At 39.9% G+C, this 72,089-nt stretch overlaps 1 pseudogene across 1 annotated transcript; it reads left to right on the top strand.

Annotated features, from left to right (window-relative positions):
• The first annotated feature begins 24,684 nt into the window (after positions 1-24,684).
• Positions 24,685-70,678, top strand: LOC149169176 (callose synthase 3-like; annotated as a pseudogene). The gene is made up of 18 exons (XR_016259196.1): positions 24,685-24,762; positions 24,891-24,926; positions 25,207-25,298; positions 25,385-25,472; positions 25,560-25,720; positions 25,983-26,103; positions 26,197-26,291; positions 26,378-26,513; positions 26,594-26,745; positions 65,900-66,035; positions 66,126-66,241; positions 66,487-66,570; positions 67,752-67,864; positions 68,052-68,282; positions 68,494-69,291; positions 69,405-69,455; positions 69,686-69,871; positions 70,050-70,678. The product of XR_016259196.1 is annotated as a callose synthase 3-like (transcript).
• The last annotated feature ends 1,411 nt before the right edge of the window (positions 70,679-72,089 follow it).

Here is a 72,089-nt window from a genome sequence, read left to right as displayed (position 1 = left end):
GAGTTTTGTATTCATTATCTATGTAGACTAATCATAAACAGATGGCTGCGTCCATACTGTGTCTACAAAAGTCTATAAAAATGATGTATTGCAAGATCATTCCTGTATCAGAGTAGTTAGTCCATTAGTTAAAGTTTTGAATCTGAGTATGGGAATGCCTACCTCAGTGATGATATAATCTTATACATGTATTTTGTGTTGAAAATTGCAGGTTCCAACCAGGTCATCCACAAGTCAATCCTTGAAATGATAAAGCGCTTCACCCTTCCTAGAATTACAAAACCCTAATCTATTCCAAGGTTCGCACTTTAGGGGGCAATTTGTTACACTAAAAAATGTCACCTTGACTACTTACAGTTAGTATGGCTCAAATCAACAGTCATGCTACCCTCTTAGGCAAGTCTTATGCCTCTGTTATCCATCTCAAACTCAAAGAAGAGAGAAAGTCTTGTAAAAACTATGTTTATCTCTGGGGTCGCAGGTTCTCTCTAGCCTTACCTGCGGGGACGCTGACCATGTTCACAAAAGCTGCGTCCGTGGACGCTCTGTATGTTAAAGGACAGGTGTGTCCTTCTGTAAAAGGCAAAATGCGCGAGTTTTATCTTGAAAAAGTTACTTGTGGTTACTTCTAGAACATTCTAGAGGTCGGTTTGATGAAATGGATGCGCCTCCAGTTGGTTCATGTATCTCTATTAAGAGGGAACTTATCCCATCAATAAGGGAGCTATCCCACCCAAAGAGGGGGATTATCCCATTGATGGTGGACCTGAATAACCTCTTTACAGCACTATAAATAAAGACATTGAGCCAGAAGGAGAGGAGGTTGGAGCTATACATTTTCTTTGGGTAAATGCTGCAGGATTTAGGTCTTCCATTAGAACCTTTGTGAGGAGAGATTGTCTTTACATGATTCTACTTGGAAGTGGGTGAGCTTTGTCAAAGTAGAGGAAAACACTTGATGGACCCTGGGAGGAACTTGCACAACACCAAGGCCAGGTTGTAAGAGTTTCTTTGTTTCGTTATTAATACAAACTGGTTTATTTTTCTCAATAGCTTATGTTAATGAGTTATTTCATGTGTTCCTTGGTCTGCATGTTGAATGTATGTTTTATTATATGAAATACAAGTGCTTGGTAATTGTTTGATTGTTTGTGGTTGCAGGAATTGACTTGAAGGAGGAGCTCATCCAGATCGGCAAGGACGGACTACAACAACAGCGTTTTGGAATAAGGTAAGCCTAAACACTTGTAGTTTTCATGTTGTAAAAGGTATATTTAGAGAAAGATTACTCCATTTTGTCTTGTTTGTCGCTAGAGAGTTTAGACTCCTAGGGAGGTCAGTTGTGCCTGCACAAACGACTTTTTCCGCCACGACAATGTGTTTGAGACTTCTTGGCTTGATGCTTCAACCTTGTAGTTGTTCTTGAGATGTCCTTCCTTGATGATTCACCTTATGAGTGTTCTTGAGATGCCCTTTTTCCTTGATGTGTCACCTTAGCTCCGATTCCATGTTGAAGAATCTAGGGCAATTAGATATAATAGGATTCTTATAGACTTGATAACAATTTGTGAAGCACTTTTACAATTTATCTTGTTAGCTTAATCTTCTTCTCTTCTTATTAGTGTATGTGTGTTTACTTCATCAAACTGCTACCAAAACACAAGAAACAAGAACACAAGATGTTGGCTCTCTGCCAGGGCAAAACCTCTCTCTCTTAGAGAGGAAAACCCTTTCGTAAATTTCTCTTATTGAAGCTTCTATTGATCAATGCCAAACCCTAGACCCTTGACAAGAATATCCTCCAAGCACAAGTCAAATCCTTCTTCTTGCACTTCGTTTCCCGACACTTCGTCTCCCTTCTTTCGGCACTTCGTTCTTCTTCCGACCACTGATGATAGTCCTTGTTATGTTAGCTCTTAGAAGAGATACTTTATCTTTGATCCTTAGTGAGGTCCTTCACTAATGAGGATACCTTCCTTCTCTTGACCAACTGAGCTCCTTCTTGATGTGAGGTTGCAGACTTGATGTGACAGTATTGCAGCCCTAGTTTCTCACATGTGTGAGAGGTTTCCTTGTGTATTTGACTCTTTTCTACTTCGCTTGAGAGAGCCTCTTTTTCGCTTGAGTAGGAGGCCTTATAGGCCTAATTTTCTAGCCCAAACAATGAGAGATGAGCAACTGTGATGTTGCTACTGTAGTGACCGCAGACAACCCTCCTTTCCTCGCACATGTGACTGCAATTCACGCTAAAAACAGTTCTTTAAACTTCGGTTATGTCTCCTTCTTCTTCACTGCACTAAAGGGTCCTTATACTTGTCTTTCTTCACCCTTTACTCAACTTCTCTTGCTTGCTGATTTCAGAGGTATGATTGCTTGTCGTTGGAGTGGACAACCTCTATATATAGAGGTCTATCCCTCCTTTAGGCCGACTTGAGGCCGACTAGGAGACTGTAGGCCGACTTGACTTTTCTTCTTCGGAATTGCTTCTTTTGATGATGTCGTTGCATGGAGGACTTGTGACTTTGTTTGGAGGTATTCTTTTGACTCTTATACAAATATATACATGTTGTAAGCCTGTAACATGCCCTTAAGGGTCTTCAACATTTTCTTTTGACTCTTTGACTTACCTATAGCACTTTGACATGTGCTAGACCTATTTCAATGAGCAAGAAACTCATTGATAAATATAACAAAAATAATATTTCTTTTCTTGTATAAATACAAATATCAAAATTACATTTATGAAGACCGAACCTAGTTACACTTTCTTCAACAAGAACACCAACACAGACTTCCTCAACTCCCCATGAAATACGCGGTTCAAGCATGACTGGAAGGTAGTTGGTGCATTGGTCAACCCAAACGGCATAACCAAGAACTCAAAGTGCCCATAATGGCATCGAAATGCTGTCTTTGGGACATCCTGGTCCCTCACCCAGATCTGATGGTACCTCGACCTCAAATCAATCTTCGAAAATAACTTCGCCCCCCTCAACTCATCCATCAACTCATCTATACGTGGGATGGGGTAACGGTTCTTCAATGTCTTCTTGTTGAGGGCTCAGTAATCTATGCACATACGTAGGGACCCATCCTTTTTCTTCATTAGCACAACTGATGAAGCAAAAGGGCTAGAACTGGGCCTGATATGCCCAAGTGCCAATAGCTCGTGGATGGCCCTCTCTATCTCATCCCAATATGCCTTGGGATGTCGATAAGGAGTGGTGATGACGACTTGCACTTTCGGCTCTAGGTCAATAGTGTGCTCAAACCCCCGGTCAGGTGGTTGACCTACTGGTATGTCTCCAAATACAACTAGGTACCTATTAAGAATAGCCTATATCTCTAGATGTGGTGGGTTGGGCTTGGCCCCAGCCTCTAAGATCCTCATTTCCACAACCCACTCAACGTCCCCATGTCTCAAATCAACCTCCATCTTATGGGCTGAAACAGTCTCTGGCAGGTATGGGTGAATTCCCCATAGCAACACTAGCTTTCCATCAAGCCCTACAAACTCCATCTCCAACTTCCTCCAGTCAGTTGTGACTCTGCCAAGCGAATAGAGCCACTCGACTCCCAACACCACGTTGGTGTCCGACACGTCTACAAAAAAAAAATTGATTTGTCATGGAGTAGTTCCCCATGGTCACTGTCAAAGCTGGCACATAGCGGGTGCACTACATGATCCTGTCCCTAGGCACAAGAATTGAGAATCCCTTAAACTCCTTAGTTGTGATGCCTCTCCTCTAGACCAACTGAGCATCAATGAAATTGTGGGTAGCCCCACTGTCCACCAGAACTAAGACACACTGCCCCTGAACAGTGCCTCTGATCCTTAGGGTCAAAATCTTGGGTACCCCACGCAGTGATGCAAGGACCCCTCTAGAAGGTGCAAAGAAAACTCGGTGGTGTTGATGGTGGTCCTCCTTCCTGAGGTGCTGCGATGTCATCTCCACCCATCTCAAAATAGGTCTCATCCTGTGCATCGTTGTCAAAGAAGACCTCAATGTAGCGAGCCTTGCCTGCTGCACATCTGTGGCCTGGTGCCCACAACTCCTGACGAGTGAAATAAAATTTCCTATTCCTGAACTCTCTCTGAGTTTCCTCATCTAGCTGCCCACGCCCCTGATTGGCCCTTCGTGGTGGAGCCTTGGTGTCTTTTCCTCTCCGCTGGAAATCTTGTTTAGGGGGTAGTGGTGCTCGAGCCCTAGGTAGGGTATCCTATAAATCTTGGGCTTTCCCTACTGCATCTTGTAATGTAGTGGGCCTGTTGGACCTCACTAATCCACACAATGGCTCTGCTAGCGCATCCAAAAACATGTAGATCCTCCTAGACTCCGACAAATCTGACACCATCACAAACAATCGCAAAATCTCTGAGATGTATGCTTCTGTACTCCCAGTCTGCTTGAGCCTTGTTAACTCCCAAAAATACTCCTTAGGATCTTTCCTCTCAAATCGCTCCAACACCCTCCTGGTGAAATCATCATAAGCAGTTACTCTTGCATGTCCCAACGTGGTCAACCCATGGAACCACCAGTCATGGGCTTCCCCCTCCAGATGCAATGTGGCAATCTTGATTGCCTCTCCCTTTGTCATCTAATTCAACTGGAAATAGATATCCAACTTTTCGACCCATGCCTTGGCCGAGCTCTTGGAGGACCAATCGAAAGTTGGGAGAAACAAACTCCCCATAGTGTGTTGCAAGTCTGTCCCTTGCATGTAGCCTCCTCCATTCTGTCCCTTGGGCCTGTTGTTACCCTTCAATTGGAAAAAATCTTTGAAGGTAATGGCCTTCCCAAAATCGGGTCCACAGGACTGATACTCCAAGAAATAGTCCCCATAAGGTGCCTCGTCCTACTCCAGTTGCCCACCTACTCCAGATGTTGGGAATGTGGGAATGGTAGACTTAGGGGTGTATTGGGAATCAATGGCATATTGGGATTAAGGGATGCGTGGTGTTGTGAAGTGCCAAACCCTTCTTCAATCTGGAAATCCCCTTGGACTCCTTTGCACTTGTTGCCATTGCCATTTCGCTGACCCATTCCTTCGATATTTCGGGACAAGTCCTGGACTGCCTTCAACAAAAGATGGGAAAAATCCTTTTCCTCGCTCCTTTTGTCTCCCTCGTTGTCCCCCATGTCTGCTTCTTCGACCTCAGGCTCTACTGTCACAAGGTCAGGAGTAATTTGCAACTACCTCTCTCTACTTCTATACCTTTGACTTCGGTATGTCACATTTGCCTATCCTCTAGTGTCATAGACTGCACTGCTCCCATAAGTTGTGCCAAGTCTATGAGCTCTGATATCACTGTAATATCCCTAAGGAAAATTAACAGTAAATATGCAAAGAAAACATTGACAAAAACACCATAAAACAACGACAAAAATCAGATCACAAATTGACACCAAAACTGCGTTGCTGAGCTCTTTTTATTAATGAAAATGGGTGTACAATTAGGTGTTGGAATGAGTGCCCCTGGGCTTGCTCAAGGCAAGCTAGTGAAGCCCCCAAATGACAAATAATACACCCTTCATCTGATTTGCTGCTATGTTGCTCAAGCTCTGCGCTGAAGATGCCCAGAAATATGATGCTGGCTGAATGAATTTGCTGCTAGGGCCCTCTTCGGTGCTCAGAAAATTCTGGGAAATTAATCCCAGCCTCTCCACCAAATACCCAAAATAACCCACAAAGGAATTGGCCTTTGCTTGACTTCAGAAATTCGGTCCTATTTCCCCTCTGTGGCTCAACTGTTGGGTAATTCGACCCACCTGTAATTTCTGTTGCAAATGGCCTCCAAAACGGCTGCAATACTCCTCAAAATGTCCCCCAGGCCTTCACTCAAAGTTTTAGCCAAATCCCCAACTCACTCCTCCACCTCCCAGAGTGCTCCCACAAAAGATTACGCAATCCCCGCGTTGCTGTAGCTGCCCCTCCCAGAAATTCGATCCTCCTGCTTGTAGTGCGAAAATGGAATGGTGAAACTTCGTCCTTGGGCTGGCACTCAAAGTCTACCGAAGCAAGGGCTGAGATCTCCACTCGGAGACACTCGTGTGCTAAACAATACTTGCAGACTTGGCTTCAGCGCAAGTGTGCTCTTGTCTTAGAAAATTTTGTAAATGATAGATGAATGAGCAAAATGAGTGCCTCTTCCTCCTTTTGTCAAGATGCCTCCAAAAATGCCCATGTGGGCCCACATCAAACGCCTCACACCAATTCCGCTCCAATGATAGCGTACTTCCCAGGTGGGCCAAAATTCTCTTTTGGTGGCCCCCACGCTCCACCAAAGCCGCAATTTTTCCTCTAGCTCTAATGTTTCGAGTGCCTCTTAAGCCAAAAGTCAAATGTGGGTCCTCTAAGCACACTTTTCCTAAGTGCATTCATGCAATAAACAAAAAATGAGCAAAATTGATATTTACTTAGCAAAATACTTAGGACGAATATCACAAATTGAGCCGTAGAGCTCCTGGGGTTGAGGGATATTTGGACAATAGGGTATCACCCCTTTCTGTTACCCATAGGGTGGAAGATGCAGCTCCCCTATCTTGGTCTAGCAGAGTATACCTCAATTGGCATCATACCCACACGTTGGGCTTGTTGGGATTGTAGCTCCTCGTCTGTTCAACGTGTTGAGAAAGCTTGGGGGTGTGTGATTCTTACCTTTGGTAAGTCGAGTATCTCACCCAAGTTGGATTATGATGCAGGTGTTCTACCACATGACTCTTGAGGGTCATTGTTGGGAAGATCAATAGGAAATAGGATGGATGAGATATTGTATCTCGCTTATTGCTTGACATAGGGTGGAAGACGTATGCTCCCCTATGAGATGACTTGGGGTCAGAGTGTCGCATAGGACCTTCCTCATTGTCAATGGATTTCGGTTTGAGACGAGCTCCCCGATATGTTTCCAAGTTGAGCAAGACTCCTTGATGTCGTTCTGGATTGTGATAATGTTAATTTTAGGTATGTTCTATTTTGATAGCAAATTTACTTCAATTTTCCATATTAGCTCAATATCAATTCTAGATTAGCAATCACATTTAGCATGGTAGTAAAATGCAGATAGAACATAAACATAAATCGCAGAAGACAAGCCAAGACAAGAGGACACAAGATGTGGCGCTAGCCAGGGACAAACCCCAATGTGGGGAAATGCTTGATCAATCCTTCTTATATGTTCTTCAATAGTTCAGCAGAGAGAGAGAGAGAGAGAGTACATATACATCAGACGTCAACATTTTGACTTATCTAAATAAGAGCAGAGATCATCTCTAAGAAGATGACACATGAAGTAGCTTGACTGAACTCAGATGAAGGCATGCTACTTCAACTGATCTTCCAAGGTGATTCCATCACCATGCGGCACCTATCATTGTGTTGCACCATGCTACACCATCATGCCATGTCCAACATCACTGAGATACACCATGCTGCGCCCCTTTACATCATCATGCTGCATGCCTTTCATCATGCTGCTTTGTGTAGTGCTGCACTATGCATACTGCTGTCACATACAATGCTGTCTACTTACATCATTCATCATAAGACACCAAGGTTGCTTGCTATGGTGCTATGGCCTGCGGCCTAGCACATAGCAATGCCAATGTCTTCTAACAACGAAACTGATTATAGTGACTGATTGCTGCAACAGCCCTAACAGATTCATCAAGCAACCCTTATAATCTGCGGCCTAGGCAAGGGAGACTTCTCTTCAACCGTGCTGCTATTCTAGACACAAATCTGCCCCAAACCTATCCACGCTGTCTCTTGTTCTGAGGTGATTAGGCCTACTGCCTATCACAGTTCAGTGGTCATCTCCAACTCACTCCAAAACCCCTTGATTGCAGTCCAAACAACCTTGATTAGGCTTGGCCTCAACAACCCTACACACAGCTCCTTGATCCTTGAGACACCCCGGTTCTTGGGCCTGTTTGCACCCTCAAACAACCCTCAAACTAATCTGCACTCCCACAACAACTCGGCCTCTAATCTAGGCTCTCCACGTTGTCCTGAAGTGGCCTTACCACGTTGCCTCTTCTTGCTGCGGCTAGGGAATTCTGCCGTCATCTCTATGACTGTGTTTAGCTATGTATAGACAACAGCTAGGGCATGTTTAACCCTTCCTTAGATCTGCAGCTAGGGCTCCTTTAAGGCCTTCTCATGTCTGCGGATTAGAGCTGCCTTGCTACGTATAGAAGTTCCCCTAAACAGTGGATAGATCTCCCTTCTTTGTTGCGGCTAAGTAACCTCTTTTGACTGCGGTTAGGGCATCCTTTAGACAACGTATTAGGGCAAGTTAGGGCAGCGTATAGGAGCAGGTTTAGGTTGTGAATATGAGCCTCTTTACTGTGGCCAGATCTCCTTTCTTGGACTATGGCTAGACCACCCTCTTTAGGACTGCAGCTAGGGCAGTATTAGGTCTCTTCATGACTACGTCTAGGGCTTCATCCTCCTAGATTTCTCTTGCCACTAAAACCTAAAAAAAGTGGAGAGAAATCAAGAGTGAAGTGTGTGTCTAAATGACTATCAAGCCACCTCCTTTTATACTAAACGTTGAGCACAAGTGGGGGTTATTTGGTTGTTGGCCGACCTTGACGCATTGTCCCATAACACAAATAAATTCATATCTCCATGAATACTTATCGGAATCAGATGATCTTTAGATCAATCCTACACCTCTCAATGGGAGGAGTCCAAGAAAAATATCAGCTGCCATAAATAAGATGACCCACATGGAGTTTGGCCGTAGTTGCCAATTTTAACACTCCCTCTCAACTAGGGAGAACTCCATCTGCTGATTCATCTACCAGACTGCACTATCTCTGCCATTAGTGCCCTGCACTACTGAACCATCAAGAAGAAAAATTGATCGAGAATGTCTCATACCATTCTCTACTGACCCGAAGTCAGTCCCATATGAAGAGAGTGTGTCATACCACTCTTACTGATCCTAGATCAGTTCCAAAAGAGAGTGAGTTATATCACTCTTAGTGACCTGAAGTCAGTTTCATCGATCCCAGATCAATATCAAAAGAGAGTGTCTCAAACCACTCATACTGACCCGAAGTCAGTTTCATTGATCCAGATCAATATCAAAAGAGAGTGTCTCAAACCACTCATACTGACTCGAAGTCAGCTTCATTGATCCCAGATCAATATCATCCTAGCATAGGGAGTACGGTTGTAACACGATGCGTCCATCGATACTACTATGGTCCCTATCCTCATTTCCCTGCTCATTGGCCAGATGAGAGGTACTTCCCATGAGTCCCAGACTGCATAGGTAGGATGTCTCAGTAGGAGAATGATGAACCACTCGTCTTGCCTACATGTCACAAGGGGTATCTCAGGGGAAGGTTGAACCACTCATCTTGTACACAACAAATCACTAGGGGAAGGCTGAATCACTCACCCTATGATTATGTCTCGGCAAGAGAAGGATGAACCACTCATCCTACCTACATAGCAGACCATTAGGGGAAGGTTGAACCATTCACCCTATGGTTGCTCATTGCTCCACGATGTACCCCCAAACCCCCGGAGCTCCCAGAGCTCAATGTCCATATCATATAGGACCCTTAGAAGAGAGTCTCTCCACGACTCCTAGTCATTCTCGGAAAGTCACAAATTTGACCTTTCCTTGGGGCTTCGATAGAATGTCGGCGACTTGCACATCAGTCCCAATGCAATGGAGCCTTCTTGCTCATCGATGTACCATATCCCAGATAAAGTGGTACCTGATGTCTATATGCTTGGAGCGATCATAGAATATGGGATTCCTCAATAATCGAATCCCCCTCTGGTTGACACAGAAGATCACGGTGGTATCCATCATGTGTACAAACAACTCACTGAAGAGCTTCCTCAACCACGCATCTTCACATGAGGTCATACTCGTAGCTATGTATTTGATCTCAGCGGTGCTCAAAGCAACCGTCTTCTGCTTCCTGCTCATCCAGGATACTGTAGCAGAACCCAAAGAGAACCAATACCTAGAAGTGCTCTTGCGATCCTCCACACTGCCTACCCAGTCAGCATTCGAATAATCATGCAACTTCACATTTCCGGCAGTGTATCTCAATCCATGAGAGGTTGTGCCCCGAAGATATCTCAGAAGATTCTTGGCACCAATCTAGTGAGGCTCAACCATATATGACCTCAACATGCTAACTACCAAACATATATCCGGATAGGAGTTCATCAAAAACATCAATGCTAGAATGAGTTTATGAAGCTCAGAGGCACTTCCCAAATCAGGTCCAGCATCCCTCCCACATAACTTCTAAAAGTTAAGCTCCATCGAGGTAGTCATGGGCTTGCAGTTCACCATTCCAAATCTGGAAACCAACTCCCTCTTACTTTTGCAAATGAGAGGTTCTGCACCTGTCAGAAAGAGGTCGTCCTCAGAAGGTGCCAGTCTGAGAGGCCTATCATCCACAACCTTCAAGCAATGGTTTGGATTGGCTTCACTCATAGTGAATCTCAGCTTGATCAGACAACTATCAATCCTCTCATATCAAGCCCAGGGTGTTCTGCTTCAAGCCATAGAGGGATTTCTTCCACTTGCATACATGAGATTCCTGATCATGAATCTCAAACCTGTGGACCTGCTACATGAGGGGAATGGTCCCCTTGTAAGATTTTCCTTCAGTACATCTTGGACATGTACCTTCATGCTCTTCTTGAATTCAGGCATCCCTGTCACCATTTGACTCACATTGGGTGGGGCCCCATAATAAGCAGACCTCTCGTGCTATAGACGAGATGTGTCAACAGACATGGTCCCCAATGGACTTCCTGCAACTTGATACAAATTGCCAACCCTGAGCCCATGAGTAAAAGAATCTTTGAAAATTTCATTTTCAAACACGTACCTTTCCATCGATGAATGCCACCTTGAAACCTTTGATTTCCATTGCCAAAATGGACACCAGGTTCTTCTTGCGATCAGGTACATAAAAGAGATTCTTATAAATGAATCGAGTTACCCTCATTCAATTGAGGGGTAACATTCCCTACACCCTTTCTAGGATAGGTGGCATTGACTCCAAGTATAATCCCACGATTGTTTCCATTTCTACCAAATTAGAGAGAGCACCCTTCTATCCGATGAAGTGCCTTGAAGCATTACAATCAATAAGCCAAATTCCTAAAGAGTCTGGGGTTCTTTGCTTTCTTTGAAGAGTCGGCCATTTCCTTGATTACCTGCCATTCCTTCGATCATTGAAGATGACCCTGGAGTGATTGTTATCATCATCGAGTGATGTGTCCTTACCATTCAAACACTCCTTCGCATAATGGCCGAACTTATTGCAAGCAAGGCATCTGCCCTTCCTTCCACCCTTAGATCCGGACTTCCCATTGAAGTGATCTTTAGGTAGGCCATCAAAAGCTTCCACTGTGCCACTCGGATAATATTCTCTGCTCTGACTTCACCCTTGGTGAATTTGAAGAGGGATGAGGAACCCATTGAGCATTTTGTCCTTTCCAACTGTCTTCCGTGATTGCTCTTTCACTCTGGCTTGGGCTTTGTCTTCACCTCTGCTCTGATACCATGTTAATTTTAGGCATGTTCTATGCTGATAGCAAATTTACTTCAATTTTCCATATTAGCTCAATATCAGTTCCAGATTAGCAATCACATTTAGCATGGTAGTAAAATGCAGATAGAACATAAACATAAATCGCAAAAGACAAGCCAAGACAAGAGGACACAAGATGTGGTGCTAGCCAGGGACAAACCCCAATGTGGGGAAACCCTTGATCAATTCTTCTTATATGTTCTTCAATAGTTCACAAAGAGAGAGAGAGTACATATACATCAGAAGTCAACATTTTGACTTATCTAAATAAGAGCAGAGATCATCTCTAAGAAGATGACACATGAGGTAGCTTAACTGAACTCAGTTGAAGGCATGCTGCTTCAACTGATCTTCCAAGGTGATTCCATCACCATGCGGCACCTATCATTGTGCTGCACCATCATACCATGTCCAGCATCACTGAGCTGCACCATGCATCACACCATGTTGTGCCCCTTTACATCATCATGTTGCATACCTTTCATCATGCTGCTTTGTGTAGTGTTGCACTATGCATACTGCTGTCACATACAATGTTGTCTACTTACAACATTCATCATAAGACACCAAGGTTGCTTTCTATGGTGCTATGGCCTGCGGCCTAGCACATAGCAATGGCAATGTCTTCGAACAACGAAACTGATTACAGTGACTGATTGCTACAACAACCCTAACAAATTCATCAAGCAACCCTTATAATATGCGGCCTAGGCAAGGGAGACTTCTCTTCAACCGTGCTGTTGTTCTGGACACAAATCTGCCCCAAACCTATCCACGTTGTCTCTTGTTCTGAGGTGATTAGGCCTGTTGCCTATCACAGTTCAACTGTCATCTCCAGCTTACTCCAAAACCCCTTGATTGCAGTCCAAACAACCTTGATTAGGCTTGGCCTCAACAACCCTACACACAGTTCCTTGATCCTTGAGACAACTCGGTTCTTGGGCCTATTTGGACCCTCAAACTAATCCGCACTCCCACAGCAACTTGGCCTGTAATCTAGGCTCTCCATGTTGTCCTGAAGTGGCCTTACCACGCTGTCTCTTCTTGCTGCGGCTAGGGAATTCTGCCATCATCTCTGTGATTGCGTTTAGCTATGTATAGACAGCAGCTAGGGCACATTTAACTCTTCCTTAGATCTGCGGCTAGGGCTACTTTAAGGCCTTCTCATGTCTACGGATTAGAGTTGCCTTGCTGCGTATAGAAGTTCCCCTAAACAGTGGATAGATCTCCCTACTTTGTTGCAACTAAGTAGCCTCTTTTGTGTTGATTTGGGTTAGCATCGAATGTGCTCTAGCCATGAAAATTGGTGGAGAGGCTAAAGCATATGAGATCTCCAAGATCCAAAAATGGTTTGGACAGATTGTACTCGGTTTGGGAGATATTAAAATAATTAATATTTTTAATGGAGTTCCTAAGTCTAAACTTAGGAAAAATAAAATATTAATGGGTATTAATATAAAATTGGGTTAGAAGGTTCCAAAAGACATGGATCAAACCAAATCTAATCTTAGCCGTTGATTAGAGATTTAATCTTGGCCATTGATGGACCAATGAGAAAAGTATAAGAAGAGGTTTGAGGGTCAGTTGGAGAATACACCAGAGTGATCAATCATTCATTTTGCTAGAGCGGGGTTGTTAAGCAAAGTTGAATTAGTGATCAACAGCGAGGGGTAGTGAGTACGAGGCAGAGAGGCAGGGACAATACTGGGAGACCAGCACAAAAGCAGAGAGAGCGAGAGCAGCAGTTAGTCCAGGCTATGCAGAGCCCAACAGAGGCAGCACAAAGCCCAGAGAGACTGCGTCATCCACGCAGAGGGTAGAGGGAGTGACGCAGAGGCTCCCAGAGGCTGTGCAGTGCCTTAGAGGGTTGATGCAGAGGGTCCTGGGGCTGACGCAGGTTAGCAGGAGGCTGACACAGAGGCCAGAAGGGCCAGCGCTGAGCTTCAGTTGTGTTGGAGAGGGTTTCGTGGGACAGGTTTTCTGAATACCTGTTTTCGGATATGGAGGTATTGCTACCGTGTATTTTTCTCTGTTAGGTGAGTCGGTTAGGCACCCAGTTGTACTCAGATAGACGACATAATAATATAACCCTCTGAAATAGCTGCATCGTTCTTCCTACATTGGGTTTTTCCGGGGACATTGGTCCAAAATAACGGTGTCACTTGTGTGCTTGTTTTCTTTCAGTTGATGATCTATAGGTGTTGTGATTGTATTGTGTTTATTTCGGTATTTAATGTATTAAATAACTTGTTCGATTTTAAACAAGTAGAAGAAATAAACCAGCAGAATACAGATTAATTTTCTAACAGATAGACTTAGAAAATCAACATGGTATTAGAGTGTGGTTGCAGATCACAGGATAACTAAAGGCATCATCTTAGCAGAGCAATAGATTCATCTGTCCCGAGTGACAGAGTTGATCTTTGCAAAAAGCAACAAAGGAAGGAGTGATGTAGAGGGACTGCATCATCAGTCTGGGCCAGAGAGAGGCAGCGTAGAGGCTGAGGAGGGCAAAAACAAGCTCCCGCAGAGGCCAGGTGGGTTGACACAGTTGGCTGAGGGAGCTGGTTTGCCGATGCCGAGATTGCGCAGAGCCAAGAGGCTCAATCCTTCAGTTGCTGGGGCACAGGAGGCTGTGGATAGTTTGCGGAGCGAAGCTGGTGGGGTACTGTGGTCAGAATAGTACCTAACAGGGCAAGACCAAGGTGGAGGGAGTTGCTGCCGAGGCAAATTTCTAGCCAAGGAATCCGGATCAGTGTTGCAGTTGCATAGACGATCGGAGTGGGGCAACTTGACGTTGGCAGAAGGATTTCCAGGAGGGAAATCAGGACTAAGAGGGAGTCCAAAAGAGAACTTCCAGACGGGAAGTAGAGAGACTCGGAGGAGTCGTCAGAGAAGAGTAGAGAGATGGTCGTGAATGCGTTGAGAGATTGGGATAGGTTGGGCGGAGCATCCAACTTTGTGGTCTGGAAGGCCAGGATTGTTTTCCATTCTAGATAGACATCGCATCAAGGGCTTCGCCTTGAGAACGATGGTTATCCCAGTTGACCTGGTAGCAAATGATAGGTACGAGGAGGCAATGGCTAAAGCAAAGTACATTATCCTTGATGGGGTCAAGGATCATGTGGTACCACATATTGCCGAGAAGGAAATGACAAAGGAGATGTGGGACACTTTGAAAACATTGTACCAACATACTTCTGTGCAGAGGAAGATGCTCTTGGCGAATCATCTAAGGGCATACTAGATGCAGAAGGGAGAGCAGATAGATGTCTTCCTTGGTTGGTTAAAGGAGATCCGTGACCAGCTAACTTCCATAGGGGCCATGCCGGATGAGGAATTGATGGTGAGGACTGCAGTTAACACAGTCTCCGAGGATTGGGAGGTATTTGTCCAGAGCATACTGGGCAGGACAAGTCTTCCGGATTGGGAAGAACCATGGGTGGCTCTTCGTCAAGAAGAGATCAGACGGTTGACCAAGGCGGGGAGTAGCGGCAAAGGGGTCAGGATCAAGAAGGAGGAAGAAGAGGATGCGACTCTAGCATCTGCGAGAAAGCAGGAGAAGAGGAAGAAGAAGGACCTCTCCAAGGTCAAGTGCTTCCATTGTGGGGAACTAGATCATTTTGTGAACTAGTGTCTGAGGAAGAAGAGTAAGGGAGAGGCTTTTGACTCTAAGGCAGCGCCAGCGAAGGCGGAGAAAGAAGTCAAGGAAGATGACGAAAGTGCCATGAGTGTTCATGTGCCACTTGAGAAGAAGTGGGGAGACATCGAGTTGCAGTCAGGAGGACTGCAGGCAATGAGGTGCAGGATCCTTGAGGTACCCAACCTCTTGGATTATACCTTGCTACAGGAGCCTCGAAGAGGAGTAGCAGGACTGACGATGCAGGTAGAGAGGGATGCGGATGAAGCTACAGAGAATGCTATAGTGTAAGAGTCCCCGGGCAACGCGAGGCTAGTAGGCTGCAATAGTGCGAGAGGCACTGGAGTGTTGCAACGGTGTGAGATGCAGGGAGTTGGCAATGCAAAGGTTAGTAGAGGGAGCACTTGTTAGCGGTAGAGGGAGCTTCAACATCGGGAGTGTTTCTAGCTTGATAGGAATGTTAGAAGTTGGGTCGATCAGTTACTTACTTCTCAGTAACTGAGTTGCAGTGCAGTAGTAGTATGTAGTAGCACGATGCAGCATGATGAGAGGAGATGCAGTTCAAATGCAGTGTTGGTAGGATGGACCAGTAGCAGCACGAATGTAGAGGGAGTTGTCGTATGGATGCAACAGTGGTAGTGGCAGGCCCATGGGCAGCAATACAGGATGCAGCAGTGCAGAGGATGTTCGATGGGGAGGCCTAGCATCAGCATAGGTACCGGTGCCGGATAATCAGTGTGATGTGCAGTGAGGAGTATTACTAAAGCACAGTCCTCGCTAAGAGGGAGTGTTGATTTGGGATAGCATTGGAAGTGCTCTAGCCATGAAAATTGGTGGAGAGGCTAAAGCACATGAGATCTCCAAGACCCAAAAATGGTTTGGACAGATAGTACTCGGTTTGGGAGATATTAAAATAATTAATATTTTTAATGGAGTTCCTAAGTCTAAACTTAGGAAAAATAAAATATTAATGGGTATTAATAAAAAATTGGGTTAGAAGGTTCCAAAAGTCATGGATCAAACCAAATCTAATCTTAGCCGTTGATTAGAGATTTAATCTCGGTTGTTGATGGATGAATGAGAAAAGTATAAGAAGAGGCTTGAGGGTTAGTTGGAGAATACACCAGAGTGATCAATCATTCATTTTGCTAGAGTGGTGTTGCTAAGCAAAGTTGAATCAGTGATTAGTAGCGAGGGGCAGTGAGTAAGAGGCAGAGAGGCAGGGACAATACTGGGCAGAGGGCAAAGGGAGTGATGCAAAGGCTCCCAGAGGCTACACGGTGCCTTAGAGGGCTGACGCAGAGGGTCTTGGGGCTGACGCAGGTCAACAAGAGGCTGACGTAGAGGCCAGAAGGGCCAGCGCTGAGCTTCAGTTGTGCCGGAGAGGGTTTCGTGGGACAGGTTTTCTCAATATCTGTTTCCGGATATAGAGGTATTGTTGTCGTGTATTTTTCTCTGTCGGGTGAGCCGGTTAGGCACCCAGTTGTACTCAGATATACTGCATAATAATATAACCCTCTAAATAGCTGCACTGGTTTTCCCGCATTGGGTTTTTCCGGGGACATTGGTCCAAAATAATGGTGTCACTTGTGTGCTTGTTTTCTTTCAGTTGATGATCTGTAGATGTTGTGCCTGTATTGTGTTTATTTCGGTATTTAATGTATTAAATAACTTGTTCGATTTTAAACAAGTAGAAGAAATAAACCAGTAGAATACATATTAATTTTCTAACGGATAGACTTAGAAAATTAAACATTTTTACTGCGGTTAGGGCATCCTTTAGACAACATATTAGGGCAGGTTAGGGCAGCGTATAGGAGCAGGTTTAGGCTATGAATAGGAGTCTCTTTACTATGGCTAGACCACCCTCTTTAGGACTGCGGCCAGATCTCCTTTCTTGGATTGTGGCTAGACCACCCTCTTTAGGACTGCAGCTAGGGTAGTATTAGGTCTCTTCATGACTGTGTCCAGGCTTCATGCTTAGACTCCTTTCCTCCTGCGTCTAGGACTTCATCCTCCTAGATTTCTCTTGCCACTAAAACCCAAAACAAGTGGAGAGAAATCGAGAGTGAATTGTGTGTCTAAATGACTATCAAGCAAGCCACCTCCTTTTATACTAAAACGTTGAGCACAAGTGGGGGTTATTTGGTTGTAGGCCGACCTTGACGAATTGTCCCATAACACAAATAAATTCATATCTCCATGAATACTTATCAGAATCGAATGATCTTTAGATCAATCCTACACCTCTCGATGAGAGGAGTCCAAGAAAAATATCAGCTGCCATAACTAAGATGACCCACATGGAGTTTGACCCTAGTTTCCAATTTTAATAGATAAACTCTCCGATGTTATTGATGTGAATTGAGGGTGATAGCTTAAGCTCCCCTTTGATGTCAAATTCTTCTTTTAGATTCGAGAGTGTTCAACATATGAGCAAAAGACAAGCAGAGTCAAGTAGAGATAAGCAAAGATAAGTGGGGATGAGCAGATATTAACAGGGATAAGCATATATAAGCAGGGATGAGTAGATATGGGCAAAGATGAGCAAAGACGACATTTGATGATGTCAAGACACTTGTGATAGGACATGCGTTGCAGTCGGTAATTTCTCCCTAGCTGAGAGGGAGTGTTAATTTGGCAACTCAGGGACAAGTTCCCTCCATTGGACAATCTTCCTCATCAAGCAAGACCCCTTCTATCCCTTGGAAGAATTTAATTTGGTTAAGGAAAAATATATTTTAATATGGAAACCCACGTGTGCACAAAAAGATAGGTCAGCCCAAAAGAGAAATTGGACACCCTTGGATGGCTATAAACCCATGTCACGTGACCCTCATTTGGAGATCATCAAGCATTCTTCTTTCTTTGGTTTGACTCGCATGGGTTTGAAGTTGGTTCGTGGGAAATTGGTTTGCATAGGTTTGAAATTGCAAGGTCTGAGCTCACATGTGTGAATTAGGTTTTTTGGTTTCTAGTCGTAGGGTTGACACAAGAATTTTTCTGCTGAAACCATACGCATACAAGCCTATCCTTGCGGCCCGAAAGCTCCAGCCGCACGCATGACTCTTCCTCTGTGCCACTAAGACCTAGGGTTTCATTTCATCAGTTGATCGCAAATGTTGATAGTTGACTACAAGCTTTTGAATCATGATTTTGTCTAGTATTATTGTTGGGTTCATCTCTGTGATATGGTTTGGTTATTCTTGTTGGATAGTCTTGTGAATGAAGAAATGGATTATTGTACTCTCTTTGATGAACATTTTATGACAATCCAATAAGAAGAAGAATTTGAAAGGGTTTTCCCCCTTGTGGGGTTTTGCCCTGGTCTCCTACCAATTCTAATGTCTCTATGTGTGAATACTTTTCTTCTATTGTTTCTTTATATTCCACTGCATTGTTGATGATATTGTTCTTTCTACATAATTGCATATGATGTAATGATGTTATAATGTTGTAGGGTGAATTAAATGTGTAAATGATGAAATGCAATTATCTAAAGCAAAGAACAATATAGCCCTAAGAAAAATTAACATTCTGAAGGTTCATCTTTGCGGTCTTGTTGAACCGTTTTAATTCACAAAGAATAGCGTGCAAAATCTGAAGTTCTTGTGACCTATACTCCTGTGCATGTGAGCTATGATATAGACTCATCTGGAACAATGATTCAAATTCTCTGAAGTAGATTATCCCTGCAGCTATTGAAGGGTTCATTGAGTTTTGTTGCAGTGCAGGTTGGGCCATCCTTTAGATTTATCTCCTCTGCAAAACTAAATCCCTGTGGTCATCAAGTAAGAGCTTCATCCGCGCAATCACCTATGCAAAATTCTGAAGTATTGAGGCCTCCGCTGTTATCTCTTCCAGGATTGCATTCTGAGTGCCATTCTACATCACAATGATTCGTTGAGGATTTCTTGAGTAACCTGTACTAGTTCTAAAGACTGTCTCTGTGGCCAAGTTCTGGAAATTATTCTTTCTCTGTGTTTTGGTGAAATTTCAAGTGAATTAACATGACATGTATAAGTCTGTCTTGATCAAGTGCAACCAACAATGTGGTGCGAGGATGCCAGCAGCTAGCGTATGCTAAAACCCTAGACAGAGAACCGGGATATAATTATTTCTGAACATATATCCTGAGTCAAGCAGACATTTGGTAGAGCAATGACCAACAATGAAGCAATCCTGAAATGACAGCAAGCCTGAACAAGTAATGCGATAATGATCTGCCTAGGTTGCTTAATGGACCCATGAAATCTTCTTAAGGTCTGAATGTTTTTAGTTATAGGAAGATGTGCTGTTGGATGTTTGAAAGTGAGAACAGGCATTGCCACATGAACTCTTAGTTTAATACTTGAGCCTAACCCTAATTGTGATACTAAGTTGATTGAAACCATAATTATGTGACTATCATCTATATTCTCGAGGCTCGTGACAGTGTCTTGGTATATATATATAGATATATACCTCTCGAAAACTGAAGTTACTTAGATGTATAACAATGATCTGGTCTACAGTAATCCATGTGACAATACAATGACATAACAATAATGTGATACATGATAATGAACTTGATGATACGAAAGTCACCTTGTTGAGAGTTGGTGTATTGGTTGCAAATATACATTGATCTGTAACCAGGCTTAACAAGGCTGCAGTTAAGGATTCATGGCAGAGGACTTGACAAGGCTTGATGCACTTAATAAGTAGAGAAGAAGTATTGATATTTGAGCAGAAGCTGATCTATTACAGTTGTTTTGTTGACAAAACAAGCAATATATTGGCAGCACTGAAAGTACATCAGTGCTATTGTATGTAGGGGTTTGGTAGTGTTCAGTCACAGTGGACTAAGGGTAGTGTTTGAACAGAGCATGGTTACCAGAGCTTTTGTTGCAAAGTGTTGTGAATGCAAGGGTTTGACAAAGGCTGGTGTGATTGGTGTTGATTAGCAGACCTAACTTATTGCTAGGGTCTGTGCAGAAGGTAATGAACTAATTGTTGAAAAGTGTAACTAGGTTTGGTCTTCCTAATGACGTGTAATTGTGATTTTATGTAATTGATGAAAAAAAGAAAAATAAAATTATTATTGTAATGCTTGTCTCATGGGTTTCACGAGCAAGGAATTTTATTTTTAGTAATGGCTCCCATTGTGAGCCTTTAGGATTTGTCATCTAGTCATAAAAGTCAAATCGAGTCAATGTCATGTATGAAGGACCTTTCTTGGGCATGTTACATCTTGTATGAGTCATTAAAATAAGTATGAATGCCCTCTAAGACAAGCACAAGATCTCTCCTTCAAGTCGGCTTAAAATAGAATAAATGATCTCCTCCAATTGACATGTCGGCTCACCCTCCAACAAGTCGGCTTATTTTGATGAGGAAACAACTATAAATAGGGCAGCTCGACATCATTTCAGGAAGATATTTTTGGTCATCATCAAGTCTGCAGTAAGAGGTGTGAAGTTCACTAAGGAAGCCTATTATCAAGTGAAGAAGGGAAGAGTATAAACCGAGCTCTTTTCAGGTCTGTTTTGGGTTAATTTCCTCTACACGTGTGAGGCAACAAGAGTTTAGTTGCAACAGAAGAAGCTGAGAAGAGTAGAATTCCTCTTGGGTAGTCGAGTTGGAAGAAGGTCAAGTCAAGAAGGGAGGCTGAGACAAGCTAGAAGAAGACCCTATCCAAAGTGAAGAAAATTAAGGCATAAGATGAGGTCTTGTGCATGAGCTAGGGTTTTTAAGTTAGGATTGTAGACCTAATTCAATGAGGCCGAAGGTTTGAAGCAGAAGGAGGTCGAAGTGAAAGCGGAACCGAGAAAAGGGAAGGAATAGAAGGTTGATTGTCGTTGTCTAAGGATCTCATCAAGGGAACTTGTGTCTTGGTCTTGGAGTGGAAAATAGGTCAAGGGTCTTGGTCTTAGTATTTGTCAATTGGAATCTCTATAAGAAGAAGAATTTGTTTGGGTTTTCCTCTGAAGTAGGAGAGGTTTTGGCCCTGGCTTATAGCCTATATTATGTGTCTCTTGTCTCTTTATGGTTCATGCATTGGTAGCTATTTGATGAAGAATAATACTATACTAACATAAGTAAATAAGATCCTAATCTGAAAAATAAAAAGCATTCACAAGCAGTCACTAATAGAAGATAAATCACTTAACCTTGATGCCCTAGATTTCTCAACACTAATAACAGTGATCAAGCTATTATTGTCTCACTATACATTGAGTTTGAGGTATGGAGGCTTGAAGATGATGTTGTTACAGGTGGGTGAAATCATACTAAAGTTCATCCTATGACAATGTTCTTAACATTGCAATGATCCTTGATGAAAGACAATGACCTTGATGACAACAATGATTTTGATGACAACCATGACCTTGATGTAGTGATGATAGTGATGCTGTGAGAATGAACCTGATTGCATGACATTGATTAATGTATGACAGTGACAATGACCTTGATGATTGATAGTAGCAGTGACCTTGTTGAAGTGACGACAGAAGTGAAGTAGAGTAGAGGCAGTAAAGTTGGATAGTGGTAGTAGGAGATGTAGAAGGAAAGGCAACAAGAGTGGCAACAATGATAGTAGCAACAGAGGCAGAGAGAGTTATACCAGCAACAGAGGCAGTGAGAGTGGTGGCATCAACATTGGTGGGGGGGTGTCGCAACGGATAGAGGTAGCAGTGGGAACAACAATAGTGACAACAAGTTCAACAGGAAGCAAAAGTTGAAGTGTGGAGTAGGAGAGTTGATTTGTACTAGGGGATTGAAGACCCCTTTAGATTATATCTATAATCTCTTCAGAAACCATTTGGGAGTCTTGTACTTCCTTTCGGCTCGACTGGTAAAGTTGTATGTAAACCATACATAATGCAAAGCTTGTGTTGAGACAAAATTTCTATGTACTCTGATGTGATGATGATGTTTTATGTTTTAATGCTTTGAATGTTTGAAGAAATAAACAAGCCAATTGTGAAAAATTAAGGAAATATTGATTCACCCCCCTCTCAGTGTTTCCAACACTAGGCTCCCTGGTCATGCTAGTGAAAATGTCTCGAGATCCCGTCATATAACGAGATGCTCCACTGTCCATGAACTAGACACCTTTGGTGACGATTCCAGAAAGGTATGACACCAAACCAAAATTCTTTTCAAACTTTCCAGCTATCTCATCCATCTGTGTAGTGGCTGTCGAGGTTGTCTTTCCCTTGCCCTTCCTATTTGGACACTGTCTGGAAAAATGCCCGAACTAGTGAGATGCAAAGCAATTGACTTTGCTCATGTCCTTCTCCTTTATACTCTGTGAAGGTCCACATCCAGTCTGGTTCTGCTTGGCTTTCCCTATGCCCTTTTTTGTTTGTGTAGCAAAGCAAGCTCATCTTTCACCTCACTACCCTTTCGTTGTCCTCCGATCAATGAGTTCTCTGGGCTCTCTTTCTAGATGAAGTCATCCAACAACCGGCCCCAATGAGGAAGCTCTTGCCTAGCAAGAATTCCATCCACAAAGGTGGTCCAATGCTTAACACAACCTTTCAGAGCTACCTTCACTAGCTCCGAATCAATCACAGTTTCCCCATCAACTTCAAGTTCATCACGAGCCTACTGGATCCTCGTGAGGTATGATGTTACGATCTTAGATCCATTCATCTTGATGTTGTTTAATTTCTCCCACAACACCATCTTCCTATTTTGATTTGTGGTTTGATAAAGACAGGTCAGGGCTATCCACATCTAAAGTTTTGTGTCCTTCCCTGATATGTGAGGAATTATATGATCCGTCACACCATCCAAAATTATATACCTTGCTTTCATATCCTTGAGATTATGCTCCGTGTTCACAAGATCCCATAGACCATTCATTTTTAGAATCATAGTAATTCATTGCTTCTAGGGACTAAAGTTAATGGTCTCGTCCAACCTGTCTTCATATTGCCAACTATTTAGTGATGCCATCTTCACAAATTGACCTTGGCCACAAAACCCCAACTGCAAAATTAAAAATATTTTTGTTGCCATAAAAAGAAGAAACTTGTTGCTGCAAACCCTAGTGATCTCAGATTTCTCTCTCAAAGTTGTCTAGAAAGCTTTGATATGATGTTAAATCTCATAATACCAGCGTAAATTTATTCTCTCACGAAAATTATTTATTCCCATCAATTTATTTAATTAACCAAATAAATTCTGAAATACCAAAAAATAAAATTATTGGTATTTTAAACTCTAGAAATATATGTAGTGAAAATAATTTTTTTTGGAGATATCAAACACATTGCAATATATAAATAATTCACCCACAACAATTCTCCATCAGTTATTCATCTAGAAAGTAGGGTTTTTGACCCATAGAGAATTACAAGGAAAAGTACAATAATTGGAACCTGTAACTCGGCTCCCATTTGATAAATTCGGCCTGAGGAATTCGACCTTCTGGAAATCGACCTCTAAAGGATTTCAGCCTAGAGAAATGCAGCCCAACAATCTGCAAGCAAATCAACCTTGTGCCTTCCCTACAAGCTTCTACTGTGCCTCAGGAAATTCGCTCTTCAGCAAATCGACTTCCCCAATTAAATCGACCTCTCTCTATTCAACAACTTAGCCCTGCAATCTCCACAATTGGGCCTCCTGGATTCACCCTCGAATTCTCTTGTACTCCTCTACGCTTCAGTCTATTGAGACACTCACACTAGAGATAATTGCTCTCTTGTTGTGTCTCCTCTCTCGTGTCTTCGCCTCTTTGCTAGATTTTTTATAATCTTCATTAAACCTAGATCCCTAACCTTAATCTCCCTTCTAGAAGATCTTGGAGATCAATGGTTGAGGTCATTTCTAAGTCACTTTAATAATTAAATTATTTATCCTTAGAAAATGACTTTAGTCCACAATAATTAATTGACTTTAATTATTGTACTTTTCCTAAGTTAGACTTAGGAAAGAAGATATAAATCACTTACTTCACCAAGCAAGCACCTAAAGAAGCAATGAATCATCTTCCACATGCTAAGACACAAAGCCTATGTAGAAGACCTTCTGAAGCTACTATAACAACATTGAATATATGAAAGCATGCATATTTGTACATAAATCAAGATAGAAATGGCATCCATGGTACATTAATGATTAATTATTCAAGCATCAACCATATAATATCTAGATTATATCAATTACATACAAACATACAAATTTTGAAGTCATATAAGAGAAAGTAGACCATTAACTTATGGAATGAAATAGGTTATATAGCAATTGTCAACAATAACATGACCAAATAGTTATGTTTACCGAATAGGCCATCAACACACCGAAATATGAAGGCCATGAAAATCACAAGTGAAAGCCTCAATATCAGGGGTAACATGTCTTCACTTTTGAACAGTCAATCCTAAATTCTGTAATTGCACTCGAGTGCATGGTCTCGCGGCCGGGGATGCCGACTTTCTCGCACCCGGTCCGCGTTCGAGCCCCATATTGATGCGCTGCGAGGCAGCCTATGATGTATTAATTGAGCTTGTATATGGATTTGATTGTGATGTGATGGTTGTACATAATGTATATTGTATATTGGGCCTAATACAGCTTCTTATGGGGACCTCGCCCTCCCCTTTTTTAAAAAAATTCTGTAATTGCAGCCCAATAGATTTGATATGTGTTTAATTATCTATTTTGTTCTGCGGCAGGATTTTATTTTGATTGAGTTCAAACCTGTTTATCAGGTATTAAAATTGACACTAGGGTGACTGAATTAACTGCCACATCAATAATCTTGGGCATGCTTGCCATGCTTGAATCAGAGCTGGCCTGGTCATGACTCATTGAGTCATTATTGTGAGAATTGAAAAGGAGAATTTTGAAGAAGTTCTGAGCTTCCCTGCTAATGAGCTCTTGCCTCAGTATTGCTCTATATATAAATATGTCTCAAGGAATCATATATGCTGGACACTAACTTAATGATAGGTAATATTTTTATGATGAATTGCATTCTTAATGCTGCAGGCCAAGCCAGGGAAAAGGAAAGAGGCTGCAAAGTTTGCCCAGCTATGGAATCAAGTTATCACCTGTTTTCGTGAAGAGGATTTGATAAATAATTGGGAACATCCTACTTCTACAATTAAGATTTAAAAGTTAGCAACTAAACTTGATGAGGCCTTGACCAGATTACTTCTTACTTGTTCAGGGAGATGGATCTCTTGGTTGTACCATATTCTTCAGATCACAGTTTTAATCTTGTGCAATGGCCACCATTTTTACTTGCTAGCAAGGTAACTTCGTTTCTTCAGATTCTTTCTTACTGAAAACAGTTCCTATCAATTTCCTTTTTCTGATTTTGTTTGTCCATACAAATCCAGATACCTATAGCATTGGACATGGCCAAAGATTTCAGAGGAAATGATGCTGATCTGCCAAAAAGAATAAATGCTGATGAATACATGCGATGTGCTGTGAAAGAATCCTATGATTCATTCAAGCATGTTCTTAGAAGCATTGTCATTCGTGAAAATGAGACAAGGTACAGGATTTAGTGATTTTGCATGAAAAGAGATCATCATACTCTTCTTTTGGTGCTTTCTGAGAGCTGCTGCCTGTTTATCTTGATGATAAGCCTGTCTCCTTTCATAAATTAGCTTTTTCTTTATTGGAAATTGTTACGGTTCTTTATGACTGCAGGCAGAATTTTCTTAAAAGTCTCTGATTTGTAGTATGCTCTTAGATTGTTTCTTCAACTATTATGATCTCAGTTTAGTTACCCACATGATTGGTGTTCCGTTCAGGGTTATTAATAAAATAATTGAAGAAGTGGATCAGAAAATTGAGCAGGGTAGCCTGCTGGAGATTGTCAAGATGAGGGAGCTTCCTTTGCTGTACAACAAGTTTGTGGGCCTTGTAAAAATGGTATATGTGTTTTCAGTCAATAAAGCATCATATTTGTTCATATCATGATGATAACTTGGTTGAACAGCTTAATTGGCCATTTGCATGATGCAGTTGAAAAGTGGTACAAATTCAAGAGAGGAAGTTATTATTCTTCTTCAAGATATGCTAGCGATGGTTACTAAAGATATCATGAAAGATGGTCGTAGGTGAGTTACCTTTCTAGCATTTCTCTGTAAATTGTCAGAAACCTTCTTTGTATTATTATCAATTCTCATATGATTGTTCAATACAGATTTTTGGATTCAACCCATGGTTCGCAAGAAACACACGAAGCGGTAACCACACAAAAGACCCAGTTATCTGCATCTGAAGGTTCCAATCATGCTGTGCACTATCCTTTCCGGCCCAGTGATGCATGGGAAGAGCAGGTAAATATTTTCGATTCATCAATATTGAACACATAGAATTAATTCATCCCTAAAAGAATGGCAATTTTATATTTTGACAGATCAAGAGGCTTCATTTGCTACTAACAGTTAAGGAATCTGCTATGAATGTTCCTGCCAACTTAGAAGCGCGACGCCGTATTGCCTTCTTTACAAATTCTCTGTTTATGGATATGCCCAGTGCTCCCAAAGTCTGGCATATGCTGCCATTCAGGTAAGGACTGTATCTCGTTTTCTAGCTATCTATATTGAACGCCTGCTCATGAAACAAGGGAGCGCTGCATAGCAGCTTGAATTGCTCGCATATTATTTGACTATTCTGGAATTGCCTCTTCAAGTTGCACATAACTGGTTAATGCAAGAAGTAATTTTACTGAGAATAAGGTTAAAATATCTGTTAGATGCTACTGGCAAGCTAATGAATCTGAGGGTTCTTCTTTTAGAGAGAACAAATGTTGGAAAATCTGTTGTATTCTCTCTCTAACCTAGGGAGTTTAGAAGAATTGACGCTTATGAATTCCAGGGGATTAAGATATTTGTCCAATTCCATTGGTAACAGGATGGAAAAAAACTTGATGAAATTTAAGGGGCAAAATTCTCATTGATCCCACTGTTATTCAGAAAAATCCAAAGATTTGGGCCTGTTAAAAAACTCTGATGATCTGAGTCATTTTAGAAATGCTGAAAATTCATGGTGGCAAGGTTCTGTTATGAACTTCAATCATAATAAATCTATGAATAAGTCTAGATTTAATATGAAAATGTTGTCCCAAAAACTGGTTTTGAGTGCCACACCAGTTGACTGCGGTTAGTAGTTTAGGTGGCTTGTGTTGACATCCACATGCTTTAATCACCTAAAACCTGGCAATTTCTTGAAATAGACTGCCATCTTCCATAGTTCAAAATTTTAATTTAAAGCTGTAATGGACAACGAACATAATGCTGTGCACCCTCTTTCTAGAATGGTTTCTATGGTATCTTGAGGACGCTGCAAGAAGGTCCTCTGGGGTACCTGCAGATGGATCAGACCCAGAGATTGTGCCCTAGACCGAGGGAATGGGAACTGCGAGTTTCTGAATTGGAGTATAAGCAATTACACAGGTACATTTACATTTATTCTTTTACATTTCTGTGTTTTTTTGAGACAAGTACAGGAAAACGTACATCTTCTGATTCATCTTCAGCTGGAGTTGAGTCTATCCTTATTTTTCCTGTAGAGTATATAATTCTGTAAAGATTGGAAGGATATTACTGAGGAAACCAATCATATACTCCACCAGCTGCTGAGACTGTAGGTGAATTAAAAAAAAATATCACAGTACAATTATAACATTTTGTTTGGCTATTCAATCTGACATGTGTGGGTGTTTGCAGGTTGGGCTTGTTGCTGCACAAATTAGCAGGCCTTGTCAAAAGGCAAAAGCTAGAGGGCACAACAACACTTGGGATAGAGGCCCACTGTCACCACAGCCTAATTCCCCTGCTCTTCTCGGATTCCGCTGATGGGAGGAGTCCCAATAATGCTTACTTGTGACATTATTGTCTTGATAGGTTTGAAGTGAGGAAAGGCAGCTCATTCAATGGAAAGATTTAACAAAAGTGCAAGCCTTGGGAAAAGCTAGTAAAACTTTCTACGAAAAACCCCTTTGAAAATAACTACACAAGACCTAGGGTTGAGATTTAACACGAGGAATGGGTATTTCCAGGGGTCAAAGTAGATGGGAGAAAAGGCATTGTGTGATTTACTTCACCAAGTACTAAAGAATTTTCCTTCAGAGAATCCCTAAGTTGAAGGATTAGCTTCTAGAATTTCGTCTTGATGCGACAACTAGGACATCAAAATTTATGGAGAATCCACCGTGGTAATTCCACCAAAATTTGAGGTCCTTTAGAGGACACACAAAGAAAGAGTTCTATCCAAACAAAATTCAGAAATTCCTTCTCCAAGAGATTTCGCACCAAGCCCTAGATGGCCTCCTTATCTTTAAAAGGACAAATTTTAGAAGAGAAAAAGAAGGAAAAATTATGGTTTAAATTTGTGTGTGACCACCAAGGGACTTGATTATTGCCTAGGCCATTGGGAGTATGGAGTCATGGGTGCTTATAATTGGCTAAATTGACCTTCAAGGAGGCTAAAAGAGGAAGCCCTAGTTACCTCTTTCAACAATTACCCTCTTTAGCATTAGTTAATGGAGTTTCATGGATTAAATATAATCATTATCCACTAGGAACATTCTTTCCACATCATCAATGAGTAACACATGCAAAACTTCCCAAGATTATAATTTTGAAAGATATTCAATAAAACAAAGTGCGAATTCTTATCATGAGAACAAATTCCATGCATTAGACATTATTTGCAAGATAATTTCACCATAAAGAAACACTTACAAGACAATGTAGAGTATATCCATCCATCAACAATACATTAGAAGCTCCAAAAAGATAGCAATAAAGATCCAAACATCAAAGTGCATCCCAAAAACATCCAAATTTCTCCTCAAATTGCAGGTCTGAATTCTCTAATGACGTATGTGAAAATCCCAAGTGATAGTGAGATCTCAAATGAGGTGTCCCTAATATATACAAGACCTATGAGGTTGAATTACAAGTGTACAAGCTCCTCTAACATGTCTAAAATGCTAAGTAACCCACCCATGGTTACAAGCCAACCATGATAGCTTTAAAAATTTAATTAATCTCTCTCTCTAGCCCATTCTAGGTTGACGTCATGCATGCGAAGAGGCCTAGAGAGGCAACGTTGAGGCCTCTTGTGCTAGAACTTTGGTAAAGGGCCTCAAAAGTCATGATGAAGAGGGTGACATCCTCACTATGTTGCAAAACATCTCTGGGACCCCTATTTTGGGCTTGGGGCTCCAAAATGAGTCTCATGGGTCTCCAAGTGGCTCAAAATCATGTTGATGCTCCATTAATGAGGGCTCAAAGATGACACATGCCCTCTCATGTCTCCCTATGAAAGACATAACCTCCTCTAGGCCTTGGATCAACTGCCAAGTGTCGGGTGAAATGTGTAGTTGGTTGGGGCATCATGGTCCAAGTGCATCATCTCTCGAATAACTGGGGCAACAAATAACCTAATAGCGGTGCTGAAGAAGCCCATGGTGTGGCAATCAATGTTCTGCATGAATGGAGGCACATGGCTCTCAACGCTCAACCTACAAATGCCATCATGATCCTATGGAGAGCTTGGATCTGGTATAGGGAGGCCAAGTGCAAGATGAAAACCCACTTGCAATCCTGTATAAGATACAATGTGTCTCCTCATGTTTAGACACAATAATTCATTAGTGCAATTGAGTGAATAAGTTTGTTAATCAAGGGCATAAATGAGACTTCATAGTGGGTTCGCTTCCAAATTTGGGGCTTTGAGCGTGTAATGGTGTTACCTCCTTGGGTAGGAGCAGCTAATAAACAACCCTATTAGGTGTTCCCAACCCCTAAAGGGAAGGACATGTCCAAGGTACATCCTTCAAATAGTAGGTGTCATGTGGAGAATGATGAGGTGGATGGCGACACAGGGGTCTCAAGGCCAAATGACATGGGCTCGAGGGTGGTAATGATGAGGGATGTTGTTATGAATAAAATATTCATAAATAATATTAATTACATAATAATATTAAAATAATAATATAAATAATAGATTAAATAATTTAATTAATTAATGGCCCATTAATTATGAAAGGGCAAAAGGTCAAAATGTGTGACCATTCACCTTCGTGGCCAGTCAATGCCTATATAGGCACACCGCCACGAAGGATTGTAATCACCATTCATATTTTTCATCAATAATACAATTGCTTACATACTTACACATAATTTACTTACTGGAGTTCTATCTCTAACAGTGGTATCAAAGCTACTGTTGCATGTACTATCTCAAACTACTTTGCTGCACAGTCTTTGTATTCATTCGCTGCTCGTATTATTCATTGTCCACTCCGCTTAGATCTATCCATGTCCCTGTACCCTCGCTCATCAAGACAACTGTGTCCATTTTTCCTCAGTGCTTCACTGTTGTCACTTTTCAACTCGTTTCAACGGCGTGTTCGTTCCCCTGTTCTCAGTGACATACCTTTCGGAACACTGCCTGTTCTCCCTTCACAATGTTCTAAACAAGGTTCCTCACTCATCGCCTGCCGCGTAGAAACCCTGTTTTTCCTCCACCACATCCGCCGTCTGCTCGACATCCCTTACCCCGTTGTGTCCTTTGATTTTCATAACACTGCGTTCCCCTGCCCCCGTGTTCTGACCAACGATCAATCCAACACCGTTGGATCAACCGAATCGTCTGTTACCTTGTGAAATTGTGCTGCTATAGGCCCAACAACCCTCCTGCCGTCCCTCACTTTGTCTCGATAAAGCGTCACGTGGATTTGTTCTGCCGTGTCCGTTGTTCGATAAACTAAGGTTCCCCAATAAATGAGAGTGACAACCAAAATGAGAGAAAAAGAGATGTGAGCCAATAAAGATGCCGACCAACTATTTTATCAGCTACTGACATCATATCAGATGATCAATTCGTATCGATCAATTTCATTTATCAAAATGGTGATGATGCATTGAAGGGTTTTGAAATCGGGTGTGTCTTTATCCTCGACATACATTCAAATGTAAAGACATTTGAATATGGATCGAATCAAGGAACATGAACCAATATCCAATTAGGGAATTTCAATGTAATATTTATTTCATTTGATTCTTTCAGGACCCTAGCTCGTCATACAGATTTCAATCTCGTATCTTACGATATGGAAAGAGGTATAAATATCTTCATATACCAGACGTTTACTAATGAGTATTGTGTCTTTGATATTGTATCCCTATTCACTCTATTTTATTAGAGAGGTAATAATTTGTAAAATGAATTGCACTTCTTCACTTCATAAGGGGTCCATTGATGAAAAGAGACTGGAAAAGGTTTGGACCTTGGCATAGACAAACTCAGATATTCAACAAATTCATATTTATTATTATTAAACATATAGAAGATGATTACAATTTGTGGGAGGCCCTTGGCTTTATACTGCCTTGGGTGCCTCTTGGTGAATGGGCATGATCTTTGATCATGCCCTTTGCCTAATAACTACTAATTAACTAATTTTTATATAACATTGCCTTCCTCCCAAAAAATGCTTTGTCCTCAAAGCATACGTAACGACGGATGTTGTTGACGAAATGTTGCAGTCTCCCAAGAAGCTTCTTCTTTTGGTAAGTCCTTCCACTTGATCAAGTATTCCTTGATTACACGAGATCGAAGCTTCTTTTCTTTGGTGGATATTAAACCTTTTGGTTCTAAAATGACCCTTCCTTCATCATCTAAGGATGGAAGCATTGTTTGTGCTGATTGATGGTCGCCCAGTGCCCTTTTAAGGCAGGATACATGGAAGACGTTGTAAAAACGACTTTTATCTGGAAGGCTTAAACTATATGCAACTTGGCTGATCTTTTTGTTGATCTGGTATGGTACATAGAACTTTGGTGCCAATTTATTTTTTCCTTTTTGTTTCAAGGACAACTGTTTCTATGGCTGGAGCTTGACAAATACTCATTCTCCAACTTCAAATTCTCTCTCGGTTCTGTTTCGGTCAGCTTGTTGCTTCATACAGTTTCTTACATTATTTAAATTTTCTTTTAGGGTTTGGACGATTTTTTGGGTTTCTTCTAGTTGGTTTTTAACAGTTGGTATATTTGTCTGGAGGGTAGCTAAATCCTTCCATTTTGGAGGTTTGTACCCATACAAAGCTTGGAATGGAGTCATTTTTGCTGATGTATGATAAGTAGAATTATGCCACCATTCAGCGAGATGTAACCACTGAACCCACTTATTTTTATTTTTTTTGTAGTGTAACAACGTAGGTAGGCTTCCAAACATTTATTGACAACCTCCGTTTGTCCATCAGTTTGAGGGTGGTAAGAGGAACTCATATTTAGGTAGGTTCCTATGTGGTTGAACAATTCCTTTCAAAAATTACCCTTAAATTTGGCATCTCTATCACTCACAATGACTTTCGGAAAATTGTGTAATTTATAAATATTTTTGTAGAATATCTCAGTGATTTGTTTAGTTGAGTCTGATTTCTTCATTGCAATAAAGTGAGCATATTTGGTGAGTCTGTTGACTACTACGAAAATCTTATCCTTGCCCTCAGATATAGGTAATCCCTCAATAAAGTCCATTGATATTTCTTCTCATTTCTGATTCGGAATGTTTAAGGGGTGAAGTAATCCAGGTGTCATAATATTTTCACTTTTATTTCTTTGACATTTGTCACATTCTGCTACATATTTCTGAATATACGACTCATCCCCTTCCAAAAGAATGCTTGACGTGCATTGTAGTAAGTTTTAAAGAATCCTACATGTCCGGTTGACAGTGAATCATGTGACTCCTTGAGTATCTTGGATTTAAACTTGGAGTTTGAAGTCAGATAGATTCTTCCTTTGTACCATAGAATATCGTTCTTCCATTCAAATTTTGAGTTGTCTGGAAGGTTATTGATTATCACAATTATTTCTGGATCCTTGGCATACTCACTTCGAATCTCATTAAGCCATTCAGGAACAACAACTGAGACTGCAAGTAATGTTGGTTCTTCGTCCTTCCTAGATAGGGCATCTGCTACTACATTGTCTTTTCCCTTTTTATGTAGTATCTCCATGTCAAAGGCGACAATTTTTACAATCCATTTTTGTTGTTCTTCGGAAAGTGTTTTGTGTTGAAGGAGGTGCTGGAGACTGTTATGGTCTGTTCTAATGGAGAACTTACTTCCCAAAAGATATTGTCTCCACTTGCCCAGTGCATGCATAATAGCGAGCATTTCCTTGTTGTATGTGGACTTAAGACATTCTCTTTTATTGAGCTTCCCGCTTTCAAAAGCTATTGGATGCCCTTCTTGCATTAACACTGCACCTATACCGAACCCAGAAGCATCACAGTCGATGATAAATGGTTTAGAGAAATCCGGAGTTGCCAATACCGGGGCATTAGACATAACTTCCTTCAGTTCTTCAAAACACCTTCCTGCTTCCTCATTCCATTGAAATGAATTCTTCTTTAAAAGGTTTGTTAGAGGTGCAGTTATATGTGCATAGTTTTTAATAAATCTTCGGTAATATCCAGTCAATCCTAAGAACCCTCTTAGCTTGGATATAGTAACAGGTTTGGTCCATTCCTTTATAGCCTTGATTTTATTAGGGTCCACTTTTACTCCTTCCTGGGATGTTATGTGTCCAAGATATTCCACTTCTTCCTTCCCAAAGGTGCATTTGGATTTCTTGGCGTAGAACTGATGCTCTTTTAGTAGTGTAAGAACTTTATCCAGATGTTGTAGGTGCTCCTTCCAAGTTTTACTATAAATTAAAATATCATCAAAGAATACTAATACAAAATTCCTAAGATATGGATGGAATAACTCGTTCATAGTGGCTTGGAATGTTGCTGGTGCATTGGTTAACCCAAAGGGCATTACTTTAAATTCGTAGTGACCTTCGTGTGTTCGGAACACAATTTTTGGTATGTCTTCCAACCTGATTCTGATTTGGTAATAGCCTGACCTTAAGTCCAATTTTGAGAAGTATTTTGCGCCATGTAGTTCATCCAACATTTCGTCGATAAAGGGAATTGGGAATTTGTTTTTAATTGTTATTTTGTTTAATCCTCTATAATCAATGCATAGCCTGAATGATCCATCCTTCTTCCTTACCAATACCACTAGAGCAGCATACAAACTCTTACTTTTCGAGATGATCCCACATTTTAAAAGGTCTTGGATTAATCTCTCAATTTCAGTCTTTTGGTGATGCGGATATCGATATAGTTTGATGTTGACGGGGTCTGATCTTGCTTTGACTTCTATTGTATGCTCGATTTCCTTGTTAGGAGGCATTTTCATGGGCAGGTCTTGGAATACTTTTTCATGCTTCTGAATTAGCTCTTGTACTTCTGGTGACTCTTCACTGATCACTTTTGCAGATAACATTTCTAATTGGTGACATTGTACTACATAAGTTGGTGCTCCTTTTCGAATCATTTTCATCATCTGGGATGATGACACGATTTGATTTTCTGGTGCTTGGAATCCATATAACTTGTACCTCTACCCTTCCCATTTAAAGCTTATAAACTGCTCTTGATGGTTGGTAGAGTAAGTGCCTAGGGTTCGTAGCCATTGGATACCTAAGACCACATCTACTCCTCCTAATGGTACAATGTAGAACGGATATTCAAAATTAAAGTCTTGAATCTGCAATTTGACCTTATGGCATTTCCCTACCTTTTCAATCTTCTTACCGTCGGCTACCATCACCTTCATGTTGAGCATGGGAAATGTGAAAATGTTGAGTCTCTTTGCCATGGTTGAATCTAAAAAATTGTGGGTGCTACCGGTGTTGATGAGAACCATTACGTTGTTCTTCTTGATATGTCCTTTTAATTTTAAAGTCTGGGGTTGTGATATACTTGTCATAGCCGATAATGACACTTGCGGAATGCTTTCGTCATCTAGTTCTGGAGAGAATTCTGGGACATCTTCTATTCCTTCTATGTCTAATTCATCACTGTTTGAATCATTAGTTGCTTCAAAGTTATATAGGTTCTTTGTCTCTTTTCCTTTAGCACACCTATGTTTAGGGTCCCACTTTTCGCCACAACATTTGCATTTTCCTTCCTTCATCCTTTGCATTTCCATGTTAAATTTTTCGCCTTCACGAAGATGTGGTGGAACATATCTTGTATTATCTGTATTCACAGAGTGGGGCATTCTTCGTCTCGAATATACTTTCTCCAGTTTTGACCGCAGTATCTGTTCAAATTGCTTTTCAGCAACTTTTGCTTTTTGTCTTGCTACTTCTATTGATGTAATGTCATGAAGCTCAAGTTCTACTTGTAGATGAGTTTTAAGTCCGGAGATGTATGATTGGATTAGACGAGATTCTGATAACCTAGGTACTCGTGTTGCTAAGGTCTCCCATTCTCGAGTGTATTCATCCACATCTCCTTCTTGTCGCAATCTGATGAGTGTTGAAAATAACTCTTCTTCCTTGACACCTTGGAATCTTTTAAAGAACACATTCTTAAATTTTCTCCAACTAATAGCGAGTGTCGTCTTCTTGCACCATATATACCAATTATATGCTTTGCCTTCCATTTTCATGGAAGCGTGCCTAATCTTTTCGTCATCATTGTCAATATCGTAAATCTCAAAATATTATTCTACTTTATTCAGCCATGAAACACTGCATTTTCTGTTACCGTCGAACTTGGGTAGCTCAATTTTTGCCCTTCGTTGATACGTCGCTAACAGTGGAGTGAAAAGAGGGTATTGATTGGTGAATGAATTCCAATGCTGTTTATTTTGAAAATTCGCGTTACTATTTTCTTGATGGTGCATGGATGATTTTTTTGGAGACTCAGTTTTTTCATGAGAATCTGATGAATTGTGTTGTTGATTACCTCCATCATCCTAGAATAGTTGTTCGGGTGTAATCTTCATCTTGTCACAAATAACGGTCAACATTGTCATTGTCTGATTATGATTCATTTTGGATTCGATATGGTTCTGCCCGAGCTGTTGTTCTATCCGATTTGTCGTATCCTAAAGCTTCTTGGTGTCGTCAGAATGTTCGGTAACCTTACTCTCGAGATGGACTAATTTTTGGTTAAAATCATCGGAATGGTTAGTAATCCTATTCTCAAGATCAATCAATTTTTTGCCGAAATCAATCATTGTCATTGACAACATTGAACGGGTTTGTGGGAGTGTATATTTGTCCGCCAATTTAAACTTTTTTCCTTAAATTTTTGTTTTTTGTCTTTTTAAATATTAATAAATTATATAGTTATAAACTATATAATAATTAATTAAGTTTATATACCCACTAATTAAAATCGCATACGATTTGAATGACGATGGACAGACGGGTCAACGACCACGTCGGTTGGCAGCTGGATGCGAGGCAGACACGAAAACGGTGGGACCAAGATGGTAACAGGGTGCGGGGGTCGAGTTGATGACTGGCGATGGATGGTGGTTAGGATTGGTGTGGACGACGGAGGGTAAGACTGAACGCAAAAGGTGCGGGTTGCTGGTGCGGACAACTAGAAAGGAGGTTGAAGGGATGACGACAAGGGGATGCGGTGGAAAGCACAACGGGAGTCGGGGCAACAGGACTGATGGCTGAAGCACGGTTTTACAACGGCAACAGGTAATGTGAGGCGGAAGAACAGATGCGACATAGAGACAACGAAACCGAGACGACGATGGTGGATGATAGTGAGACAGCGGAACAGGAGGGGTCGAAGGGTAGTAGTGAAGTGGTGGCTCAACCTGTGTAGTAGTGGAATGACTGAGGATCGTCTGCTCTGATACCAGATGGCACAGACAAACTCAAATATTCAACAAATTCATATTTATTATTATTAAACATATAGAAGATGATTACAATTTGTGGGAGGCGCCTGGCTTTATACTGCCTTGGGTGCCTCTTGGTGAATGGGCATGATCTTTGATCATGCCCTTTGCTTAATAACTACTAATTAACTAATTTTTATATAACATACCCAATTCCTACAGTTATGGATATAAGCGCAATCCAAATTCCTGGAGATTTGTATATTTTTATATAATTAAAAATATATATTATATATTTTTATATTTAAAATTATATAATTAAATTAATTTTAATTAAAAATATTAATAATATTATTTAATTAAAAAAATTATTATTTAAAAAATAAATTTGGTTCTGCCAAGAAGAAAAATAAATTGAAAATAAGGAATAATAGTGACGATACTAATTCAAAAAAAATTCAAGAAGAACTTGATAAAGTACAACGACGCCTCGACAATGTTGAAAACATATTAAATCAAATATCTCAAATAATGCAAAACATAATATATTAAAATAAAATAAATACATACAAAATCAATAAATTTATTAATACATATTAAATCTATAAACTTATTTAATTTATAAAAATAGATTAATACATATTAAACCAACAAATTTACATCTCAAATAAAATACACAGCGTAATATATATCAAATCAACAAATAAATCAACACATAATAGATAAATCAATATATAAATCAAAACACAATATACATCAAATCATAAAAAACACAAAATACATTATAGCAAAATTCACATATATATGTCATAATATAATAAATCAATATATACACATCTTAACACATTAATGTATACTAAATCAATAAAACATAATAGACATTAAAACAATAAATTTATTAATACATATCTTGAAACATAATATATTAAATCAATAAATTTATTAATACATATTGAATCAATAAATTCATTTAATTAATAAATATATTAAGTCATATTAAATCAATAAATTTATATCACAAATAATAAAAAAACATATAAATCAAAACCTGACATATATTGAATTTATATATAAATCAAAACATAATATATCAATATATACATATTAAATCAATAAAACAGAATATATATTACATCAATAAATTTGTGAATATATATTTTAAAAACATGATATATATTAAATCAATAAATTTATTAATACATATTAAATCAATAAATTTATTCAAAACAAATAAAAATATATTAACACATATTATATCAATAAATTTATATCTTAAATAATACAAAAACATAAAATATATATCAAATCATCATATAAATCAAAACATAATACATAATGAATCAAAAACATAATATACATCAAAACAAAATACACACATATATCATAATATATTAAATCATTAAATACATATCTTAGCTCATTAATATCAAACAAAAAGAACATATAAAAGTATAAAAGAAATAAACATAACACATATTAAATCAATATATAATATATATTAAAATCAATCTATACATATTAAAACAAATCATTAAATCAAATATATATGAAGCAATATATACATTTCTCAATACATTAAACCAATCAATATAAAAAGAAATAAACTAATCTTGTCACAATTGAATTAAAAAATAACAAATATACATAAAACAATTATATACAAGGAACCTCTCCTCTTACCTGGATGCTGTCGGCTCTGCTCTCTCCCTTACCTTTACCTATTTATTCACCATCACCCATCACTGACTTCTTCAATTATTCTCATCCTGATGATGAACCACAGAGGCTGGTTCGAAACGTCGATGCACATAAAAAACAGATGCGATGAATCCGGAAGATACAACCACACAGAACACAAATCGCAGAAGTCTAAAATCAATAATGTTGAAAAGAAGTAGGGAGAATTAGGAGAAGGTCAAAATAGGCTACTTGCGACTCAACAAGTAATGGCAAACGATATTAAAAAAGTAAATAACATTGAGAGAATGTTGCTAGGCATACAGTCCCACTTAATGGGAGGATTTTATTCTTTAATTACTCAAGAACCAACACAAAGTCCCAAGACTCCATAAGGCGAAGATTTTTAAAATCATGAAATTCCGCAAATGCATGAAATTCCGTAAATGCCGCAAATACACTTCTCATGAAGTTAGTACTATACAAAATTTCTAGAAAAAGACTACAAACGAATTAAAAGAGAATTACCTAAGTATGATGGTAAAGATCATAGAGGCGCTATTGTGTGGGTTAATAAAATGGAGGCCATTTTTGAGTCAAAAGATAGAAAAGATATATCAACGCCTTAGAATTCAGCCTCTTCGAGGGGGCAACCTCCTTTACATTACACAAATGAACAAGGTGAGCGAGAAAAGATCATGACCGCATCCAACAACTTGGAAGATGAAGCATATGATTGGTTCCTATGGTGGTCCAACAAATGGGAAGCTCGTTCATTCCTTTGGAAAAATTTTGTGGATGCCCTGCTAAAAATGTTTCATTACGATGAAGAAGATGATAACGAAAAATTCGTTCATCTCAAGCGAAATGGGTTTGTAAGCGAATACGCCCACGAATGGGAAGTATTAGCTGTAAGACAAAGAGGATTTTCTAATGAAGAACTGCTAAAAATATATAGATGTGGACTTAAGGAGTATATCCGAGTAGAATTGAAGTTGTACAAGCCCAAAACTATTGAAGAAGCCAAACATGCAACAATAATTATTGAGCAAAAACATAAGTTCAGAATGTCATCATTCAAGGAAGATGAAAGCCAACAACAATACTCAGGGGAAAAAAGAAACAAACAAATGTAGTTATTGTGATGACAAATGGACATCAGGACACAAATGCCTTAACAAGAAGTTGTATACTTGTGAAGTTGAGAAGGAAAAAGACACTTCAAGTAATGAGTCAAAGAAGAGGATAAAAAAGGAAAATAATTGTCGCAAGTGTGGAGAAAACTGAATGCCAAGACATAAATGTGAAGACAGATCCTTACGCTACTATAAAATAGTAGATGGGAAGCAAGTTGAAGTACAAGAACGTGATGAAGAAATCGTTCTCACAGAGTGAGGATTCTGATTCTGAGGAACCATCATTAGCCACAATCACATGTGTCCAACAAAATCAAGGTGAAGAAAGCAATTCATTCCAAAATATGTTCCACCACTCCTTCGGAAGCAGAGTAACCAGCCTCCAAGATTCCATCAGAGAATCTTGAGGATCTAAAGTATCCCCATCAACAGATGTATGATGAACCTTGTACTAGATGACCTTGCCACTTGTGTTTTCAATGAGATTCCCAAGAGCTATATCCTTGACTTCCGTAGATTCTAACCATTTTTCATGCTTCTCTATGATGATGTCCCGAGCTCTTGCTTTCAATGCTTTTATGATGCCTTGATGCATCCCATTATTTTACTTAGTGAATCATGATAGTCATATCTTACAACATAAGACTTAGGAACTTGAAAATAACTTATGTGAGGAAGACTATCTCAATAGTGGAGATCTCTTACTTCCTCTTTCTTGGACTTATTCTTTTCAACTTCCTCCACTTCTTCGGTGATAAGGGCTTCTTCTCTATCTCTCTTGTTATTGCCCTTCTTTAACTTGGTACAATCTTTTCTTTAATGCCCATATTCTTTACACCCATGACATTGAATCTTAGCTATGTTCTTCTTTCCTTTTCGAGGACCAAATTTTCCAAATTTCCCTTTCCTTCCAGTGAATGTTTGAATCTTCTCATTTGGTTCTTCAACACTTTTTTCCCTCAACCTGTCTTCTTCTATCTTAGATTCCTTTCCATGTATTCAAATAGTGCTTGTCCTTCGGATGGTTTGAAGACCTTTCCATTGACATGATCAATAACTTCATTTTCTTTGAATACTATATCTATCCTCCTTTTCCATGCAAGGAAGTTCGATGATCCAACCAGACTATAGATCTCCTTGCAAAATGGAATCATTTTTGCTAGATTAGATTATAGAAGAAACGATACTTACATGTCAAGTGAAGATAAAATCTTCAACTTGATCCCTTTGATGATGATTGATGAAGGTGTCTTAATGCTTCTTGGATGATCTTCTTCAATGGTAAGGACCTTGATTCGAAGGTCTCTTCAACTTGGCCTTCTTTTCTTGATGATGATCCCAAGACTTCTTTGTAGACTCCTTCGATCTAGGGTTATAATGCTTCCTTTGTAGATCTTGTCTAAAAGATGATCTTTGCTTTGATGCCTTCCTTGAGATTTGATCCTTGAGTGTCCCTTGATAAAATGCCCTTCCTTGACTTGGACATCTTAGCTCTGATTCCATGTTGAGAAATCTAGGGCATAACAATTAAGTGATTTCTCTTCTATTAGTCACTGCTTGTGAGTGCTTTTTACTTCTTTAGATTAGGATCTTCTTTTACTTAGGTTATTAGTGTTCTTCTTCATCAATCAACTACCAATGCATAAACCATAAAGAGACAAGAGATACAGAATATAGGCTATCAGCTAGGGCCAAAACCTCTCCCACTTGAGAGGAAAACCCAAACAAATTCTTCTTTTTATAGAGATTCCAATTGACAAATACCAAGAGCAAGACCCTTGACTTATTTGCCACTCCAAGACTGAGACACAAGCTCTCTTGATGAGATCCTTAGACAACGATAGTCAGCCTTCTGCTTCTTCCTCCTTCTCAGGTTCTTCTTCAACCTCGACTTCTTTTTGCTTCAGACCTTCGACCTTCTTGAATTAGATCTGCAATCCTTGACCTTAATTCAGAACCTTTTTCTAGAGAAATATCCTTGATACCCTTGCTTAGGATAGAGTATCCTCTTGGCTTGTCTCAATTTCTCTTTTGACTAGCCCTTCTTCCACTTCGGCTCCCTAAGAGGACTGCAATTTCCCTTGGCTTCCACTGCTGCAACAAACCTCTTTCTTCCTTGCACGTATGGAGGTTTAAAACCCTTAAAACAGACCCAAAAATAGCCCTAAGAACTTCGCTCTTCCTTCTTCTTACTTCGCTAGTTGGGAGGTTTCTTCTTTTAACTTTTTCGCACTTCTTTTTCAGATTTCTGCTCCACCAAAATTCTGCGCTAAAATGTGGACATGCTGCCCTATTTATAGTTGTTGCAGCCTCATAATAAGCCGACTTGTCATCCATCTAGGTCGACGTGTCATTTGGAGAGATAATATAATTCCTTTTGAAGCCGACTTGAAGGGTGATTCTTGTTCTTGTCTTGGAGGGCTATTTATACTTATCTAATGACTCATACAAAACGTAACATGCCTAAGAAGAGCCCTTCATAGATGACATTGACTCAATTTGACTTTTATGACTAGATGACAAAACCTAAAGGCTCACAATGGGAGCCATAACTAAAATAATTTTTTTTTGCTCGTGAAACCCATGAGACAAGCATTACAACAATAATTTTATTTTTCTTCTTTTCATCAATTACATAAAATCACAATTACACACGTCATTATGAAGACCGAACATGTCGGGAGCAGGGTTAACCAAGCTACTAGGATTTCTTCTAGAGTAAGTTCTTGTGAATGGATGAATAAGTGGAGTCGCCACACAAATAGGAAACCAACTGAAACGTCCAGGTGCTAAAGGTGCAGATAGAGAAATGAAAAGATTAGTGAGAGGACAAAGGATAAGGTGATGAAAGATGAAGAGATATAATGGTGCCAGAAAATGTGGCATTGATGGGATAAGGAATGATGAAAGAATGAGAAAATGAAAATGATCAAGAAGAATGTTGCAACTGCAAGGTCCAATAAATTGGTCCCTGGTAATGGCACCAAAAAATGTGTTGCTTGATGGGCTAATGAAGATGAGATATGATGAAATGAAGATGGTCCCTGACAACGGAGCCAAAAAATGTTGTTTCTTAGATTGTACAGGCACGGTGCGGCAACGACTCCGGTCGGAGACTGTCACCCTTATCACCAACCTCTCCATTCTAGTTGTCTCCCAACAACAGCCTATGGGTGGTAGTCCCTATGGAAGACAAAAATGCAAGACTTACTGGCAACAAATAAGTCCGAGAGACACAATTGAATGGCCTAGCCACTTGGTTGATTTTAGCAAGTTTTTTAGAGATTAGATTAAATTACTTATGAGACCAGTGCCTTATGGAGTCAAGTTACTTGCTTTAGATCGATTGAGGACCAAATGATCGGATGAACAACCACTGCTTGAATGCTTAACCATTCTATATGCTATGCAAATTTTATAACTTAGGTGTGATGCAAGAATCTTGATTGCTTTTAATTAGATGCCTATTCTAGGTTTTTCCTTCCTCTTAACTATTTTGAAAGAGGCCAAGGGGAAGCAAACAGAAGCTTGATTAACAATAGTTCCCCTTAGGTACTAATCACATGGTGCCTACGGTGCTGCCGAGACTATTGCTCTGACGACTGCAAAGTCACTGTGTTAACCACTAAAGAGGTGTTAGGCTCCTCAAGCTAGATGATAAAGGTGGTCCTATTCTCTATGAACCAAACTTGTGCTTGGAGGTAAATTACAAAATGCAAAATTAGCTCTAGAATGAGATGCAAGGTGAATGAGTGCTTCTTGAGTTAAGATCGATTATGTTAAGTACTTAGTTATAATTTGTCTTATGACGAGGAGTACTTAATAATAAATTAATGATGATCCTAACACAAGATGAAATGTGCTCGATATCACAAGTGCTAACAAAATGCAAAATATATCCAAAGATCCACAATAGATAAACGAAAGAGCACTTATACACTTGTAACAATTAGCTAATGAGACAATACAAAATGGCAATGATGATTATCCAAAGGAGACAATAAGATTGTAAATGCTCTTAGCCAATATTTCTCCTCTTCAAGACAATTATTATGAAATATGCAATTAGATCCACCAATCCTCAAGTTAAGAACACTTAGATCTTAGATGCAAATACAACGATTATTAGATTCTCAATTAGCCAAGATCACAAATTGCTCAATGAGACATTCAATGATATTCTTTAAACATAATGGGAACTAGACACTTTAATGCCAACTACAGTGATAGAAATAATTAAATCTCAAAGAACAATTGATGTAACACAAGATGCCCAAGTAACTTAGACCATTCAAGACAATGCCAAAAGATTAAAGTGCTTTAGAGAGGGAACTTATTAGTGCAAGCTTCTGACTTTAGAGATCATGAATAACTCACAAAAGACGAGAATATTAGTATCCTTATCCAATATTCGCAATGCTAGACAATAATAGCACTTCAAACAATGGGACACTTCTTTTCCCACAATGAATTATTAGAGTGAGAACAATAGAAGCCTTGTGACTTATGTTCCAATGAGCAATAAATGAGATTTATAACAACAATGAGTAACCTTTAGTTTAGAGCACTTTTAGATCCAAAATGAGATGCCAAATGCAAGCCAAATTTAAATGAGAAATCTCACTACCAAACCATTTTCAAATTCTTAATGTGTTAGGCTTTCTTGTGATGATAATGCCATTGTTATATCAAGACTTATGAGATCTTATGAGAATCACCTATTCGTGATGAAATAAGCCAATCTAATGAAAACCCAATTCATGCAATGATTTTTCAATGTGTTAGAGCATTTATAAATTGATTTTATGAAGATTTGGTCACTGTTATGAAGAGATTATCTTGTTGTAATGAACAGTGAGGAAAAGAGGGTTTAGAGATCAAACCCTTGAGCCCTTTGGGCTTGGAGATGGCTAGTTTTCTAGCCCAAATCTTCTCCAATAGCTATACCACTTGTAAGAACAAATTTTTGACCAAATTCTCTGCAAAACACACCAAATAATTAGCTCAAAAATTAAATGTCCCAAATCAGAGATGGAAGATGGCAAATGGGGCAAGGCTAGGGCTAGGGAAGAGGGCTAGAAGCCAAGGAAAGGCAACGTCCATCCAAATGAGGGTTGCGGATAGGTCTACAAAGGCCTTAGAGGATTGCCAAGGGGAGGAAAACCCCACAAGGGTCTGTCGTCAAGGAGGAGAGCCCCTAAATGGGCCTGTGACAGAGCTAGAGAGGCTAGCTGAGGGCAAACGAAGGAGGACGGAGGGGAGAGAGGGCTGAATGAATGGGAAAAGGTAGGATGGAGGAGGAGAATGAGGGCCGAGAGGGATAGGAGGGTAGGAAGGCTTGCTGCCAAGCCTTAGAGGCCCAAAAGGCCCACGACAAGCCCTAGAAGGGTTGTCGTCAAGCTTGCAGGGGAGGCCGAGGCCTCTAAGCCTCAGGACAAGGGTAAATTAGGGGAGCCGTGGCCCTTAAGAGTTGCATCTAACTAAGGGGAAAGGCTAGGTCAGACGATGGACGTTGGGCCTGGAGGTCCTAAAAAAATTTGAAACCCTTGCCAAAAGTGTAAATTTGCTTCAGATCTTCAGTTTCACTGCAAAAGTCCTTGTTGTTGGCCCTGAAAAAATTCTAGAGACTAGATCTTACCCTCAAGGGCTTAGATCTAGCTCCAATCCAACAAATCTTCTTGAATGTCAACTGCACAAATGAAACTACAAGTGCCCAAAACCCCAATATATACAAAAATTGAAAATAAAACCCCAAACTCTAATTAGTTGCAAAAAAAGGGTTAGAAAATTTTCTTTACAAAAAATTATTCTACAAAAAATAATTTACAAGTTAATTACAAAATATAAACAAAATATACAATGCTTGAAAGATTTTTTGGAGAATAATTTTTAGAATAATAACAATGGCTTGATGTATTTCGAGAGATAGATATTAATCATAGTCCTAACGAAGTAAGAAAATCACATAAATTTCCCGAAGCCCAAACAAGGTCAGTTTGTGCCCATAGTCTGTGAACTTGGAGCCCAAGGGCCAGACAACCTGCAAAATCTATATATTTCTTCAAGAAAACTTGTTAGATGGCGAATCAGATCACCTAAGATAGACCCAAAATCTACCAATAGAATGTTTTTATCACTATCTAATGAAATAACAAGGCTTATAAAATTTTAAGCACAATATAGGAAAGCACATACCCAACATGTACCACGGATCAATCAAACAAAGACACCATGAACTGAACCCCAAAGTCTTTTTTTATGAATTTCAAATGTTCCCAACAGAACAGTGGCTTCACACCAGTGTTTACAAAATTACATCAGCCAAAGATGATCAATAGAAACAAAATGACTTATATTTATAGAAAAAATCCTCCAAGTGGAAAATAACGGCTAGTTGGCTTGATCCCCGTTAAAGTAATCTCGACTATTGATAAATATTTGATCATCTTTTAATCTCTTCCGTTGAGAATATTTATTTTTGAAGAATTTTCGAGTTTCTCATAAAAGCCATTTTTTATTAATCCAAAAATAAATCTTTTGGATTAATTTCATCAAAAGCTTGACTTTGACTTAACCACCAAGGTCCAAGGGCTCACTTTTTCTTAAAATATCTATTTTTGCCTTGGTGGGGGACCTCCATGTTGGAAAATCAAAGATATTATATTAGGGTTTGATTCTCCTTTCTTGATAATTACTTGTGAGTGTGTTGGCTTCTTTTACTTCTTTATTATCTTATCTTTCATCAAGCAATTACCATATTATGTGTGTGTGAAGATCACAAAACAAGAGACATAAGATATAGGCACATGCCAGGGCAAAACCCCCCTCGAGGGGAAAACCTAGTCAAAATAATTCTTCCTTTCAATAGTATTCTTTGAGACTCTTTACCCTAGACCAAGACCAAATTTTCCCTCCACACCATGTTAGCCTCCCAGATCTTTGATCCCTTCTAGCAACTTTGACTAGGCAACAACTTCTGACACCATGTAGCTTTTGGCAACAACGAAATCTTAGGAGACTTCGATCTCCCAACCCAGACCACAAAACAGAGAGAGAGAGGCACCAAAATCTCAATTTTCTTCCTCTATAGACTTCCCCAAACTCGCACTCCTTTCGACCTTCCGACAACAGAATTCGCACTTCTCCAGCTCTTCTTGAGATATCGAACTTGCTTGAGAGTGAATGCTCCAAATGACTTCGACCTCCTTGTATATATAGGCTTTTTGTGGTTCGAATGAGGGTCCTTAGGCCAACTTGATCTCTCTTAGGCCGACATGATGTGGAGGATACATAATTCATATTTGACTTGATACAAAACCTTTTTACATGATTCAAAAGCCCAATAAGGGTCTCTTTGAATGTACAATGACTCTATAAACTCGATATTAATCTTAGGAATCCACAATGGGGACTTTGACTAATATAATGATGGCCGAAGCATGAAACCCATGCTTTAATAAGTCATTGTTACAATAATAAAAATTCTTTTCTTTATTCTTTTGACAAGTACATTACATAATGACTCAAGTACATTATTGGAGACCGAAAATAGTTACATTTTCTAACACTCCAAAAATTAGCTTCTTTCTGACCCACAGATTTCTTGGTCATTTTCCATTTGGAGAAATTAATTTCTCTAATTTTAATTTTTTCACTCTAAATTAATTAATTTTCTGGCTTAGGATTTAATTTTATTTTTGCCAGAAAAAATTAATTAATTGACACTAGAGGGGATTAATTATTTTTCCACCCTCAAATACTTTAGCCATGGTCTCTGATTGTGAGGGACCATGCACTAAAATATTTTTACATCAGATAATTACATGTTGAACCCTCAAAGGGGGATACCCATTCGTTATGGACTTTCATAATTTTTACCCAATTATGCGACACGTCACACAATATGATCTAGTAGACCAAGTGATTTGTAATAAAATAATTTAGGCAAATAGCCTAAATTATTCCAAAATCACTTTTACAATAGACTCGACTAAAAACTCCAAGACTTACCTAAGACTTTGACAATAAATTTCACCCTAGCTTTGGGGTTATGTTGGAGGGAAAAACTCTGTCGATTATTTAGAAACACACATAATGCGGTGAGATGAAAAACCTCCTAGGATGAAATTCGTTGCCAAAATCATAGGCTTACCTAGGTTGTTACATAACTAAACAATCATACTAGCATCATTTACATTACAATTTGCTGAAATTGGGTTTACAATGACATAAGAACTGGTTGGTTGATGATTTTGAACTTTGAAAACTTTTGTACAACTGCTTCCTTGAACTTGTGACAAAATTGGTGGAACATACACAAATACCAAGAATTCACCACCTCTTGAGGCACTTCATTAATATTCTATGGTCAAAGGGTTGAGTAAGGAGAGTGTCATAGCCTTAAAAAACATGTGGCGTGTATGCATCCACTGAGGGGTTAATGGACCCTTAGCTACCTTGTGTGCATTCATCAAAGCATAGATCTCAAGAATAAAGGAGCTCTCCACATTCTTACGGGTTGATTTTAATGAACCCTTCAACCTCTTGTGTGAAAATTCCTACACTTTGAAGAAACCCCTACTGCAGCAAATTTGAATCTACTTCACCTACTTGATTTTTAAATTACATTCATCAAGTTATTCTTCTGAATACTGAAGCAAATTACTTCTGCAGTCTACAATAATTAAATATTTGATCCCATGAAACAAAAAACAGAGCAAAGAACAAGATACATAGGACACACTTATTTTTGGACACAATAGTCCCTAGAAAAACCCAATGCGGGAAAACTGGTGTAGCAGTTCTGAGGGTTTATTATTATGCAGGAGAAATATCTTAATACAAATCTAGGATGCTCATCTAGCAATCCTTTACAGAGAAAATACTGGCGGAAAATCTGAGTGAGTTTTACCTCACTTCACTCGGCAGAATTCTGGCTGATTCAGCACAAGATTGCTTAACCCCGACTATTTTTGCGCTGGCTCTGCGTCAGCCTTGCGTCACCTTCCCTACCCTCTGCGTCAGCTCTCCCAGCTGTTCTGGCATCTCCCGACAGTTCCGACAGTTCCCTATAGTTTCAGCTATTCCGACAATTCTGGATTCTGCGTGACAAGAAACTTTTCTGTGTTAGCTCTCCTGGCTACTACGTCAGCTCTCCCGACAGTTTCGGCAATTCTCAGCTGTTTCAGTTATTCCGACAGTTCTTGATTCTGCGTGGCAGGCAGCTTTTCTGCGTCAGCTCTCTCGGCTTTTGCGCTGCCTCTCTGCAAGCTCTCTCTGTCTCTCCGTAAGTATTCTTTGGAAAGTCCTTCTGGTTTCTCACTGCCCCTTTGTTGCTGAATGATCACTTAGTTCAAATTTCTCAGCTTCCTAGCCCTAGAAATCGAACTCTAGATCAATTCTCTCCCTCTATGTGTGTTTCCAAATGAACCCCAAGCCTCCATTTTTTACTTTCCCTGTTGAGTCTTCAACAGCCGAGATTAAGTCTCTAATCAATGGCTAAGATTAAAACATGACTTGATCCCCCTTCTAAATCATTCTCACCCATATTTTAGTTAATACCCATTAATATTTTAATTTCCCTAAGATTAGACTTAGGAACTCCATTAAAAATAGTAATTATTTTAATAAAATATAATCCGGGTGGATTTTTACCAAACGGTTTATGGGTTCTTTAGAACTCATGTACCTTAGCCTCTCCACCAATTTTCAAGGCTAGAGCACTTCCGATGCTACCAAAAACTAACACTCTCTCTTAGTGAGGAAAGTACTTTAACAACAATGTCCACCTACATGCTGTTTTGTTTCTGAAGCACCTCCTTTCTGCACTGCTGCTACCACCAACAATGTGTTGCAGCTGCTACTGTATTGTTGCCCATGACACTGCCACTGCCATTGTTGCATCTGTACTATAGCTCCCTCTCAAACGTTGCATTTGCTATGTTGCTAGCAGTGCCACTACTAACATTGCATCCGTACTGCGACTCAGTTGCTGAGAGAAGCAACTAAAAAACACCCAAAGTCAGTTGAACTTAACTATATTCAACATAATACAATGAATGTTGGAATCTGACTGCTGCTGACCCTCTGAATCTTTTGTGTTGTTGCTGACTCCTGCACTGTGCCAACTGCACTGCTGCCAACCTTGCTCTGCGCTGATTAGTCTTTGGTCCCTAGCTATTGCATCTGTCCTCCAAACACTCCACTGCATCATTTGACACTAAGTCCATCTTGCTGCTGCTGAATCTTGGGCTCTCATAGCAAGGAATTGATCCAAGAGGTGGACTCCTCAAGGATCCTGCCCATATGTAGTCCTCTCGACTACAACTCAATATCGCCCCATCTCCCTCCTGGAGATGCATGGGCACTCATGGCATACTCATCCTCGTCAATCTTTGCTGAAGCAACCTTAGGATCATGTTTCTCGTCCTTGTCCTTTTTCTTCAAAGGACATTGGGATGCATAGTGGCCCATCTCACCACAACTGAAACATTTCACCTTCGAAATGTCCTTTTGCTTTGGCTTCTGTTGTCCCTTTGATGCCAGAGCTGCGTTCTCCTCCTCCTCCTTCGTCTTTGTGCCACTCCCACTACTGCCACTGAAGTTGATCTTCACTACGTCCCTCCTTAACTCCTCCTGTTGAAGAGCTGCCCACATCTCCTCCCATGAAGGTAGTTTTTCTCTTCCCAATATGCTTTGGATGAAAACTTGCCATTCATCCAAGACTCCATTCAGGGCTATCCTCACCATCGCGGTTGGCTGAGGAGTGGACCCCACTGCAGCAAGCTGGTCTCTAGTGTCTTGAGGACGCTAAAGATATAGGTTCACCCCTTGTCCTTTCTACATCAAAGTTTGCTGCAACTTCTACCCCAAATATATCTTCCGCTGTTCAGAAGAGCCTTCATACAGAGAAGACAAGGCTTCCCACATCTCTCGGGCTGTATCCTTGCCCTGCAAGTGTGAGACCACATGATCTCGAACTCCATCGAGAATGAGCCTCTTCGCCTTCCCCTGCTCAGCTTTGTACTAATTCTTTTGATTGCTGTCAGCAGGAACAACTACAACACTTTTGACGTAGGCCTCGAGATCATATTCCTCTAGAACAACTAAGATTCTGGTCTTCCATATAACATAGTTGGAAGCACCTTCCAACCTATCCTGATCTCTGAGCCCATGCGATGCCATCTCGCCAATTGTCGAACTGACTCCTCTAGTCACTGCTTAGCTGCTCAACAAGTGAGAAATTCGAACTTTTTGGTAGAAATTTCTCTGAGGAGAAAATTACCCTTCTACATGTCTTCGTTCTTTTCCAACGGATTTCTGCCCCGACAAAAACTGCGCCCTTCAAGCATTGCGCTGAGGCTCTCTGTCACTGTTTTTGCCTCTGCAAACTCACGAACTGGAAATCATACCTCTGACGTCTCACTCAGAGAGAGATTCCTCGGATCTGCTTCCGGAAATGACTGCGCAATCCCTTCAAGGGGATTCGAATTGCTACCAAGTGCAGCTTTTGGCCTCACTGGTCAGAACTGGATCTGCTCTTCCTATTCAAAATCAATGCTCTTATACCATGTGAAAATTCCTACACTTTGAAGGAACCCCTATTATAGCAAATCTGAATCTACTTCACCTACTTGATTTTTAAATTACATTCATCAAGTTATTCTTCTGAATACTGAAGCAAATTACTTCTGCAGTCTACAATAATTAAATATTTGATCTCATGAAAGAGAAAATAGAGCAAAGAACAAGATACATAGGATACAATTATTTTTGGACACAATAGTCCCCAAAAAAACCCAATGCGGGAAACCTGGTGCAACAGTTCTGAGGGTTTATTATTATGCGGGAGAAATATTTGAATACAAATCTAGGATGCTCATCTAGCAATCCTTTACAGAGAAAATATTGGCGGAAAATTTGAGTGAGTTTTACCTCACTTCACCAAGTAGAATTCCAGTTGATCCAGCACAAAACTGGCTAACCCTAGCTATTTCTGCATCGGCTCTACGTCAACCCTGCATCACCTTCTTTGCCCTCTGCGTCAGCTCTCCCGATAGTTCCGGCAGTTTCCTGCAGTTTCAGCTATTCCAGCAGTTCTGGATTCTGTGTTGCTCATCTAGCAATCCTTTATAGAGAAAATACTGGCGGAAAATTTGAGTGAGTTTTACCTCACTTCACCAGGTATAATTCCAGTTGATCTGGCACAAGACTGGCTAACCCCGACTATTTCTGCGCTGGCTTTGCGTCAGCTCTCCCGACAGTTCCGGTGTTTCCCGACAGTTTCCGCAGTTCCCTGCAGTTTCGGTTGTTCCGACAGTTCTGGATTCTGCGTGACATGCAGCTTTTCTGTGTCATCTCTCCCGAATACTGCGTTGCCTCTACGTCAGCTCTCTCGATTGTTCTGGCAGTTGTCAGCAGTTCCCAGCCATTTTGACTGTTCCGACAATTCTAGATTCTGCGTGACAGGCAACTTTTCTGCTTCAGCTCTCTTGGCTTCTGCGCGGCCTCTCTGAAAGTTGTCTCTGCCTCTCTGTTAGTATTCTCTGGAAAGTCCTCCTTTCGGATTCTCATTGCCCCTCCGCTGCTAAATGATCACTTAGTTCGAATTTCTCAGCTTCCTAGCCCCATAAATCGAACTCTAGATCAATTCTCTCCCTCTGTGTGTGTTTCCAAATGAACCCCAAGCCTCCACTTTATATTTTTCCTGTTGAGTCTTCAACGACCGAGATTAAGTTTCTAATCAATGACTACAATTAAAACATGACTTGATCCGCCTTCTAGATCTCACCCATATTTTGATTAATACCCATTAATATTTTAATTTCCCTAAGTTTAGACTTAGGAACTCCATTAAAATTATTAATTATTTTGATAAAATACAATCCGGGTGGAATTTCACCAAACAGTTTCTGGGTTCTTTAGAACTCATGTGCCTTAACCTCTCCACTAATTTTCAATGCTAGAGCACTCCCGATGCTACCAAAAAATAACGTCTTGCACAATTATCAAGGGTGCACCCACTTTTAAAGAGTTTTCGAAGCAATTTCAAGTGGTCGAAGGGCCTTCTTGGAAAGAACCCTTGTAAGGGAGGTGGCACATGGAAACCATGCATGATCTTGACGAAGAATAATTACCTTGCGAAGTGCTCCACCCATATTGAGGTATTCGTTACTATTTTTGTGTATCCTTGAGTGATCTAAGGAGAGGGCATTTGTCATGGACACCCCATTGACAAGGTCAACAATCAAGACTTAAAGGAGAGCGCCCTTTTGAGAGGACATGTGGCAGCAAAGAATTATTTACCACATTCTACAATGCCATTGAAGACCCCAAGAGGAAGAACACCCTCCTATGAGGAGACCTTTTGACTATCTTATGTATTGTATGATTCTCCTAGGAGGAAATTATGGATCTAGAAGTCACTTAACATTATTTTATTGTAAAAGTGGTTGAACTCAACTCTATAAAAGGAGGAGCTCTCTCATTTTCTAGGTGTGAAATATAGAGGAGTGAATTCTGGGAATAGTTGAGGATATAGTGAAATCAAGTACAAGGGAATTTCTCTTATGTGAGGATCATCATTTCTCTTGCTGGAATTGTACTTGCAAAATCTGTTGTAAGGATTTATATGAAGGGTTGTTATGCTCCTAAAGGAAGACCAAGATGGAGGTGAAACCCTTCTCATCATTTGTTGATCTTTTATTGATCAATAAAGGATATGTTGTTGTCATTTCATTGAGATGTTGCTGCTTCTTTCTCTGCCCCTGGTAAACATGTCCTTACTGTTTTTCTTTTACTGTTCTCCGAAAGAGCCCTCTAATTAATTTTTGCACAATAGGACAGTCCATATGGTTGACTATAGTATGTTACTAACAGCATAGTTGTGCCTACATTATTCATATCTTTGAATGATTTTGATTTGTACCTTGACTCCATTTTCCCTAGCCGGATTAGCACTAGTCTACTTTTTCACCCATTTCATGAAAAGAATATTACGTTGGGATTCCCCTCATTTTTCACAGGAGAGTTGGCCTAAAGAAAATTACCCCACCTCCGGTGCTCAGAAAATTATGGGAAATTAACCCCGACCTCTCCACCAAATAGCCAGAATAACCCACGAGGGAATTGGCCAAATGTTGACCTCAGAATTTTGGCCCAAATTCCCCTTAGCTTTTCTCGCTGTTGACTGAGTTGGGACCCTTGTTTAGGAGTGTGATCCTTGCCCAAAACCCAGAAAGGGTTTCCCTTGGTTCCAACTTTCAAAAATTGATACCCTCTTCCAATTTCGAATTCTATTGTTGTGATTGATTCTGTCAATCTCTACTCTCCCAACTCTAACAATCCTCCTCAAATGGCCCTCCAAATGATCTCCCAGCTCAGTGTTGTGTGGGGAGTGCCCCCCCCCCCACTCACGAATCCGCTCCCAATTCGTCCTCCACTCGGGAGCTACTCAGGAGCGCGCTCTCGAAACGGTTCTCGAAGGGGGACCGATTTCGGGAGCACACTCCCTTTAAAAAAAATTCGGTCCCTAGTTTTGAGGGATCAATTAGGGGAGTGATTGCTCTTTGACCGCTTTCCTTCGCTCCGAGAGCAATTTTTAAGAGGGGGAGCAGTTGAAGAACGATTGCTCCCGACCGCTCCCCCTCTCAAAAAAGCGCTCCCGTCGGCACTTAAAAAGGCCATGCGGCCAAGAGAGGGAGGCGACGACTGACGGACGAAGAGGGAGAAGAAAGGGAGGGGAGGGGAGGGGGAAAAGGTTACAAGGACCCTCTCCCCTCCCATTATTCACCCATTTGTCTAAGTTGGAGAGAGCAAGAGAGAGTTTGGAGCTTGGAGAGAACAAGAGAGAGGAGCTTGAGGAGCTTGCAAGGGAGATTGGAGCTTGGAGTTGAAGGCCAGAGATGTAGGATCTACGCTCTAATTTAGAATTTTTGTTTTTTTATGTTCATTGCTAAAAAAAAAAAAAAACTCTATTTTCCATTCCCATTCCCATTCCTCCATTTTTTCGCAGACTCAAAACTTCAAACATCATGGCTACATGGCTTGCCATTTTCTTCTTGTTGGTTCCTTTTTTGGTTATTACGGTGTTGGAGAGTAGAAGGAGGGTTGATCATGATAAAGAAGAGGATGAAGAAGTGGGTTATAATGGATTTGATGAAAAATCTGGGGAGGAGTACCTTGGTGAGGAGGAAGAGAGTGGACACGATGAGGCCCCCAAAACTAAACAAGACCAAATGCCATTGTGGAAATATGTTTCTAGGCCTAAATCAGGGAAACAGGGTGGAACCACTAAATTTACATGCAACCATTGCAACAAAACTTACACAAGTTCATACACCTGTGCCAGAAGGCACCTCTGTGGGAAAAGACCACGGGATGGAGATAAACCAATTGGAATCAAAACTTGTGTAAGTGTGTCAGCAATAGATAGAGCCAAATACATAAGGGAAGAGGAGGAAGCCCAATACAAATCTAAAAAATCAAAGGGTTTCTTTGAACGTAGCTCACAATCACATGCAGAAAGAACTCCTTCAACATCCTCCCATGGAAGTGGATATGGAGGCACAGGAACAAACATCTCTTAAGGTGTAGAACCATATCAGATTTCCTTGACGAAGGGTGTAGGAATGATGTGGATTCAAAAATTTACCGGTTTCTCTATGCATGTGGGATACACTTCAATGTTCTGCGCTCACCTTATTGACATGAAATGGTTTCTACCATAAATGATTCCCCCAAAGGATACAAGAGCCTTGGGTATGACAAGGCTAGAACTGTTGGACTTGATCATGAAAAAGCAAAAATACCACATTCTTTGAGTAGAATGACAAATTCTTGGACTGAGAATGGTGTGTCCATTGTATCTCATGGATGGACAAATGTAAAAGGCAAGTCATTGATAAGCATTCTTGTTGTGTCTGTTAGTGGTGCCATCTTCCTTTCAACATATGATTACTCAGAGAAGTTCAAGACCGGCATCAACAATGTAGAACCATTAGTTGAAACAATTGAACGTATTGGGCCATACAATGTCATCCAAGTCATCACGGATAATGCCCGCTAATTGTAAGGCAATGAGAGAAATTATTGAGGATAAATAAACCAAAATATTTTGGTCTAGGTGTTTGGTTCACACAATGAACCTTTTGATGCATGATATTATTAAGAACAAAAACCAACAATACAAATGGATTGGTGATTTGTACAAGAGTGGCAAAAAAATGATAAAATTTATTACAAATCATAGTAATACCCATGGGCTTTTCCACAGCCACTCAAGATTGGAGTTGTTGAAGATTGCGAAGACTAGATTTGCTAGCTATTACCTCACCTTCGGACGCCTTTTGAAGGTAAAAGAGTCATTAGCTAGCATGGTATCAAGTCCGCACTGGTAGGTATTAAAGGACAAGGCTACAAATGCAGCTAACAAGCAAGGTTTTGAATAGGTGGAGGAGACTACTCTTGATAGTTTGTTTTGGGCATGTGTGAGGCGAGTATTATAATTCAACAAGCCCATTACAGATAAACCAGTGATTGGGCAGGTGTATGAGTAGATGGATACCATGTTGGGGAAATAAAAGATATTGTTCAGGAAGATGATGCCAACTTGTATACAATTATTCACAATTGTGTGTGTACACGATGGAATAAACTTAATGTTCCACTACATGCCTTGATGTATATCCTTATGCCAAAATACTACTCTCGTGTGCTAAATAACACAGTAACCCAACTAAGTAGCTTGAGCAACTAAGATTGAGTTCAATATGTCAAAAGATAAGATTATGAAATGAAGAGAGTTGCCTTCCTTATATAGATTTCGTGGAGCACTTTTCCCTCCATTTTCCCTCCATCGTGGGTCCCTCACTTAACCATCGATTTCCCCTCCATGCAAATCAAACTAGGGAATGTGTATTCTCCTAGTATGGGTGGCTCCCACGTACAAATTAACCACATCGAAATAACTTCTACTAAGTCTAGCCTCTTAATGAAATCGAATGGGCCCCATCACCTCCAAAATCGACCCCAAAATGTAGAAATTAATCCTATTCCAAAATAATTTAGGAAGGGACATTATAGTCCTCCCCCTCCCAAATGTTGCTTGTCCCCAAACAACTTCAGTGCTGGATGCTCAAGTATGCGCTTGCCCTCCCAAGTAGCATCCTCATCCACCAAGCTCCTCCAATGCACCAAAAATCACTTGTCCTCAAGCAATCCTTGAGCAAGCATCCTCTCTAATTGTTGCTCCCCACTACCACTGCAAAATGTGCCAGGGTCCCAGATGTGCCACTGGATCGAGCCACTGGGTCTGAGGAATCATCATAAATTTTGATATTTTATGGTGCTAGCTATACATTGATTGGAATTTTTTTTGGTCCTCAATTGTACTTATTCCTCAATCCTTTCAAATGATCTGTCCTAATTAATTCCAAATGATCTGTCCTAATTAATTCCAGTTTTTAGCAAAAATTACATTTAGACCTATTACAACAAAATCTAGCACCTTAGTGCAAAGACTGATAAAGTAACCTAAATTAAGTGCACTTATTCCTCAATCCTTTCAAATGATATGTCCTAAGTAATTCCAGTTTTTAGCAAAAATTACATTTATACCTATTACAACAAAATCTAGCACCTTAGTGCAAAGCCTGATCAAGTAACCTAAATTAAGTGCAAACAATGGGAATGCTACCACTGTCCCCTCAGCGATTACTCCTCTCCTTAGTGATAGACACAATCCAGCACAAGGAAGGCTTCCGTAGTAGATATTAGGGATCAAATAACTCAATTTGACTTAAGTTAAATGCCCTTAAAAGGGTTTTTCAAGAAAATTTCATCTGGGAAAAATTATGCAATTATCAGGGTTTCAAGTGGATTAAGGTATAATTCCAAGAAAGTGAGTTCTAGGGGTTCCTATGCCTCGATCTAGAGGTTTAGGTCAACCAATAGAGGCTCAAATAAGTTCTCAAACACATACGATCAAAAAATGATATTTGACTTCCTAAACTAGGGTTTTAAATTAAAAATTGCAGCAAACAATTAGTTTATAACAAAAATAAGAGAAAGCCCCAGAATCTCTGATAAATAAGTGTAAAATTCGGGCTAATTAATGAGTAAACAAGAGAATAAACTACAACAATTTTCTGTGGTACAAATATGTATAACAACACAATCAACTCTAGATGTCAGACCTCAATTATGGCCGAAAATCGCATGTAAATTGATAATTTTGCTTTTCCAATCAATTACAAACAAATACTAACCCTAGAAAAATGACATCCAAGAAAAATGATGCTGAAAATGTATGATTTTTCTGTGAATAAACCCTAACTTAACCTATAACAAATAAAATAAGAAAATATTTAGGATTTAAAAACATTGGCAGAAGACACAAGGCTAGTTCCTTTCTCAATCTAGGGCTAATGGAATTTGTTACCCTTCCATCTAGCAGGGGCACCGATTGTAAATTTTTTGATGAACAGAGCAGTTTTTGGCATGGGGTTGCCCTCCTCTATGGTCTGGCTGCATTTTCATTTTTGGGCACTTTCACGTTTCCCAATGCAGTTCATGTCGTTCAATGCATCTTCAGGGATATACCCCTGTCCCTTTCCCTGCCCTTTCTTTTGGGTATGGGGATCTTTCACTGGATCAGGGGTGTAAATTCCTTAATATGGGTGAATATGTTTTTCAATGGCCAAATACCATTTGATGCAGCCAAACTCCCTCAGACACACTTCTACGAACTCCCTAAAAAACAACTCCCTCAGACATATTGCCGCATACACACTCATACAAACTAATACACCCCCCTCCAAACTGCTGCTTACAACCAACCAGCCGAAAACCACCGACCAGGACAGCCAGTAAGGCAGTCACAGGCATTGGTCACTTCCCGAGGAAGTTTTGGGGCTATTCATGGAAACTTGGACACCTCCTATGCATTCCATGTGGCATTTGTTGAAGCACTGTCCCATTTGGCACCTTACGAGCTGTTTTGTAGTTATTTTGAAGGCTGATTTGCACCTACAGAACATGTGGCAGCAATTTGGGGTACTTTGGATCACGTGGTAGAGCTATGTGGATGATGTGTCGCTCTCTTAGTATGCTAGAGTGATGTGGGAAAAACCTGGTTGAAGGATCTTGAAGAACAAGTGAGTTGGATTAATGATTACTTATATTATATTTTGATGTCAGTTGGCTGGATGGGGGCTTTATGATCCAAATTTTGATTTGTAAAAGCATCTTTCATGCTTCACAGGATGCCTTGACCCAAGGCATGACCACTAACCTTCATTTTAAACATTTTTGGGAAGTGTTTGACCATTATATCACATGGTTTATGAAATTTTTATGATGATGCTGCCCCTTTGATGGAGTTTCCATGAGGTCAACCCACTCGCAAGTAGATCCAACATTGGGCTTCCCCAATATGATTTAGCAAGTCGAGTGTTTGCCGTCTCCAAACTTGGAAAAAGAAATGGGTGAAAAGGGGCCCTATTAAAGTATACAATCAGTTAAGCTGGAGGTTAATTTCTCTAAATGCAAAGGAACTCAAATCAAGCAAGTTAAAAGACTAAGCTAGATTGTGATTGCATGAAAGAAAAGAAATGAAATGATTGCAATTGCCAAGCTTGTGATAAAGATGCCTTGCACAGAAAGATGATGCTTTGAGAGAAAGAAAAATGAAGCAACTTATGAGGAGCTTCAAGCAAATAGGCAAATGAGATTGCAATAGAGCAAGTTATGAACAATGGTTAAATGCTAGGAAAAAGAAACGGTCAAAACAAATTAAACTAGTTCACAAGAGTCATCCAAATATTTTGCATGTGAAGTTTAGAGAATATGAACTATATAGCATGAAATGAAAACTAAGAGTGAATGAAAATGAAAGTGATTAGCGTTGATATAATCTACTTTTAAGTGACGACGAAATCAAACCACTCAATCAATCACAAGAAGACCTTCCCCAAATGGGGAAGAGTGGAATGCCAAGGGGAAAAAGTCCCAAGCTCCCAATAGAAAATTGTTATTTTTATTAGAGTAAGGATCCCCTTATACGATGAGGATGAGAAAATAGGAAGTCTCATGGAGAGGTTTACAAATTGTCCCTCGAAAGGGAAAAATACATCTTCCACGTCTCGATACAAAAGGCTATGAATCCTTCAACCAAATTATTAATGATACAGGGCAATGAACTTGCCAAATGTCCACAAAATGTGCTTGTTAATCTGCCTTGAAGGACAGTGAGGCTTGCCTCAAGGGGCAGCCTAGACAACTCTGCCCAAGAGACCTAAAGTCTGCCAAATAAATTAGAAAATATCAGTCATAAAAGTGAGGCCAATCCTGCCCACTAGATTACAATAAAAATCAGTCTTCTAGGTAGAGAAACTCTGCCCAAAAGGAAACCCTTTTCACTGCCAAATATCAGTCCCGAAAGGGGCAAATCTGCCCACTGAAATGTCTCTGGCTGCTTCCAAAAAAACACAGTCAAGGAGAAAGGTTTAAATGGCTGTCAAATCAGTCCAAAAAAAGACCCTCTTCGCTGCACAAAAGCCCTACGACCTGTGAGATAAGGCAACCAAGTAAACAAGTTAGGAAAGCACAAATTTGGATGGAAATTCTAAAGCAAACATGACTAACTTCACATCCCAAGCCTTGTTGAACTATTGCTTTTAATGATCTAAGGAAAATAAGTTTTATTTGCCTAAGGAAAAGAAAGGAAATCTTGTTTTCCTGGGACAAATTGGACTGATCTTAACAATCAGCATTTTAGAAGAGCCTAGGAACTCTAGATTTTCGATATGAGCACAAATAAGTAACCCAAAAAAATTTAGATTTAGGCATGTGGAAACCCCCTCTTGATCTTTCTTCTTTGAATAGCTTTGGAGAGTCTTTGGCTCTTTGGATTATGTTCTCCTTGAAATTAATGGAGATGGTCAGTCTAGCAAAGTACGTCCCCAACTCCAATGCAATTGGTATCCTATTTCAATACAACTACAATCTTGCAAAGCCAAATATTAGTGTCAATGGGAACTTGTCATATTATGGGAAAAGTTGGATTTGTTGTTCAACCGAGAACATACGAATCTCAACTAAGCTTAGGATATGAGCAAGCCCAAGGAAAACTACAAGCAGTTGTAGCTTTCCTTCCCTTGAAAAGAGTGCCCTCACGGTATAACACGAAACTACAAGCAGTTGTAGCTTTCCTTCCCTTGAAAAGAGTGCCCTCACGGTATAACACGAAAATAGTTGCAATGCAAAGAAGAACTCAATGAAAAAAATACCATGATACCTCATGCTACAAGGAAAAAAAACATAAAACCCAGCTTGGTGACCTCCAAATACTTTCCTTCTTATTACTTGAATAAAAAATTTAACAGAGTTACAACAAGCTTCCCGCGTCCAACCATTTTTTTTTTTTAAGAATGGGAGGGGCTAATTCCCGCGTCCAACCATACCATGAGAAAGCCGAATGGGTCTCTTTATATAAACTTGGTAGCAAATCCCAATGAGGATCCAATGAAACAAGTGGCAATAGTGGTGTGAATCCCAATGCAAAGAGGTGAGAATCCCATTGCATTGACCTCTCCAAGTGGCAACATAACTATTGTTTGAGTGCTGTAGGTGGCACCCAAAAAGAACTGCGCAAATCCTTCCCTAGTGGCAGCGTACCTCTGAGTTGAACAATCGTAAATAGGTGAGGAATAAGTGGGAACAATATCCCACAATTTACTGTTGAAAACAGCCACCAAACAAGTGTATTAACTATTGAATGATCCCCTGATTTAGGCCTCCGTATACACTGATAAATCCGCCAGCGTTGATGCTTGAGAACTGATGTGTAACTGCTGTAGGATTCACGTAGATCATAGTGGAGTTTAAAGTGGAGACATACTCCACTAAATCTGAAATATCTCATCCTTAACTCAGCCTTCCAAATCTGCGTAGATCTCTGATGGAATCGAGTTGCTGACAAGGCAAATCGAGCCTCTCAATTGACACTTTAACTTTCTGATTGGTTGGCAGAGGATTAGTGGGGGACAAGGCTTGTCCTATGTGGCAGTGCTGTCCCCCTTGACTGCTGTGAGTTGACTGATCTTAAATATGCGTGGACCTAGCAGCTTATATTAATTTAACTTGTGCCAACACATGATTTAAGGGAAACTCTTATTTCCACCTCTATAGCAAAGTTAATGCAGCCTGACATGCAAGGGGAATAGGGGTTGCCTTGCATTTATATTTCCCTCAAAGTTGACTTTGACATGTTAGCAGCAAGGCACCCCCTATTCCCCTTGCATGTCACGCTGCATTAACTTTGCTATAGAGGTGGAAATAGGAGTTTCCTGATTTAAGTGGGGACGAATTGGGGGGACAAGATTTGTCCCATGTGCCAGGGTTGTCCTTCTTTAAACCTTTAATGTGCCTGCCCTTTATGTTTCTAATTTTCTTGTCCCTTTTTTCCTTTTTTTTTGGACTTTGGATAACATTTTAATATGTTTCCATTATTAATTTTTTTTAAGTATAGTTGTCCCTTTTGCCACTAACTTTGGAGAAAGTGGATTTTCTTGGGGAATATTAATTTTTTGACCCCAGAAGTGGGTCTTAGGTTAATGTTGGGGCTCTGAAGATGAATTTTGAGTATTCACATGCCTCACACTTTTTTTAGGACCACTTATTTACAATTTACATTAGGAAATTAATTAAAAATCATGTTTTGCTGGAATTTTTGATAATTTAATAAATCCTATAAAATCTAATCAAATTTCGCGACGCTTTAAATATGTCATAGTATGGTAATATACATCGACTCTAGGCACTAGGATGAACCCGAGGCTCAATCATCAAGCCGTCACTCCAACTTTGGAGGTGTGTGAGTGGAAAAACTCAGCTAATTATTCATCACTGAAAAGAGAGAATAATTAGCTAAGTGAAAAAAACACTCTAGAGTGTTCTCACTTGACAATTGAGTCCCAAGTCGCCTACGCCTTTTACAGTAGTTCATCATACTAGTGACATTTAATACAATTCCCCCCAGGGTTGCGAAATTTGAGAGAGAGAGAAATAGAGAGAAAAGGTCAGCAGGCGCTTGTTGACTTTTGGTCTTCTAAAAAATTTGATAAGTGCCCTGTACATTGGGCCATGGGGTCTTCAAGTTCTGCATGGTGCAACCTAGCAGATAACACAATGGAAATCAAATTAGAGAGAGATCAATCACACAATACAATAGATAGAAATCCACAATAATTCTCCTTCATTAATTAATCTAAGGAAAATTAGGTCTTTGACCCACAAAGAGTTCAAGGAAATATGCATTGACCGGAACCTGTAACTCGTCTCCATTGAAAGAATTCAGCCCTAGGAATTTCAACCCACTGGAAATTAGTTGTTGAAGAAACTCGTCTTGAGAATTACGACCCAAATCTCAACAACAATTCAACCCTGCATCCTCAATAAATTTGACCCTAGAAAATAGGCCTCTCCTACAATTCGACCTCCTTCTCACTTCAGCAATTCGGCCTTGCAATCTCTAGCAATTCGACGTCTTAGAAATGCTCTCGAATTCACCTACACTCTTCCTCCTCTTCACTACAGTCCAGCTGAGCCTCTCGCTATAAAGAAACTTGCATTCTCCACTTTTCTGTCTTCAGCTCTCCCTTAGGCTTATTTTATAATCTCCATCAAGCCTAAATGCCTAACCCTTATCTCACTTCTAGAAGATCTAGGAGATCAAAGATTAAGATCATTTTTAAGTCACTAAAATAATTTAATTATTTATCCTTAGAAATTGATTGAAGCCACCGTGGAACGTTGTTTTGTGTTGGAAAATCATGTGATCACTGTGAGTCCTTGTGTGTTGTCGATCTAGTTGAAGAGTGATGTTTGCACCCGAAGTCCGTGGAGTTATCATCGTTGTAGTCTTACGGGTGAGGCTCCCGTTGGCCTACTCGTGTGCAGATGTTGTATTGATTGCAGGGGAGTTTGGATCCATCACACTAAAGTGTGTTGTCGAATGCAGTTTGTGCACAAATATGAGTTTTTGGCTGTGTTACCCACCATTTTGTGGGTGATATCTCTAGGAGATTTTTTTTTTTCGAAGATGGTCCTCAGCCGATAGGCAGCAGCCCCTTGCAGCGACCAGCTAGCTCATTGTGCCATTTCTCCGCCACCTGAACCAGCCATGTGGTCCCTCGCCCATCTGCCATGATCGTATGTTTGAAGGTGGGCCTCTCGAATCTAAAGGTATGCCTTGTCATTTGGTAATTGTGTATTGTAGTTTTCTTATCGTGGACACTTATGGGCATGGATTAATGGGGGGAATCGGTGGAAAGAATGAGTTAGGTTTGTGCCCTTGTCCCCTCGATCTTTTTTGGATATTAACCTTGCATTCTAGTCTCGTGGGATCTCTTTTACTGACCATTTGGCCCTAGGGATGGTATTTCATGGGAAACCCCGATTTTGGTTGCAAGGTCCCACTCCCTTATCTGCTTATATTACCCTCTTTCCACTCATTATTACTCCATTCATCATTTCTCCCACCTGGGTCCACATTCCTCCATTGGGTCCAAACAGGGTCAACTTGCCCCTTCTCTTTTCTCACACCTTGGGTCATGACCTGGAATGAAGTTCGGAGGTTGATGTAGCTAAAAAGAAAGATAAAAGCATATTTGGCCACATTCAACAGGAAGATGTACCACAAAGTTCAAAAAATTGCCGAGACAAACACATTTAGCACATGGGCAAAAGCCAATACATGAGCTCTACCCCATCATCATGGCCATCACCCTAGTTCCTATAGGTTCTATGAACCTCCTTCATCATATAGGAATCCATGATTGTCCCAGCCCCTGGTGGGCAATGAACCGCCCTACCTTTAAAGGGGGTATTTATTGCTACATCTTATATGTCATGCTCTTACCCTCTGAGCCTCAAGTAATGAATGAAAGAAAATCATAAAAAGGCAAAAGACATATAAAGAAAGGTGGAAAAATCAATTTCGGGGCACCTCATGTACCACGATTGCTCCCTCCTATACATTATAAACCCAAGTGTGGGCTTCCCTCTTATTCGCTACCCTTGTACCCCAGCATGTGACCCAGAACTGTCGCTTCTCATCCCCTACTTCATTCACCTATCTATCACATGCCACCACCTTTTGAAGGATGTACTTTGAATATATTATCAACTTTAGAAGTAGAAACCACCTAATAGGATTCCTGGTTAACCCCATCTGGAATTTAGGAGACATTGGCACATCCGGAAGCCCATTATGGAAGGGCGGGCCATTTATGAAGTCCCCACCTGTGGTCCATGATTGGTAAACTCATTTAGCCCACATTGGGTGAACTCCATAATCAAATCGTTTGTGTGCCTTTGATCTCATGGTTTATGATTTCCGCTTCCTTTTCATGTGTTAAGTTACTTGGTTAATATGCTTTTTTACATGCAATTTTGTATGTATCCTTGAAGTTAAAAGATCTAGATCACTAAACCATGCGGCAAACAATGCGGCAACCCTAAAAGTTAAAACTGTGCTCACCTAGTTGAGGGCTGAAAATCACCTCAGTGGCCTAAATTGCAATTAATCGGTGAGTTGCGAGTCAAATTCGCATTGAACACAAGTCAAACTTGGTTGTTGAATTGGATTGTTTGAGGGAAGAGCAGAGTTTGACTCGCGATTAATCGTAAGTAATCGGAGATTCATGTTTCACTGGTTTGAAGAGTGCCTTTTCACTGACTACACACTTAATCATTAGCATCTCCATAAGTAACCAGTGAAAGGTGTGGCGAAGATTAATCGCAAATACACCATTCTAAATTTTAAATTTTAACCTTTCACCAATACCTTTCATTTTGTATTTCTTTCTCCAGCTCTTAGGTCTTGGTAACACAGCTTGGAATGATTATAACATATCGTCAAGCTTCATGGAACAGCTGCTCACCATCATGCACCCATTTTAGGCTTTCCCTGACATAGAACAGTGCAAATTTCCATTCTGAAAATGCTTAACTTGGTTGCTTAGTATATCCATTAAATATGCTATGGCATTGAAAAAACTGTCTTGCTTCTACAAATTAGATTGTTAAGGCAGATTACTAGGATACAGAAGATAATCCAGTCTCCAACTAAACCCAATGCAATGCACAAGATTATTAGATTTTAATTCTTCGATTTGCCTTTGTTTTGGCCTGGCATGCAGATAATATACCAAATCAAGCTGCCTGGTAATCCTATTCTTGGTGAGGGGAAGCCAGAAAGCCAGAACCATGCTATTATTTTCACTCGTGGAGAAGCTCTTCAAACAATTGATATGAACCAGGTATTCTTAGTTTCCCTATATTGATCAGATATCATTTATGTTGATTGCTTACTCAATGGATACTAAGTTTAATTCTTCAACGTATTGAAGGACAACTATCTAGAAGAAGCATTCAAAATGCGAAACTTGCTGGAAGAATTTCTTAAAAAGCATGGTGTACGATGCCCAACAATACTTGGCCTTAGAGAGCATATTTTTACAGGAAGGTTAGTTTCTTGTGGCATCAATGTGACAGTTTCATAGGCTGAAGTTTTGTTATATTTCGAAGAGAAGGGAGTTTAATTGGATATGAAACAATATAATTTTTTTCTCAATATATTGGGGACTTCCAATTTAACTGTATCAGACAATACAATCACATACTTAGGAACTTGAAGTGGATATTTCACAAATTATATTCTATAGATCCCGCAAGGTCAATAACATGTTCTCTTTTTTGTGATTGGTGCAGTGTCTCATCGCTTGCTTGGTTCATGTCAAATCAAGAAACTAGTTTTGTTACCATTGGACAACGACTGCTAGCAAGTCCGCTTAAGTAAGCTCTCAAAAAAATTGTTATTGATTAATTCCTCAACTTTACATTATTAATGGACTGAAAACAAAGTTTTTCGTCCACAACCTGGCAGAAATTTTTTACTGTAATTAAGAAAGACACTTCATAACTTAAAAGTCAGAAGTATCGATCATTTTATTAGAGCCCCCTATAATGTATTCTATGATTTTTTGCTGATGGTGGAATAGAAGTTTGTGGATATTCATGTTAGCATTTTCATGATTTTATCATGTACGTTTTTTCTGCCATATCATTGACTAAACATTGCTATGAAACATCAAGCCAGGGGATACGGAACTCAGAGAGTAAGGAGATTGGTGACAGTTGAAGTCTTGTTTCTCTATTACTATTGAGATTTGGAAGGGCTTTCTTTCTCTTCATTGCCTTTGGTGGGACTCTTTTTTTTGTCACTGTTTGCACTGATGTTGTTGTCCCATGGGAGTTCATAAAGATGGATCGTTCAAGAGTGCCTTGGAGGGTAATTCAGAGGAAAGACCACTCTGAATTTTTAAGTTTTTTCCAAGTCATTCTGCTATTTTCCTGAGTTTTCTTCTGAGTGCGATATTTTGATTCTTACAGAGTTATTCCCGAGTTATATTTTTTGTACATTGATGGGAAGTAGTGCAAGTTATAACCATGAAATAAGCATATTTTGTACAGCTTGTTATATAGCTTTTTTGTTTCTTAATTTGGCTGTTTCCTCGATACTTAAATGTACAGCCTTCTTTTTCTGCCGTATGGCCCACTTTTCTGGCCTGTTTTTCTGCTGTACAGTTTTTTTCTACTTCTGGCCAGCTTTTCTGCTCTCTATTTTCTTCTGCGCAGCCTGTTGGCATGCTCTTTTCTGCTGTATGCCATGCCTTTCTGTTGTACGAATTTTATGGTACATGGTACGACTGATCTGTCATTGCTATATCACCTGTCATTTACACTCCTTCCACTGCTCCTTTGTCTTCTGTTGGTGCTATAGGCCATACATTTCTCTTCAAATCCTTCTAGTATAGACGACGCCTGCAAAACCATATTAGCATTGTGAACTGGATGTGTCTTTCATGACAGCTAGTTGACATTGAACATAAGATTGCAAGTAACTGTTAGATGAGGTTGCAGGCAAGTTTGTTCATATTTGTTTGTTACTCATTTCCTCTTTCTTGTCTTTCAAGGGTGCGCTTTCATTATGGACATCCTGATGTATTTGATAGATTGTTTCACCTCACAAGAGGTGGGATAAGCAAAGCTTCAAAAGTTATCAACTTAAGCGAGGACATTTTTGCAGGTAGGTATTCTGTGATTTTTTTTGTGTACTTTATAATTATTTACATTTAGATATAATGATTGAGTTAGATATTTTTATATGGAGGGATGTATATGAAAGGCTTCTATTCTTGCAAGGATATATTGCTGCATTGATCTTTTGAAGCACAGATGCACGGATGTATATAATACTATCATTTTCCTTGTAGGATTCAATTCTACACTACGGCAAGGAAATGTAACTCATCATGAATACATGCAAGTTGGTAAAGGTCGTGATGTGGGACTCACTCAAATATCACTTTTTGAGGCAAAGGTGGCAAACGGGAATGGTGAACAGACTTTGAGTCGTGATATTTATCGACTTGGTCACCGCTTTGACTTTTTCCGGATGATGTCCTGCTATTTTACTACGGTTTGGGTTTTATTTCAGTTCCATGGTAGGGATAAATTGTCCTCTTCTTTACCCCTATTTCTTAAATTTTTCTTGTCACTCGAGTATGGTTTTTCATGCCCATTACAAATCATAATAACTTGCATATATCATTGATTGGTCTGCGATTTAACTAGTAGGAATTACCAGGCAAATTAACCTGATTTAGAAGCATTCTTATGAACAGAAAGCAACTTACTCTGTTATATATATTGCAGGTGACTGTGATTACAGTGTATGTTTTTCTATATGATCGATTGTATTTGGTTTTGAGTGGACTTGAAAATGCAATGCTACGTGAAGCTGCTATACAACATAATTCTGCCCTGGAAGCCGCCCTTGCTTCGCAATCATTAGTCCAGCTTGGCATGTTAATGGCCTTACCTATGGTGACGGAGATTGGCATAGAACGAGGATTCCGCAAAGCCTTAAGTGACTTTGTGATCATGCAGCTGCAGATGGCATCGGTTTTCTTTACTTTCTCTCTTGGAACAAAGGTACATTATTATGGCCGCACATTACTTCACGGTGGATCAAAATACAGAGCTACTGGGCGTGGATTTGTTGTCTATCATGCTAAGTTTGTAGATAACTATCGCAGCTATTCACGCAGCCACTTTGTCAAAGGATTCGAGTTGATGTTGCTCTTGATTGTGTACACTATCTATAGCCAGACACATCGTAAGACTGTTCCCTATATCCTAATCACTTATTCCATGTGGTTTATGGTTGGGGCATGGCTATTTGCTCCTTTCCTGTTTAATCCTTCTGGATTCGAGTGGCAAAAAAATGTGGATGACTGGACAGATTGGATGAAGTGGATCAACAACCGTGGGGGTATTGGTGTGGCCCAGGATAAGAGTTGGGAATCCTGGTGGAATGAGGAACAGAATTATCTCAAGCATTCAGGATTGCGGGGAAGGATTTTGGAGATATTGTTATCACTTAGATTTTTCCTGTATCAGTATGGATTGGTTTATCACCTAAAGATTGTACACGAACACAAGAGTCTTCTGGTATAATTAGTAGATGTTGTAATCAGTTTCCGTTATTAATAAAGTATTTATTAGAGTGAGAATGATGGGACTTTTTTTTTGGATCTAATGTATTTCTTGTCCACAAAATGCAGGTTTATGGGCTATCTTGGCTGGTCATTGCAATCGTTTTATTGGTAATGAAGGTAAGCCTCCTACTTTCCATTTTTGTTTAATCTTACAAGTAAGGAAGGGAATAATTTCAAAATCAGATCTTTTTGGGCTATGGAAGACGATCATATTTTCCTTATTCTAACAAAAATCATTGCCATAAATTAATGATCTCCGTCTCTTGCTCCAAATTGTCTGGAAATAGATTATGATATTTCTTTTGTCAAATCTTGTATACTATTTCGTTCGATTTTTGCATGCACAGATATTATCCATGGGAAGGCGGAGTTTCGGTGCAGATTTTCAGCTCACGTTCCGGCTTCTGAAGGGGCTTATTTTCATTGGTTTCTTATCAGTTCTCATTATTCTCATGGTTGTCCTTGGCTTAACAATAGCAGACTTGCTTGTATGTTTCCTTGCATTCATGCCTACTGGATGGGCCATCCTGCAGGTAATTAGGATTGATGAAGTTGTGCTACTTATCTGTCAGCTGTTTGCAGTTGGGAATGGAAATTGGTGGTAGTTTATGCTTATTTTAAGATCTAGATTTTGTCAGCTGTTTGCAGTTGGGAATGGAAATTGGTGGTAGTTTATGCTAATTTTAAGACCTAGATTTTGTTTGTGTGTAGATCGCACTGGCCTGCAGGCCTCTATTTCAACGCCCTGTACTTTGGGATTCTGTTCGTGCCCTTGCTCGGAGTTATGATTATGTGATGGGACTCCTACTTTTTACACCAGTTGCTATATTGGCTTGGTTTCCATTTGTATCTGAGTTCCAAACCCGTTTTCTCTTCAACCAGGCGTTCAGTAGAGGCTTGCAAATTTCACGTATTCTCGCTGGTAGGAAATGAGATGAGTCTTCTATAAGCAGAGTAATACAGTACACTCTTGTGTATGTTCATATGGTAAGATCACATGTCTTATGTGGACATGACTTTTCGGCCTTAATATCGACCCCAAGTCGAGAAATCTATAGATAGTCAGAGGGACATTCTTCTTATTGAAGTAGTATCTTCAATTTCCAAATTCCTGCTTTGACAACAGTCAGGACATGGAATTACATAATGTTGCAACCTCTGTGATATTTAGTGTGGTGGATGACATACCAATATTTCTATGAGAATCGAAGCAGCCAAGTAATTGGTGAAGTTGCAGGTGTATAGTTTCTACGATTGAGGTGACTCCGATATTTGCATGAAATATCAATAATCAAAGCAGCCAAGTAATTGGTGAAGTTGCAGATGTATAGTTTTCACATCTGACGTGACTGCTGAAATCATTTTTTCAATGTGAAATCATGGATCTCAAGCATTATATTTAATTGGCGTTCATTTGACATTTCCTAAAGAACTTGTTCCTGAGTCAGACCAAATACAATCAAAGTTGCATTAATCGTTATTGGGATATTATTGGCGCGGGAAAAAATCAGAAAAAATCATAACATACAAAAGTTTTCATTTTTTTCAAATTTTTTAATATCTAAAGCATCTACAACATAAAATAACATTGACACAAAAATATGATAAAAGAACTAATATATAAGATGTTTAATATCATTTCTAGTGCTACATCACACATAACAGTGAATCATGTCCTGAATAGTAAGTCATGACTCATGACTCCCAACTCAGCCTCAAAATATCAACAAAAAATATAATAATGTATCTCATGAGTCATAATGTCATATACAATGAGATGAAGCAAATAATTAAAGTCTAATACTATTGATTTCCTATGCCCCTCTTGCGAGAAAATGTAATAGCTTTCCCTTTCCCTCTAGATGTAGATGCCGGTGGAGTTGGCAGTGGACTCTGTTGTGCTCTAGAAACTGAAGAACTAGGAGCTATAGGAGGTAGACCATGTCCTCTACTGGTGGCAGGGGTAGCCCAGGTAAGTGGTGTCACCTCCTCCTCCTGTTGCTCCGCCTCCTCCTCCTCCGCCCCCTCCACTACCTCCTGCACTAACCAATCATCAACAGTCTCCTTGAGAGGCCTTTCGGCCTCAGCCCTCCCTGCATCAGTGGTGTTAATCCCATCCAATGAGATGGCCTCCATATCAACTATCCTTTCAAGTTGCTTCACCCACAATCGAAGATTGTAGTAGACGTAGACCATGTCATTAAGTCGCTAGGACTCCAACCTAAACAAAGATCATGAAATAATAATTATAAAAAAAATTATTGTTTAATGAATCCAAAATATTATTTGGAAATTTGCAATATCTTTAGTGTTAACCTATTGCGCTTCTTGTTGTGTATTTTTTCAAATACACTCCAGTTGTGCTCACATTCTGAGGAGCTACATGTTTGGCTGAGGATTCGAATCGCAAGCTTTTACAGAAGGGGTACCCTAGCACCATACATTCTCCACGATGCATCTACAACAAAATTACTAATAAAATTAATAAACATAAGAAAAAAAAATGAAATTTGAAAGTTGAATCAAAGTATGAAGTTATGAACTTAAAGAGACAATGAAATTTGAAACAAACTAAAAAATACCTAGCATTTTAGTTGTCCTATCAGTCACAGCCATGTCAAAACCAAATGTGCCACCTGCCATCTTGTATGTCTCAATTTCTTTGGAGATTTCTGTACGTTCTGCTGGAGATCGCACCATCCTCTGAACACAGGTTAAGAATCCATCCACGATCTCAGCATCAAATACGAA

Source organism: Pinus tabuliformis, chromosome 4_2, assembly GCF_031772625.1.
Source record: "Pinus tabuliformis cultivar Carrire ecotype Pingquan chromosome 4_2, CPIR1, whole genome shotgun sequence".
Classification (NCBI taxonomy): domain Eukaryota; kingdom Viridiplantae; phylum Streptophyta; class Pinopsida; order Pinales; family Pinaceae; genus Pinus; species Pinus tabuliformis.
This window is presented reverse-complemented; position numbering and strand designations above follow the sequence as displayed.